Source organism: Equus asinus, chromosome 3, assembly GCF_041296235.1.
Source record: "Equus asinus isolate D_3611 breed Donkey chromosome 3, EquAss-T2T_v2, whole genome shotgun sequence".
NCBI classification, from domain to species: Eukaryota; Metazoa; Chordata; class Mammalia; order Perissodactyla; family Equidae; genus Equus; species Equus asinus.
The window spans coordinates 85,182,817-85,254,905 of record NC_091792.1 but is presented as its reverse complement, the minus strand read 5'-3'; the positions used below and the strand labels follow the sequence as shown (position 1 = coordinate 85,254,905).

Here is a 72,089-nt window from a genome sequence, read left to right as displayed (position 1 = left end):
ATTCCTTTTTTTTTTTTTTAAAGATTGGCACCTGAGCTAACAACTGTTGCCAATCTATTTTTTTTTCTGCTTCATCTCCGCAAATCCCCCCGATACATAGATGTATATCCTAGTTGCAGGTCCTTCTAGTTGTGGGATGTGGGACACCACCTCAACGTGGCCTGATGAGCGGATCCATGTCCACACCCAGGAGTCGAACCAGCGAAACCCTTGGCCGCTGAAGCTGAGCTTGGGAACTCAACTACTTGGCCATGGGGCTGGCCCCCTCTGCATTCCTTTTGAGGACCGGGATTCTCTCTATGGATGTCCAGTCCTGCAGTTTGGAACTCACACCTGTATGAAAGGTGTTAGCACAGAGCAATTGTTCGGGGAGACAAACTAAATTGGTGCCAAAGCATCACTTAGGTGCAAAAATAAGGTAGCAATAATTCAACTTATGGTGAGCCAGGTGAGTATAATATAGGTGTGTAAGGGATAAAGTGTTTGGGGTTTGAGGGAAGTGAGATACTCAAGGGGGATTGTCAAGTAACAATAGATGGTGTGTTAGAAAAAACTTCCAGTCCTCCTTCTGTGTTTCTCCTTGACTTTCACAATACTACCACACACGCAACACTTCTGACACTTCTGGTCACCAAATGTGTGGTGGGGGTTTTCCCCCACCAAGCAATTCTCTGACACAAGCTGGGTGTCCTATAATTTAACCTACCAGGAGGTAGTGTCAGATCCCACAGGTTAACGGCTCAGTCCCACGAGACTGCCCTTACCCCACTTCAGGTGCCAATCACAAATTCAGATTCTCACCTGTGCTTCTGACCTGTGGGCTATAATCTGAGGTTCCCATGACCCTCTCCTCAGGTTTGATTAATTTGCTAGAGCAGCCCACAGAACTCAGGAAAACAGTTATGTTTACCAGTTTATTCAAGGATATGATAAAAGACACAGATGAAAAGCCAGATGAAGAGATACATAGGGCAAGTTGTGGGATGGTCCGGAGCACAGCAGCTTCTGTCCTCGTAGAGTCGGGGTGCATCACCCTCCCGGTGCGGATGTGTTCCTCAAACTGGAAGCTCTCCAAACCTAACTTGGGAATTGACAATGGTTTTAGGAGCTGTGGGTCAGGAACTAGGGGAAGAGATCAACACATACATTTTCTCTTGTCTCACAGGTGGTGAACTGCCTTCTGGGGTACACGGGTGCAGTTAACTGCTGGTCTTTTGCTTTGCTTACAGGAGACATTTGAATTTGGGCCTAAATCAAATTATTAAGGGTAACAATAGAGAGGTAAGCACTGCAATAAATACCTTTTCCTCACAAAGAACCCAGGCTTTCTTCTTCGTAAATGTTTAATGAATACTTAAAGAAAACCCCTTCAAGGCTTGTCAAATTATTAGCCTTTCTCCAGTACCCATATCTCAGTCTGGTTCTGTTGTCTTCTGATAATACATTTTGTTCTGTATATGCTACCACTGATCCTACTTCTTGAAGTCTCCTTAAATTATTAATAGAAGTAGGTGGAACATCATAAATTATAAATTAATAATATTATGAATATTATTTATATTTGTTTTCTTTACAGAAAATAGAGATATCATTAAAGTAAATCCATCAAGACCCCAAAAACTTTCCATGCTGTGATTAAAATTAATATTTAAAATTACTAAAAGAGAAGTATTAACAAGTTAAAAATCTCCAGAAAATTTGATTACTCTCATACCTTTTCTGATGCTCCTGGAACTTTCCTTAAAATACATAACTATTGATAACTTTTAACAGAGATTTTAAAGGTATAGGCTCTTGTTACAGGCTGAAACATGAAATGCCCTTGGAGTCCAGAGCAGAATATGCTTGAAAGAGTATTTGTTTTCTTTTAAACAAAAGATGCCAAAAAGCTTATGAGTTTGGAATTGTAGCAAGAGTGGTTATAACATATAAATAAAATTTTAACCAACCCCTTCTGCTCTGTGTGCTGAGTATTACCAATCATTCAGACAGACGTCAGTGGGCTGTGGTTGTCTGGTCCATGGTGTTCAGATCAGGGCTGATGAGGATGGTTGTGATCATTAAGACAGAATCTAATGATAAGACTCTATTAATGGGAGTGTCAGAAAACCTGGTAAACAACTAAGATTACTTATGCTCTGCCAGTATTTCTGGTGAAGTGTCTAAACACATGATAGTGGTCACAGATTTCTTTCATCACCTAACTAGTACTAGAGTAATCCACTTCCTATTTCCATGTTTGGTGAAGCAGTTTGATATTTTATCTTTTTTTTTTTTGTCTTGTTTTTATTTTAGCCTTTGATGCTCATTCTCTTCCATGTAATTTTATTTCTTTTTCACTAAAATTGGCTTGCAAAGAGAAAACCATTAAGATACATTCTGTAGCTGTCAATCAGTAGGCCCAGAAAGTTCCTAAATGATAATAGTTGATTCAGCCTGTTAGCTTGTTGGAGTTATCTGCATGGCAGAGATGTCAGTATATTGTTTCCAGTCCTGATTTTTACACACAAGGAGTAACAGAGCATGTCCTCGCTTCTTTTATCTTCCTCTGGAGAGCAACCAAGTGGCATAATCAATTCTTCCAGCCTTTGTATTTCACCTGATGTTTACTTTGTGCATTACTTTGAGATTTGCCCTTATTTTATCTCTTTAAAATCTATTTGCCTTTTCTTTTTATCTTATAAGAAAATAAGATTATCTTAGTACAAGTTCATGGTACATTTCATTAAACGCTCATAGTATTTTTCTTTTCTCATCATCCATAAAGCAGTGAAAAGTTGCCCTAATTACCAAAAGATTGTCAGGCTGCGGATATACAAAGAATAACCTTCTCTGTATCAGGTGCTGAGGGAATTGGAACTATGCAGATTGCTTTGACGCAGTAACTTTACTGGTCACTGACATATATTAATGTACCTAGGAGGGATGAAGCAGAAGCTTGATATGTCTTGTGCTGTGAATATCAAAATCAAGAAAGCATAGATTTGATTTTTAATAGATAAAAATAAGTCCATTTTGCTTTAGAGAATTCAAAGAAAAAATTAATTCTCAGATTTCACAAATGACCAAGCCGGCTTTTTCCTTTGGGTTTGCTGTGTATGTTTCCAAGACACTTAATTAACAAAATCAGGATATGATTTCTGTGTGTTAAAGGTCACATTAGGAAACTCCAGGCTTTTCCTTTATATTGCTATTTTTTAGCAGTCAATACCAGTCACCTGGAGCAATGGCCACTACCAGGCCATGGCTTCCTTTGCAGTGACATTTGCTCAATAAATTTTTTCATGGCAATAATTGAAAAAAGTCAAAATGGTGTGAAGAAGTAAATGTCATATTCCCATAGTGCAATTTAAATGGAATTCATAAAGGCCCAGTGACTCACAAGACAGGTTAATTAAAACCTCCATGTGGCATATGGAAGTGAGCACAAAATTTGCTTGACCACATTATTTTCTTGACCGCATGGAATGAATCCTTTATTAGAATGTCTAGCAGAGACTGAGATCTTATATTAAATATAATCTATGTTATTGCTACTTACTTTCTTTTGGATAATTTTAATCCACTTCCCATTGCCAGTCAGCAATGTTTTGAAGACTGGTTTTTAATATAAAAAGTTAAGTGTTGCAAAAAGGCAACATAATCCCTGTCTCATAGAAGATGCTCTGAGTGTAGCAGGAATGGCATGTAAGTTCCACTGCATAAATGAAGAAAAAGCAGTTGGTACTGGAAAGGAAAAACATATTGTGGACTTGGAAAAACATGTCTTCTAAGTATGATGATTGTTAATTTCTCATCCCTATGTGTTCCTATAGGGCCCTAACAGAATGGATCCTGCTATTTGGAACAACTGTTCTGCTTTCCTAGGACTAAGGAACAAATTACGATAAACAATACACAGTCCCAAAGCAGAAATAGCACTTAGAAGGAGTCCGGACCATCTTGCACCACTGGGCTAGCGGAGCAGCAGCTCACCCTACTTCAGCCACTTGGGGAGCTCCTGGCTGCTTCCTGTGTTCTGCCTATGAACTCTCCCAACAGTTCAAAGGAGGTGAGGGCGGAAGGGGACAGGCGGTCCCCTGGAACCTTCTGCAATACGTAGGTGGGAGCATTACAGTTCCTTTACTCTGCCAAAATAGGCAAATAAAATGAAAGCAAGATAGAAAGAAAACTAAAAAAAGAAGTTGGGAACTTTCACTTGTTTTTTAAAAAAATTATGCTGAATGTTGCTAAAGCATAATGCAAAAGCTTATTTCATTACAACCAAAACCATGAAATGATGTCTAATTTTGAATCTTGAAAGTAGATTACTTCCAAGTTGTCCATATAGCTATATATAGCTATATAGAGATATATATTACATGGAATATATATATTGTGTATAATATATGTGACGCAGTCCCTGACACAGAAGAAAAAACTTTCTTTATATATAAACTATAAAAATATATATGTAAATTATACATAAATATACATAATATATCTCCATATTTCTTTGTGTCAGAGACCACAGATTTCCTGCCCTACTGCCCTTTCTTTATATATTTTTAGCTTGGCACATGGTCATACAAAATAAAGATGACTTGTCTACATGCACAAACAGAGCAAAAAAGGAGAAGTTGTTGCTGCTTCTGGATGAAACCAGTGGCCTTTCCAGCCCAGGACTCCTTAGAGCAGAGCACATTCCATTCAGACAGTGGTTGAATTGTCAGCCCGGGGAGTGAAGATAATGACAACGCAGAGCAGAGCCCCAACCAGTGATCACAAAACAGGATCACAGTATAAACCTTTTTTCTAAACCTCTGAGATTTAAGGGGGTATTTTTTTTTTTTTTATCTCTCCTGACTGGCATACATGCCAAGTGTGGTCAACAGTATTTAAGAATGGGACTTTTTCTGCCTCATTTTTGACCATAGTACCAATTTGAGAGACCAATTGAAAGAGGCCAAGTAACTTGTACAGCATTTCAAAGGCATTAGCCAGAGCCTGCTTCACATTTTTGAATCTCACATCCACTTGGAGGACTTAAAAGATCATTTTTAGAGGACAATTCTGTGAGGTGATTAATGAAGAGGTTTATCTGGAGACAGCAGTTGCATTTCCGTGCTTACCCACTCCACCTCACATGCTTTTGGTGGAAGAGATGGAGTTGGCTACTTCCTAGTGCTAATCCTAGCTAGACAGCTTAGGAAGGGACACTTGGAGAGCTTTGAACATATTCCTTGAACTTGAGAGACACAGAAGTTTGAAGCCTGCATCCTGCCTGTGAAAACTGGAATAGGCTGTGGATTAGGATCTGACTTTTGCCTGGGTACATAAGAGGGTAGGAAAAATGCTAATTGATTTTGAGGCTGAGGAGGGAGCTGCTTTACGGGGTCTGCTAGTCTGGAGGCCTACAGTTTATATGGGTCAGAGATGCATTTGTATTTCTGGGGCATGAGAATGAGCCACCAGGAAGAAAGAAACATTGAGAAGACACATCTGTGTCCTGCCCAATAGGGCTTCATGGAAGGGCAAGAAGACATCAGCAGAATGAAGGTGGAGGCCTGAGATGTCCTGACATTCAAGTGGCTACACAGAGAACATCTGCCAAGATTAAAGGAACTTCAGGAGAAAGGGGCTCAGCACAGGACTTAGTAAGATCCCTTGAAAGCACCTCACAAGCTGAAGAGTCAGCTTTTGACCATCAGCATAGTCAGAGGGCAGAGCTGCCTCGCTAAATAAGTACTGTTTTACTCTTTACTCTTCTCTTTCCTGCACATTTTTGATCTTAAGTTAAACAGCCGCTAGTTTGTTGAGGAGAGAGGTGACTAGGAAAGGAGTGTACAGCAAAAGGACTGTGCCTCTACCTTCCCAGGGTGGGAAGTGAGCAGGGATGAGGTATTGGTTACACGGTTGTGCAGGGTGTCCCCTTGACACGGATCGCAGTGTACTCTGAATCCACTGAGCGGGGGAGATGGGGCTGAAACTCAGCCAGTGCTCCATCTGCCAAGCCCTCTCCACTGGCAGGGGATTCTAGTGTGCTCAGAGACAAGGGCATTATTTCCTTAATTTTCACAGACACCATAGTGGCTAACAGAGAGCCTTGAGAGAAGATTAATGGTAAACTAAGTTTAAACTTTTATCCATATCATGAAATGGACACTGTGATTTCAAAATTAAGACTGTTCTTGACTTGCTATGTCTGTAGGGTAGTCTATAAGTGGGCAAAAAGGTAATTTGACATGATGGAGTTATCAGAAGGAAGGAGAAGAAACCACTACTGAATATAAAAGGACAATGGAAGACAAAAATAAAATTCAACTTCGTTAGACTCTGCATTTCATGCTTGCTCAATGTCTTGTTTACTTGTAAACACACAGAGAAAGAAAGAGATAGAGTGATGCGAGAGAGACAGAGAAAGCATAACTGAACAAGACAGAATCCTCTGTTCTGTTCACTCTTTTTTCCACATTCTCCCCCTCCATCCACTAAGAGGGCCTTTTAGAACAATAAATTATACAGCCAATGTGATGCTATAGGAGGCAGCTGCTCAATATGGATGTACAAGAAACTTTTTGTTGTTGTTTTTGGCAGTACTCTCTTTTGTTGTGTTGGGTGTTTTTGGGTTTTGGGGGTTTTTTTTTCTATATGAGTTTTGTTGTGTTTTCTCCAATCTGAAGAACATAGAAATCCACTATGTCATGTCAGGTTGGAACCGTAAATTTATCACTCTAGCCTTAATTTCAAGGGACTGCAGCAGGATGGAATTATGACACAGAGGGCAGAGCAGAGGAGAAGCCAAAGAAAGGGAATGGAGAACAAGACAGTATTGCTTCTAGGCTCCCATTCAAGTTGGATTTGGTCCAGATTCTAACAACCCATTGGAATTAGTAACTAATTACTTTGGACTATCCTCTGGATTCTGAGTTTGGCTGTGATCATTAACTGGTAAGTTCTAGTTCTGAAAATGGGCAGCAACTACACATTTTTCCAGAAGTTTCTGAAATCTACATCTATATCTGCATAGGCATATAGATATAAATAGATGGATGGATAGATATAAATAAATATGTAAATGTAGATAGAGATATACACATAGATATTTCTAATGCACTTATTAACATTTCGGTTCACCATTGAGTTTGTAAACATGTTGCCGTATGAAAAGTGAGTGCACATGTATGAACTTAGTTAGTAGCTTGGGTTTCAGTCAGCTGAGTTGGCCAATCAATTTCTCTGGACCCATACCTATTTCTAAAAGGCAAACCCTCTAAGGAAGATTCTAAGCTTTATCACATCCAATATTTATGGAGTTGAATTTTGTGATAGGAGAAAAACAGTAATAATATGTGTGCTAGGCATGTGAAGAAGTCAAAAAGTCTTCAGATTTGTGATAGAAGGAGATTCTGAGGAATCCTCTGGGGGATGAAAGGAGGAAAGATGGAGATAAATTTGGAATGGAGGATATTACTTTAAAGCTATGTTGAAGTGCTCTGGAATCTTAAATTATATAAATTTCAGTAGTTTTGGCTTCTGCCTATTGGAGTACCCATATTCATGTGTTCTGTTAGTCTACTCTTTTAGCTACTTGCTCATCTCTTATTAAAAACTCAGGTGGCTGACAAGGGCATAGCTAGTGAAGCCTTAGCCAGTAGGCTGGTACACTTTCAGCAGAGGGCATGCAGGAAGTTAACTAGGAATGCACATGGATCAGTGGTGCAGGGTCTATCTCACTTATAGTACTGGCATAAGGGGGAGGTTGCTACTAATCCAAACAGTGGCTGATAAGGCAGAGTAGACTTTAAACCATCCAGGTTTATGTCATTAACCATGGCTTTCAACCTGGGCAGGGTGGGGAGTGGGATATTGTGACAGGAATCTCCTGACAATAATATCTCATACTTAACAGTCAGACAGCAAGTTCCTTTTTTATTCCAGGAACTCTACTCCAGTTTGAAGCAGACCAAGAGGCATTGACTATGTGGAGTGAGAAGGAAAGTGGGAAGGATACAGGGACAGTTCCTCTACTTCATAGTGGAAGATAGGAAAAGACCCCCAGTTCACACGACCCCAAACCAAATTCTTCAACATTGAACTTTGAAATGCTCTGGGGGGAGAAATCCCTCAAAGTGCCCTTCTCCAATGAAGCACAGCTTCTTAGTCTCAACTCCAGTCTAGGAAAGGGGTGAGCAAGGGGAGCTGGGAGAGCAAGACTCCTGATGTTACTTAACATTCCCACTAGACAATTCCACATCCTATGTCGGGAACTTAAAAGCAAACCTTTCCCACATTACTTCACAATTAGAGCCAGCAACAGACTGACTAAAATAGACAAGTACTCTTCCATTCTTTGTCCCTCACCAAGGAGCCGAGGGACCCTTTACAGGAAAGAGCTCATGATGACTACCAAGATTTTGAAGTCAGACATGAATGTCTTAATTGCTGTTGTTAGTACTGTCCAGTTTATTTCAACTCCTAGCAGAACCATGCCCAGTCTGGTCTTTTTGTGCCATCCTCTCAACTTCTGGCACTATATGAGATGATGCTCTGCTGCTATTCATAGGGTTTTCATGGCCGATTTTTCAGAAGTGGGCAGCCAGTTCCTTCTTACAAGTCTGTCTCAATCTAGAAGCTCTGCTGAAACCTGTCCACCATGGGTGATCCTGAATACCAGGGGCATAGCTTTCAGCATCACGGCAACATGCAGCAGCCACAGGATGACAATCAAGAGACAAGTGGTGTGGTTCCCTGACCGGGAAATGAACCCGGGGCCACGGAGGTGAAAGCATGGATCTTAACCACTAGACCACCAGGGCTGGCTGAATGGCTTAGAGGATACCTGTACTCTAAATTCTGGCTTTACATGTTAAAATGCTTTAAGCTTAGGTTTTCAAAAATTTTCTTTCAGCAATACAGCTTATTTGGTTCTTTTTAAAATTTTGAGCAAAAATATAGCGACAATGACAAATCAAATAGCACCACACTCATTTCAGTCCAATACTCTGAATCTCCAACACTTGGAGAACGGAATGTGCTTTAAAACTTGGAAAGTATGTTAGCCACTATTTCACCTAAATGCCACTACAATTATAACCATCTCACACTTATTCCTATAATCCTTCTGCAAGATAGACAATGAAAATAAAGTAATGTAAACAATGAAAATAAAATGGAACCCTGCAATGACATAGTCAAATTCTTCTCATGTTAGAACAGAATGAAGAAGGGCATTATTAAATTTTGGTATTTTGGTATTAATTAAAATACCAAATGCCACAATCCATGAGGAAGCAAGTATACCATAAGTATGGAAGATGGAGTGTGATACTAAAGACCAAACCACATCTGATACTTGACATTACGTATAAACATAAATTATACCCCAAAGACATATTCCTGTTCTCTGTGGTAACCATTCTATATGCATTGTTTTTAAAATCTATCACGGGAAAACAAATTTTGCCTGAAGCTGAGTAGCTCCTTCAGATGGGCATAAGCTCCCTGGTGTCCCTGCCTGATCCATAGCCCATGGATCACAGCCAGCCTGTGTTAATCCACAGCTGTACTACACCTGGCCTGCTGTGCTCCTATAACTAGCCCCTTTGAGCATTTGAGATTGTAATGCGTTTACCCAAATCAAGAGTAGCAATAATGAGGACAAAATACGTCTAAACGGGAAACAGTCATATTCGATCCCATTAACAATACTTATTTGCAGGAATAATCTCTGCAAGTTGAAATACTAAGTAAGCAATACTGCAAGTGCTTAGTTTAAAAATGCTAATGGAGTTCCTGCTAGACTTATTAGCTGGTATTCTGTTTGAAATTATTAAGTGGTTATTATAAGTGAGTTTGATGAATCAGACTTCCAGATTATCTGCAGGGAAGTCTGACCAAACTATTGGCAATTCGTAGTTAAGGTTCATTTAATAAACAAATAGAATATATTTAGTTTCTAAAGTTATCATATTTGTACCATAAAATAAAGAATCCAGGTATGTGTGCATATAAGGAGTAATATGGCAAATCATATTCAGTATGTCGATGAAGAGAATTGTGACTAATAAGAATAGATTCTTACTGTTACTATCATAGGTGTAACTAGCCTGCCCTGTCATAAACACACACACACACACACACACACACATATATATAATTTTACAGATTTAAGAGTAAGAACAAATATATACATAAACATATATAAAGTTTTAAAGTATAATATATAAATATGTACAGGCATCCCTCATTATTGCACTTTGCAGATATTGCATGTTTTACAAATTGAAGGTTTGTAGCAGCACTGTGTCCAGCAAATCTATTGACACCATTTTTCCAACAGCATTTGCTTACTTCATATCTCTGTGCCGTGTGTTGGTAATTCTCTCGATATTTCAAAATTTTTCATTATTATTATATTTGTTATGATGATCTATGATATATGACCTTTGATTTTACTGTTGTAATTGTCTTGAGGTGCTACAAACCATATCCATCTCAGACAATGAACTTAATTGATAATTGTGTGTGTTCTGACTGCTCCACTGACCTGTTGCTTCCTAGTGTCTTTCCCTGGCCTTGAGCCTCCTTGTTCCCTGAGACACAACAGTCTTGAAGTCAAGCCAGTTAATAACTTTACAATTGCCTCTAAGTGGTCAAGTGAAAGGAAGAGTCACATGTCTCTCACTTTAAATCAAAAGCTAGAAATGGTTAAGCTTAGTGAGGAAGGCATGTCAAAAGCCAAGACTGGCTGAAAGCTAGATCTCTTGTACCAAATAGTTAGCCAAGTTGTGAATGCAAAGGAAATGTTCTTGAAGGAACTTAAAAGTGCTACTTCAGTGAACACACAAATGATAAGAAAACAAAGCAGCCTTATTGGTGATACGGAGAGAGTTTTAGTGTCTATAGAAGATCAAAGAAGCCACGATGTTCCCTTAAACCAAAGCCTAATCCAGAGCAAGCTCCTAACTCTTTCCAATTCTATGAAGGCTGAGAGAGGAAGAAGTTGAAGAAGAAGAGTTTAAGCTAGCAGAGGTTGGTTCGTGAGGTCTAAGGAAACAAGCCATCTCCATAACATAAAAGTGCAAGGTGAAACAGCAAGTGCTGATGTAGAAGCTGCAGCAAGTTATCCAGAAGATCTAGGTAGGATAATTAATGAAGTTGGCTACCCTAAACAATAGGTTTTTAATGTAGATGGCACAGCCTTATACTGGAAGAAGATGCCATCTAGGACTTTCATAGCTAGAAACAAGAAGACTATGCCTGAATTCAAAGCTTCAAAGAACAGGCTGTCTCTCTTGTTAGGGACTAATGCAGCTGGTGACTTAAAGTTGAAGCCAGTGCCCATTTACCATTCCAAAAATCCTAGGACCCTTAATAATTACACTAAATCTACTCTGCCTGTGCTCTATAAATGGAACAACAAAGCCTGGATGACAGCACATCTGTTTACAACATGGTTGGTTGAATATTTTAAGCCCAGTATTGAGAGCTACTGCTCAGGAAAAGATTCCTTTCAAAATACTACTGCTCATTGAGAATGTACCTGGTCACCCAAGAGCTCTGATGGAGATGTAGAATGAGAGGAATGTTGTTTTTATACCTGCTAACACATCATCCCTTCTGCAGCCCAGGGATTAAGGAGAAATTTTCCCTTCAAAGTCTTATTATTTAAAAAATACATTTCATAAGTCTATAGCTGACAAAGATAATGAATCCCCTGATGGATCCGGCAAAGTAAATTGAAAGCCTTCTGGAAAGAATTCACAATTCTAGTTGCCATTTAGAACACTCATGATTCATGGAAAGACATCAAAATATCAACATTAAGAGGAGTTTTAAAGAAGTTGATTCGGATCCTCATGGATGATTTTGAGGGATTCAAGACGTCTATGGAGGAAGCAACTGCAGATGTGGTGGAAATAGCAAGAAAACTAGAATGAGAAGTGGAGCCTGAATATATTACTGAATTGCTGCAATTCTCACCATAAGACTTTAACAGAGATAGATATCAGCAACATGGCAGAGTGAACTGTACCCTTTGTCTCTCTTCCTCTGAATTACAACTAAATGGACATTCATTGACCAATGCAGGACACCTACACAACACAACAAAGCTCCTGAGAGACCCACACAGCTGTACATCTAAAAGTGGATAGACTGGCTCCTCGGGAAGCAGTGGAGATAGGTGATCTCACCCCTCCCCATCCCCGGCAGCAGCAAGCCAGGGTGTGAAGCCTCATGCAGCAGCCAGTGTGACTCTAAGAGAAGATGAAGACAGTCCAGCCTGCACACAAATACTATATTGGCCTACAGTATACCATGATGGCGCTAAGAGTGGGAATGCTTCTCACCAAGTGGCTGTGGCTCAGCCCCCAAAATGGAGCCCCATCCGTCAAGCACTGTGGCAGATTCAACTGTAAGACGAAGTGGGGGCAGCTCAGTGCACATGCAAATGCCTTCAGAGAGGTAGCCTGGCATGCAGGAGTGCCCACCACACCCTGGTGGCCCTGTCAGTGGGAATGCTCCCAATTGAGTGCCTGCAGCTTGGCCACCCATGAGGGAGCCCTGCCCACCAAACACAGCAGCCAATGTGACAGTAAGGGCAGGCAGAAGCTGCCTGGTGCATGTGCAAATGCCTGTGGAGGGGTAGCCCAGGCTGCAGGAGCACCCACTGTATCCTAGTGGCCCCACCAGTGGGAAAACTCCCCATTAAGTGGCTATGGCTCATCTCCCATGAAGGTGCCCTGCCCACCAAGCACACTGGCTCAGCGAAACCACCAGTGAGCCCATTGCTGGCCCATGTCCATGCAACCTGCCCACTGAGCACAAAATCATAGAGGCCCTTCCCCCATGAGAGTAACCTGCCAGGTAGCTGGGGCCAGCCCATGCAAATGCAGAGCAGCCCTGCCTGCACAACTTTTGGCAGACAGGGCAGGATCAGAAACACAGCTCCTGCTTCCCCCCAGTGATGGTAGCTCCCGCTTCCCCCCATTGATGGTAGGTATGACAAACGTGCCAGCAAAGGTTCAGTACATCAAACACCATGAAAAGCTACAGTAACACTTCAGAGCAGAAGGAAAATAAGTCACCAGAAACCAATCCTGAACTCACAGAAATTTACAATCTACATGACAGAGAATTCAAAATAGTTGTCATAAAGAAACTCAACTAGTTATAGGAAAATGTGGAAAGAGAGTTCAGTAAGCTCAGGAATAAAGTTAATGAGTGGAAGAGATACTTCACCAAAGAGATTGAAACTCTTTAAAAAAACCAAACAGAAATTCTGGAAATGAGGAACACAAATAACAAGATAAAAAATAATCTAGAATCCTTAACAAACAGAGCTGAGATTATGGAGGAAAGAATTTGTGAGATAGAGGATAGACATACAGAAATACTTCAGGTGGCGGAGGAGACAGAACTAAGGTTTTAAAAGAATGAAGAAATCTTGCAAGAAATATCTGACTCAATTAGTGTAAAAACAACATAAGGATTATAGATATTCCAGAGGGAGAAGAGCAGGAGAAAGGAGCAGTGAGCTTGTTCAAATAAATAATAGGTGAGAACTTCAAAACCTGGGGAAGACTAGACTTACAAGTACATAAAGCCATATAACTCCTAATTACATCCATGCAAAAACACCTTCTCCAAGGCATATAACAGTAAAACTGGCAAAAATAAATGACTATGAAAAAATATTAAGGGCAGCAAAGCAGAAGAGAATAATCTATAAAGGAACCCCTATCAGGCTTTCAGCAGATTTCTCTGCAGAAACTTTAGAGGCTAGGAGAGAATGGAATGATATATGCAAAATACTGAAAGATAAAAACTTTCAGCCAAGAATACTCTATCCAGTGTACCTATCCTTCAAATATGATGGAGAAATAAAAACTTTTCCAGATAAACAAGAGCTGAGGCAGTTCATTGCCACTATACTTCCCTTAAAAGAAATGATGAAGGAAGCCCTCATACTTGAAATAAAAAGGCAAAGGTTTACAAAGCTTTGAGCAGGGAAATAGACACAGAAAAATCTCTATCAAAATTACAGCTCTCTGTCAAAATAGGTTAGCAAACACCGAATTATAACATAAAAGACAAAGGAAAGGAGAGCTTCAAAAATAACTAAAAACCCTTCAATTTAGTCACAAACTCACAACACAAAACAGAATAATTTGTGATAACAATAACTCAGAAGGGGAAGAGGAGAGGCATGGAATCTGCTTAGGCTAAAGGAGATAAAAGGCAATCAGAAAACGGACTGTCTAATCTACGAGATCTTTAATATAAACCTCATGGTAACCACCAGAGAAAAAAACAGATCAGAGTACAATTCATAAATAAAGAGAAACCTGAGAAAAATCACAAAACTGAAATGGCAGTCAGAAATACAAGAGAAAAGAAACAATGGAAATACAGAAGAACTGGAAAACAAGAAATAAAATGGCAGTATTAAGCCTTCATATATCAATAATCACTCTAAATGTAAATGGACTGAATTCTCCAATAGAAAGACACAGAGTAGCTGGATAGATTAAGAAATGAGACCCGAGAATATGCTGCCTCCTCGAAACACATCTCAGCCCTAAAGACAAACATAGGCTCAGAATGAAGAGACAGAAGACAATACTCCAAGCAAATGGCAAACAAAAGAAAGCAGGTGTTGCCATACTTATATCAGACAAAGCAGACTTCAAGATAAAAAAGACATCGAAGAGACAAAGAGGGGCAGTATATAATGACAAAAGGAACATTTCACCAAGAGGTCATAACACTTATGAGTATAGATGCACCTAACACAGAGGCACCAAAGTATATAAAGCAACTATTAACAGACCTAAAGGAAGAAATTAACAACAATGCAATAATAGTAGGGGACCTCAACACTACACTTACATCAATGGATAGATTGTCCAGACAGAAAGTCAACAAGGAAATACGGAATTTAAATGAAAAACTAGACCAGATGGACTTAGTGGTTATACAGAGAACATTCAGTCCCAAAACAGAAGAATATACATTCTTCTCAAGTGCCCATTGAAAATTCTCAAAGATAAACCATACGTTGAGAAACAAGGCAAACCTCAATAAATTTAAGAAAATTGAAATCATATCAAGCTTCTTTTTTGCCCACAATGCTATGAAACTAGAAATCAACTATAAGAAACAAGCTGGAAAATCACAAATACATGTAGACTAAACAGCATGCTAGTGAACAACTATTGGATCAATAAAGAAATCAAAGGAGAAATAAAAAAATACCTGGAGACAAATGAAAGTGAAAATACAGCAAACTAATTCTTATGGGATATAACAGTGGTTCTAAGAGGAAAATTTATAGCAATAGAGGCCCGCCTCAACAAACAATCTCAAATAAGTAAGCCTAAACTACACTGAACAGAACTAGGGAAAGAAGAGCAAACAAAGCCCAAAGTCAGCAGAAGGAGGAAAATTATAAAAGTTAGAGCAGAAATAAATGAAATAGAGACTAACAAAACAGTAGAAAGAATCAGTGAAACTAAGAGCTGGTTCTTTGAGAAGACCAAGAAAATTGACAAGCTCTTAGCCAGACTCACTAAGAAAAAAAGAGAGAAGACTCAAACAAAATTAGATATGAAGAGGAGAAATTACAATGGATGCCACAGAAATGCAAAGAATTATAAGAGAATGCTATGAAAAACTATATGCCAACAAATTAGATAACCTAGAAGGAATGGATAAATTTTTAGATTCATACAACCTCCCAAAACTGAATCAAGAAGAAATAGTGAATCTGAATAAACCAATCACAAGTAAAGAGATTGAAGCAATAACAGTCTGGTGTTTAAGATTCAGCACTCTCACTGGTGTGGCCAAGGTTTGTTTCCCAGTCATGGAACCACACACCTGTCTGTCAGTTGTCATACTGTGGCACCAGCAGCTCACATAGAGAGCTAAAACTAACAACCAGGATACATAACCATGCACTGAAGCTTTTAGAAAAAAAAACAACCTCCGAAAAAGCAAAAGTTCATTACCAGAAGGCTTCTCTGGAGAATTCTATGGAACATTCAAAGAAAATTTAATATCTATCCTTCTCAAACTATTCCAAAGATTGAAGAAGACGGAATACTTCCTAAGTCATTCTATGAGGCCAACATCACCCTGATCCCACAGCCGGACAAGGACAACAAAAAAGAAGGGAATATCACAGGCCAATATTGCTAATGAAAATAGATGCAAAAATCCTCAACAAAATATTGGCAAACCAAATATGGCAATACATTAAAAGGATCATAAACCATGATCAAGTGGGATTTATACCAGGGATGCAGAGATGGTTCAACATCTGCAAATCAATCAACGTGATACACCACATTAACAAAATGAGGAATAAAAATCACATGATCATCTCAATAGATGCAGAGGGAGCATTTGACAAGATCCAATGTCCATTTATGATAAAAACTTTCAATAAAATGGGTATAGACGGAAAATACCTCAACATAATAAAGGCCATATATGACAAAGCCACAGCCATTATCATACTCAACAGACGAAAACTGAAAGCCATCCCTCTGAGAACAGGAACAAGACAAGGGTGCTCACTCTTGCCACTTATTAAACATAGTATTTGAGGTTTTAGTCAGAGCAAAAAACCTTTCTTAGGCAAGAAAAAGAAATAAAAGGTATCCAAATTGGAAAGGAAGAAGTGAAACTCTCACTGTTTGTGGACAACATGGTCCTATACACAGAAAACCCTAAATAATCTGCCTTAAAACTATTAGAAATAATCAACAACTACAGCAAAGTTATCGGGTACAAAATCAACTGATAAAAATCAGTTGCATTTCTAAACACTAATAATGAAAAAGCAGAAATAGAAGTCAAGATTATAGTCCCATTTACAAACACAACAAAGAGAATAAAATATCTAGGAATAAATTTAACCAAGGAGGTGAAAGACTTATACACTGAAAACAATAATATCCTATTGAAGGAAATCAACGATGATATAAAGAAATGGAAAGACAGTCCATGCTCACGGATTGAAAGAATAAACATAGTTAAAATGTCCATCTTGCCTAAAGCAATCTACAGATTCAGTGCAATCCCAATGACATTTTCTGTGGAAATAGAACAAAGAATCCTAAAACTGATATGGAACAACAAAAGACCCCGAATAGCCAAAGCAATCCTGAGAAAAAAGAACAAACCTGGAGGTATAACAATCCCTGACTTCAAAATATACTACAAATCTATAGTAACCAAAATGGCATGGTATTGGAATAAAAACAGACACACAGATCAATGGAACAGAATTGAAAGCCCAGATACAAAGCCACACATCTATGGACAGCTAATCTTTGACAAAGGAGCCAAGAACAAACAACTGAGAAAGGAAAATCTTTTCAATAAATGGTTGGGAAAACTGGACAGTCACATACAGAAGAATAAAAGTAGATCATTATCTTACACCATACACAAAAATTAACTCAGAATGGATTAAAGACTTGAAGGTAAGACCTGGAAACATAAAACTCCTAGAAGAAAATATAGGCAGTATGCTCTTTGACATCAGTCTTAGCAGCCTCTTTTCAAATGCCATGTCTTCTCTGGTAAGGGAAACAAAAGAAATAGTAACCAAATGGGACTACATCAGACTAAAAAGCTTCTGCAAGGCAAAGGAAACCATTAACAAAACAAAAAAACTGCCTACCAATTGGGAGAAAATATTTGCAAATCATATATCCGACAAGGGGTTTATTTCCAAAACATATAAAGAATTTATACAACTCAACAACAAAAGAGCAAACAACCTGATCAAAAAATGGGCAGAGGATATGAACAGACATTTTTCCAGAGAAGATATACAGATGGCCAACAGGCACATGAAAAGACGTTCAACATCACTGATTATTAGGGAAATGCAAACCAAAACTGCAATGAGATATCACCTTACACCTATCAGAATGTCTATAATTACCAAGACAAATGAAATAACAAATGTTGGAGTGCATGTGGAGAAAAGGAAACTCTCATACACTGTGGGTGGGAATGCAAACTGGTGCAGCCACTAAGGAAAACAGTATGGAGACTTCTCAAAAAATTAAAAATAGAAATACCATAATATCCAGCTATCCCACTACTGGGTATTTATCCAAAGAACTTGAAATCAACAATACAGAGACTTATGCACCCCTATGTTCACTGCAACATTATTCCCAATAGCCAAGATGTGGAAGTAACACAAGAGCCCATCAACTGGTGAATGGATAAAGAAGATGTGGTATATATACACAATGGAATACTACTCAGCCATACAAAAGACAGAATTGTCCCATTTGCAACAACACAAATAGACCTTGAAGATACGATGTTAAGAGAAATTAGCCAGAGAAAGACAAACACCGTATGATTTCACTTATATGTGGAAGACAAACAAACACATGGATAAAGGGAACAGATTAGTAGTTGACTATAGGGGAAGGGGGTCGGGGGGGTGGGTGAGAGGAGTCAAGGGGCACGTAAGTATGGTGATGGACAAAAATTAGACTATTGGTAGTGAGCACAATGCAGTCTATACAGAAACTGATAAATAATAATGTACACTTGAAATTACACAATGCTATGAACTGATATGACCTCAATAAAAAAATTGAAAAAAAAGAAAAGAAATATTATTTTTATCCTAGAAATTGGAGCCAAAGCTACAAAACAAAAAACGACTATAGCAGGTGAGGAGCTGCTCCCTAAGGATGAGCAAAGAAAGTGGTTTCTTGACATGAAACATACTTCTGGTAAAGGTGCCATGAGGATTGTTGAAATAACAGCAAAAGATTCAGAATATTACATAAACTTAGTTGATAAAGTAGCAACAGGTTTTGAGGGATTGACTCCGATTTTGGAAGAAGTTCTACTCTGGGTAAAATGGTATCAGACAGTATGGCATGCTACAGGGAAATCATTTGTGAAAGGAAAGTCAATCAATGTGGCAAACTTTGTTGTCTTATTTTTAAAAATTGCAAAGCCACCCCAAGCTTCAGCCACTACTGCCCTGATCAGTCAGCAGCCATCAACATCAAGGCAAGAGGCTCCACCAGAAAAAACATTATGACCTGCTGAAGGCTCCGATGATAGTTTGCATTTTTCAGCACTAAAGCTTTTTTTAAATTAAGGTCTGTACAGTTTTTTGGACATAATGCTATTGAACACTTATACATTACAGTATAATGTAAACATAACTTTTATAGGCACTGGGAAGCCAAAAAATTCATGTGACTTGCTTTATTGCAATTTTCGCTTTATTGTGGTGCTCTGGAACTGAACCCACAATATATCCAAGGTATGCCTGTATATTTACAGGTTAAAGGGTTACAAAAAATTTCAATATATTTATGCCATATATACTCATATATACAAACATGTATTATTAATTAAAGTGTTTAAAAATATTTGCTTTAAAAAGCTACAGACTATTACGCATCATCATGCTAAACACTTAAATACATACATAATGTACTAGGTGTTTTGTAGGATAAAACAAAACTGTAAAAAGAAGATCAAGGTTGCTGGCCCCAGGATGGTAGACTTTAGTTGTAAACACAAGATTCTCCCTTAAGAAAAATTAACTCCGTCCTGCCCATCTCCTTCCTCTGTATTGATACCTTCCTTTTCAGTTTGTAAAGCAACATATTCTCCTGTCTTTTTCCTCTCCTGTGGGGTGTTTTTTGGTCTTCTCTTCAGGATTCCCCTTCTTTTTCCTGCACTTTTAACATTTCCTGCACATTAAACTTTTAACACCCCAGCTGTCTAGCCTCAGATTTCTTCTCTTTCTTGTGGTCCACACTTTCAGTAAGCAGTTTTGTCTTCCCCATGGCATCAGTGCCCAGCCTGTGAATCTCTTGTCTATATTTCCAGCTCAACTCATTGTCATGGGCTTGCTGTTAAAATTCAAGCTTATATTCCTAGTTCAGATCTTTCTCCTGTGATGTGGTGCCTACTGGACAATCTAACTGCTTCATCACACTTCAAACTTAGGGATAAACTCAAATCTTTAATTTTACTGACCCTAGAGCTTAAACGTTTTCCCTCTCTTTTTGTTTTCTCTCTCAAATAATGATACCACCACGCACTTAGTTGAATAAGCTGGAATCTAAAAGTCCAGTTTGACATCCCCCGCCCTCTCCACCTCGCTACCTCTCCATCAGTTCAGGCACTGCCTTGCCAGTTTTCCTCTTTGACAGTTCTTGAGAGTGTCCATTACTTTCCACCCCCTTACCAGGCAGCCTGAATTACAGACTTTCTCTTTTCTTACGTGGCTGATGGAATGTCTTCCCTACTGATCTTCTACCTTCTCGGCTATCCCATTGAGGACATCATAATGGCCGAATGATTTCTCCACAATGCAAAAATGATCACGTCACTTCTTTGTTTTTAATACTGTATGGCTCACCAAATCTTTTAGGATAAGTTCAAAATTCCCTGATGTGTAACAGAAGCCGCCTCATATCCAATTTGCCACTCTCACTTTATTTCCTGCCACTCAGTCCCTCAAACTCTATGACTGTGAATAAAATGTCGCAGGTCTTTGTATCCTGTCCTCCACATCTTTGTAATACATTGCTCACTCTGTCTAGCAAACGATTCTTTCCTCACACCCATTAATTTTCTCTCTCCCTTCCCCTTCTTAACACACACGCTTGACTTGTATACAATTGTTTCTTCAAAATCAGTTCAGAATTTTGGAGAAGATTCTCCAATGACAAAATCACTCAAGTCTAAATAAGTAGTCTATTAAGCTCAAACATGGTCAGGTGAACACTTCTTTTAAAGCTATTTTCATGCTGCATCTTAATAAACTGGTTTTTGTTTGTATTTTTACTCTCGCTCTTGACTGAAGAGTCCTTTCCAGAATAGCTCTTGGAATATAGAAAGTGTTCAAATTGGTAGCTCTAATTATTAAGTAATGTGGGGAGAACTTATAAAAAATTCAGTCCTATTTAAAATATAGATATCAGAGGTCAAGGCTGTGGTGTTTGTTACTCTTAATGAAGAAATAACAGACTTCAACTATTTTATTCTCCTCTAAGTTCAAAGAGCAACAAAGTAAAACTCTCAGCATATTTTCAGCACAAATCTGTAAGTACTATAATTAATTCTTTTTCAATTAGTATTAATTTACTTTTTGTATTTAAGGTGCAATATAAGCAATAATTTAAATATGCTTTTAAAATGAACCTTAAATTTGTCACTTTTCTCCTCAAAGTTTCTAGTGGCCCCAGCTCATTAAAAGTAAAATCCAGAGTTTTGCAGGCTACAATATTAGAACAATTCAACTCACTGTTCTCCGTCTCGTTACATCTCCTTCCGTATAGCAGCCTCTCAATAAATATTATTGAATGAATTAACTGTTGAATGTATCATATTTTCAGCATTCTCGGGAAGGCAATGATTGGAAGTGTATTGACGCATTCCTCAGATAAAGTGACAATTGCTATATTCTCCTTGGATCTCATTTGTTGCTGGTTTCAGGCATATATTTAGCATGATGCAGTCTTAGGTATTTCCTTTGAATACAAAAACCACCTCAAAATAAGAATTCCAGAATACATGTTTTGTAAAGTTTCTATGTACTATATAATTACTATGGATAAAGCATATGTTGAGAATTAAAATATTTGAAGTTAAGTTTAGACATTAAATTTATTGCAAAATTATGTGTTTGGTTTCCTAGAAACTGATATAATGAATACTGAAGGCTATGTCAGATATTTGTTTGAAAATAGCTTTGTACACTTCAGGCAATTCTTTATTTATCTAATCACTTAAGAGTAAAAGGACGAATTCTGAAACTCCAAGAGGAATATTACAGACAATTTAAATGAGTTTAGTTAAATGGAGGGAAAAAAATTAACCTTGAGCTTGCTATGGTATACCAGATGTACTGAAATTACAGCCCCCCCACCCCCCCCCCGAACATAATGACTTCATTCTACAGGCAGCATTAACTAGGACTTTCCTATACATATTAGATAAAAGTATGTATTGTTACTTGCGTAATCATCATCTCTCATCTTAAAATAAAATAGATTTTCCATCATTAAATGTTTAAATGAAAGAATGTGCAATGTCCAGTTTATTTCTTCACATTTTTTGGAGTAATTGCATCTTTTATAATTTCTTTTTCCCTTTTTTGTCAGCACCTTTGTTCTTCTATAAAAAGGACTTGTCTTCAGGGCGGGAGTGTGGAAATGCACAATTAAAATAAGTATTATATTACTGTTCATTAATTAACTGAGCACCTTCATCAGCGGATCTATCAAGCTTTGTTTCCAGAAGTTTTAAAGACTAAGCAATGTGAGAACGAGGCTCTTGTGCCGCGTGGGTAGTACGGAACAATTGGATTTATCTTCATCTTATGTGTAATAACATGGTGAAAATCAATGAGAAGTGAAGGCAAGGTAATTAAAAGATGCTTTGTTTTCGTTTTACACAAAATGCCTTTATTTTATTTGCAAAAGAAATCCCCCAAAACAAACAAACAAGCAAAAAGCCATTACATATACACAAGAGACGAAAGTCATGTGAATTAGAATGTGCTCAGGTTAGTGCAAACAATGAATATTAACTCAAAATGAGCTTATTGCGAATGAAAATCATGCAATGAAATGACTGACTTTAAAACAGAAATCTTAGCAGGCCGTTCCATTATTAAACCACTGCAGTGATTTCACACTAATATGCCCTGGGTCCCCTGACACAGCACCAGCTTCCTCTGCCAGCACTTCCCCACTGTCCGGACGCCAGGCTCAAAGATGTCCTTTGAGTTCTTTGGTATGCCATCATCCTTCTGGCCCCAGGGCCATCTCACGTATTTCCTCTGTTTGGGACACAATTTCTTTCCTCTCCACTAATCCAATTTTCACTCACATTTCAGAATTCAGATTGGAGTCTTCTCCTCTGAGAATTCTTCTGGATCACATGGAGCAGTAATTAGCAAATGGGGGAAATGCCACCACCTGGAAAATATTTAAGAACATGTAGAAGCATTTTTTATTGTAATAGTGACCAATGGAGTGAGTGCTTCTGTCATTTAATGTTCTGGGGTCAGGTGCTAAGTGATCCACAACGTGAGGTCAATTTTGTACATTGAAATATTGTCCCTCTCAAAAGGTAGATAGCATCCCCCTTGAGAAATACTGATTGAGAGAATAGATCAAGTCCTTTAGTAAAATTTCTACTAGCTCTTTGATGTCTACCTTTATTGCAACTTTAAATAAATAATTTTATTGGTTATTTAATATTAGACTAAAAAAAAATTATTGGGTGAGGGGAAGGAATCTTTATTCCTGACATGTTCTTCCAGGTAGAGAGAATTAAAAAACATAACCTTCCTGGCCTCTCCATCAGCATTCAGAATGCTCCCTTATTCATCCCACCTCACAGAAGGGGCAGGGCTTATTTGATTTGTGAATTTGGAAAATATAACCCAGAAGTCCTGTTCAGTTTAGCCCCTGCCTTGGGAAGGGGCTGCTCACAGCCCCGCTCTGCCTTGCGGGAAGCTTCACAGTGCTGCTCGTGCCTTGGTGGGTAGGTCTGCCTGACTGTGGAGTATAATCAGCGAGCCCATTTATTTTCTCGCTAAACTACATCTCCCAATAATAAAAATGATATTTGGCATCCGTCTGATATCCCTTTTAAAACTCTCAGTTTGTTAGTCCCTCCTTAGGAAACCCATCGCTTCACTCTTAGGCCAGGTCACTTATTAAGAAACAAGTCACAAGGAGTGAAGTTTTAGGGAGAAAAACATAAGGAAATACAAACAAAGTAACAGGGCTTCTGGGATGGCCTCACCTCTGGGTATGGACAAATGAAGTGTTTTGATTGGGGTTGTTTTAGTTGAGCAGGTAGATTTCAACTGTTGCAGCCTGGATGAGATGCTTTCAGCCAGCCACATGATCTCGCAAGGGGATGCTTGGGTGCTGGCCAATGGGCAGGCACAGGGAGCCTAGCAAGAACTCAGGTCACATGGACATAGACCTCAGCAAAAGGCACAGGTCTGAGCAAGAGTTAGAGAGTCAGCCATAGCGTGAGCCCCAGCAAGACTGTTTCTTCATGATATAAGGGAGTTCAGGCTTCAAGACCTTGCAGGCAGAGCTGTTCCTAAGAAGGCACAGGTGAGGCAAAGCTGCATCTCTGGGAGAGTCTTTCCAGTCTCTTAAACATCAGATGAAGTTTCTAATCTCAAAAGTGGCCAAACTCCTTCGGTGCGGGAGAGCCCTAGGGAGCCTCTAGGTTTAAGTTATTAGAGAGAGGCCTAGGTAAGCAGCGTTAGGTCAGCTGCTCAAAATTCCATTCTGAATTCAGAGCCAAGAAAGGAAACCTGGAGGAACAGTTCTTAATTTCAAGTAGCTTATGCATTGGCTCAAGAATGGAAGCTACTCAAATAATTACCGGGTGTGGTTCAAGGTGATTTGGTCATTATAACTGGGCCTGCAGGTTTTGCCTGTACTCTAATGGAACATTCCCAAGAACTCTATGGAAGTCAAAAGTAGATACATGGCGAAGTCTGCAGAAGCATGAACTTGAGGAATTGCTCCTCCCCAACCCTAGAGGCCCAGACTTCAAAAGCATCAACAGCAGCTTCAGTTCAGAAAGAGAGTGAGTGGCAGCAGCAACTCAGCACAGGACTGAACTGCCGACTCACAAGAAGTGGTGGAAGTTGTATTACTGGACAGACCCCACCCCAAGTGCTACACCATGCGCCAGGTACTCCAAGCTGAGAGGAAACGGACTTAAAAGATTTTGGGATATATTGACTTGGAAAGAAAAGCAAAAACGTAAGACCAAGTGACTGTGTTTATCACCGCTTTGAAACTTCCTCAAGAGCCACTTTCTGAGAGAGGATATGGCAGACACAGGAGACCCCCAACATCCCCTTCCCTGATATGTCAAATGTACACTCAAAACTAATCTCTCACTGGAGCTTTCTCCTAATTTAGCTTAAGTTCACAGGTTTTGATTCTGCAAAAGTTACCAGCATTCTGATGAGACTAAACCCAAATGCTTTACTTACCCTCGATTTCTTCGATACTCTTGACAAGCTTCTGTATTCTTTGGCCAAAATTGAGGGCAAGGTTTTTCACCTTGTCCTCACATTTGTTTCAGCTTTTATTGTAAGAGTTTCTTATTGTGTTCTTCCAGTCTCATTGCAAAATCTCTGACCTGATATACTAGAAAGGTGACCAGGCAGAATTTGGGATGAGTGAATTTTTAGCCCTGGCAACAGAATAGCCTTTTGTGTAATTTAATTTATTCTGTGACGAACTGATAGCTACCTACACCAAAATCCATTCTCTTCTTTAGTAACAGAATCTTCTATTTTATTTATGTGCCTTATGGAAAGACTGTATTTTCCAGCTTCCCTACCACCCCATAAATGTGACCTCATTACTAATTAATGGCCAATGAAGTGTAAGCAGGAAAATGTGTAATTTCAAGGAAAATGCCTTAGAAGATGTCTGGCATGTACCCTTTACCTATTTTTTTTGTCCTTTCTTGTTCTTCTTTCATATTGCTCCCTGGAAAGCAGATGTGATGGTTGGGGATCTAGCAGCCATCTTGAGATATGAAAACAAGGGCTGCATGCTAAGGATAGAGAAGCAGAGAACTGGAAGGAGACTGGGTTCCTGACAAATCTTCTACCTGAGAGAATGAACATTTTTATACACAAGGGTATTAGGATTCTCCAGAGAACCAATAGGATAGAAATAGATGTAGATGTAGATATAGATGTAGACACAGACATAGACATAGATGTAGACGTAGACGTAGACATAGATGTAGACGTAGACGTAGACATAGACATAGACATAGACATACACGTAGACGTAGACGTAGACATAGACGTAGACATAGATGTAGACATAGATGTAGACGTAGACATAGACATAGACATAGACGTAGACGTAGACGTAGACATAGACATAGACATAGACATAGACGTAGACATAGATGTAGACGTAGACATAGACATAGACGTAGACGTAGACATAGATGTAGACATAGACATAGACATAGATGTAGACGTAGACATAGACATAGACGTAGGCATAGACGTAGGCATAGACGTAGGCATAGATGTAGACGTAGACATAGACGTAGACATAGACGTAGACATAGATGTAGACATAGACATAGACATAGATGTAGACGTAGACATAGACATAGACGTAGACGTAGACGTAGACGTAGACGTAGACATAGACATAGGCATAGACGTAGGCATAGATGTAGACGTAGACATAGACATAGACATAGACGTAGACGTAGGCATAGACGTAGACATAGATGTAGACGTAGACATAGACGTAGACATAGACGTAGACATAGATGTAGACATAGACGTAGGCATAGACATAGACATAGACGTAGACATAGATGTAGACGTAGACATAGACATAGACGTAGACGTAGACATAGATGTAGACATAGACATAGACATAGATGTAGACGTAGACGTAGACATAGACGTAGGCATAGACGTAGACGTAGACATAGACATACACGTAGACGTAGACGTAGACGTAGACGTAGACATAGACATAGATGTAGACGTAGACATAGACATAGACGTAGGCATAGACGTAGGCATAGATGTAGACGTAGACATAGACATAGACATAGACGTAGACATAGATGTAGACGTAGACATAGACGTAGACATAGACGTAGACATAGATGTAGACATAGACATAGACATAGACGTAGACGTAGACGTAGACGTAGATGTAGACATAGACGTAGGCATAGACATAGACATAGACGTAGGCATAGATGTAGACGTAGACATAGACATAGACGTAGACGTAGACGTAGACGTAGTTGTAGACATAGACGTAGGCATAGACGTAGACATAGACGTAGACATAGACGTAGACGTAGACGTAGTTGTAGACATAGACGTAGGCATAGACGTAGACATAGACATAGACATAGACGTAGACGTAGACGTAGTTGTAGACATAGACGTAGGCATAGACGTAGACATAGACGTAGGCATAGATGTAGACGTAGACATAGACATAGACGTAGACGTAGACGTAGACATAGTTGTAGGCATAGACGTAGACATAGACGTAGGCATAGATGTAGACGTAGACATAGACATACACGTAGACGTAGACGTAGACGTAGACGTAGACACAGACATAGACATAGACGTAGACAGAGATGTAGACATAGATGCAGATACAGATTTAGACATAGATATAGATGTAGATGTAGCTATAGATATGAAGAGATTTATTTTAGGAATTGGCTCACACAGTTACAGAGGCTGAGAAGTCCCACAATCTGCCATCTGTGAACTGGAGAACCAGGACAGCTGATGGTATAATTCAGTCTGAATTCAAAGGCCTGAGAACCAGGGGGCTGATGGCATAAATCCTAGTCTGAGTGCAAAACCCAGAAGCTCTGATGTCAGAGAGCAGAAGAAGATGGATGTTTCAGCCCAAGAAGAGTGAGAAAGAATTTGTTCTCCCTCCACTTTTTTGTTCTATTTATTTATGCCGTCAATGGATTGGATGATGCCCACCTGCATGGTGAGGGCAATTGTCTTACTCAGTCTGCTGATTCAAGGGCTAATGTCTTCCAGAGACACCTCCACAGACACACCGCAAAATAGTGTTTGACCAGCTATGTGGGCATTGCTTAGCCAAGTCAAGTTGACGCAAAGTTAACTACCACAACAAACAACCATTAATGCGGATTTTTGGAAACATGTAGCAAACCTAGCCCTAACTGATACATTTCTAAATCATTTCAGAGCCTTTTGAGGACAAAATCTGAGAAAGACTCTAAACAGGAAGAGTGGCTGGGAAATATCCGTATAAAGTTTGGATAAGGACTGTCCTAATAGAATTTTCTTTTTCTCAAAGGAAAACGTCACTGTTGATCTGTTAATCATAGATTTGATGGTAAAGCCCAAAGAGTTAAGCATCAAAGGAAAAAAAAAGACACGAAACAAAGCAAAACAAAATAACAACAAAAGAAGACCCAGGAGAGAAAGCTCCTTTGCCACTACTGCGGCCTCCCTCTGTGTGGCGGGCGCTCAGTGAGGCCAGCCTTCCTCTCCGCCCACTTCTCACTCCATCCAGGTGAAGTGGAAGACAAATGGGGCTTGCTCAGCGGGGCTCTCTCTCTTCTCACTTCTTCCTCTTGGGAGTGCGCTGCCTGCAGGAAGCTGGCGTTCTCTCCTACTCCTCCAAGAAGAAAGTTTCCCTGGGTAGAGCCCGACTCAGTGACTGAGCTGGAAATTTGCTTAATTTAGTGTTCAGTTAGCTGACCCATTTGACTTTTCATCCTCCAAATTACACTTTTTTAGTAATAAAGGTGATATTTGTTTTATCTTTCCTTGCTCTTCCTTTTCTTTCTTTCTCAATTGTTCAGAACTGAGAGAGGGAAGAAGGCGGCTATCTTTTTTTGAGTCTCCTTCAGAAGGAAATCTTTGATGTAGACTCAAGAGTTTTGGGAATTGAGACTAGGCATAAAATTTTAGAGAGCTGGCAGGATAAAGAGAAAAAAGATTAATCATGCTCCTCTGCCCTCTGTAAGTACCCAGGCTTCAAACTAGTGCCAGTTGGGTGTGTCAGAGACCTGGCAGGATGTCCCAAACTGGGTAAAAGGAGGAGACACTAAAGAAGACACCAGGCTGGGCACAGTACCCGGAGGTCAGTAACAGAGGGGCAAAGTTACTGCCCCAGCCTGAAGGGGCGAGGGAGGGTCTGGTTACCAGAACCAGCTGCAGACAGAGCCTTGTGGAGGTGACTCCAAGATGGGAACCATGACTTTTGGTCAAGAGAAGCAGTCAGCCTTTGGCCAAGCTGCAGGAGGGAGCTGGAGACGTAAACATCCCCAAATCACTCTTCTTCCTCCCTGCATCCTCCTGCCAGTGCTCTTTATTGGCCAAACCCAATCAGAAGCAGAAGGTGCAAGAACTCATCGATGTAATGGGTACATGTCAACAGCTGGGAGAACACAGCAGGATCGAGAAAGGAGTGGTGTGGAATGGGAGGGACAAACAGAAGTTATTTGCATAGATATGCCAAAGGAGAGAAGCCTTCAATTGGATAAGAGGGTTTTTTTTTTTTCCTGAGGGAGATTGGCCCTGAGATAACAACTGTTGTCAATCTTTCTCTTTTTGTATGTGAGCTGCTGCACAGCATGGCCACTGACGAGTGGTGTAGGTCTGCACCGAGGAACCGAACCCAGACCACCACTGAAGCGGAGTGCGCTGAGCTTAACCACTAGGCCACTGGGGCTGGCCTGATAAGAGTTGTAAGATTAAAGTGGATTGCACATTTTAATTTTGAAATGAGGCTGTCTTTTAAATAAAAATGATTCAAAAATTGGCTAGACTGGGGGCCGGCCCCATGGCCGAGTGGTTGAAGTCCGCACGCTCTGCTTCAGCGGCCTGGGTTCACTGGCTTGGATCCCAGGTTCAGACCTATTCTACTCATCAGCCGTGCTGTGGAGCCATCCCACATGCAAAATAGAGGAAGACTGGCACAGATGTTAGCTCAGGGCTAATCTTCTTCAAGCAAAAAAAGAGAAGGATTTGCGACAGATGTTAGCTCAGGGGAAACTTCCTCAGAAAAAAAGAAATGGTTAGCCTCATATGACAAGTTATTCATGAGCAGAGAAGAAACTAGTCTACAGATTATGTCCAATGGGGAAAAAAATGGCTAAGGTTGATATATATTTGCACCTTACTGAATTGAGTTCATTCAACAAAATGGGTGCAAAGATGTACGTCAAGGGTTTCTTAAACTCAGCATTACTGATATTATGGGCCATATGCATGCCCGAGTTGTAATAACAAAAAATGTCTCCAGATGTTGTCAAGTGTCCTCTGGGACCAAATCACGCTAGCCTGGAAACCACTGAGTTATGTTGATAAATAGGGTTGAGGCCCTATGGTAATTGTGTGGGTCACTTTTTAATTTTCACTAGCCGTACCCTTTCTCTTCCCCTAAATATCATAGATAACTCCTTATGCTAATGTTCCACTTCACGAAGCACTCATTCTTTTAGCAACTAGTAAACCTGGAGGCAGGTGATAGGGTTTTCTGCTCAGCATGAAGGTTTTGTAGCTTTTGTAGTGTTTCTAAACTAAAAGAGAACTAAAAATTCTCTTCTCTCTTCTCCTCACCTGTCCTCTTCTCTTCTCTTCTTTTTCCCCCCCATGAACTCCTGCCCGAGCTAGCTTGAGAGAAAAAGAAATGAGCTGCTTAACCAAGCATTTGATATTCTAGCCCCATTACCCAGGTAGATGTGCAGTGGTGGAACAGCCTCCAAATGCAGTGTTTCTTTTCTGCAGCCCCTGCCCCTCAGCCAGGATGCTTAAATTATCTAAATGCCCACTGAAAAACCTCAAGGGAGCCTCTTGATGGACTGGGAATTGATCCAAAAATGCAAATTTTTTATTTCATTATACAAAAGAATGACCAAAGTTTCAGAGCCCCATTTTCACATGTGACTACCAACCTCCTAATTAAGACATTTGTGGTTACTAAAATTTAATATTCATAATCCAAAATTAGCACAAAGCATACTGAAGGCTCTGATTGAGCACGCTGATGATGTCTGAAGTGCACATGATGTCCAACAGCTGATATTCTTCCCCTTTGTTTACAAATTACTCTTGGCTTACCATCATTCTCATTTTCATTTACTGTCTGTTGTTGTTTTACTTTATTGTCAATGATATGAAGCCCTGTAAATTTGCATAATTTGGGCCTCATATCTATTGTTTAGGATTTAAGGTACGTATGTGCTGTGGTTCAACCACAAATTAACAATATTGAATGGCTAAAGCAAATGTATACATAATTTTCAATAAAAATTTGCGCTGGATGCTTCCTCTTTATTCATAACGGACTGCACGTTAACTCATGTTCTTTTAATAACAGCAAACAAATGGAGTAAACTGAGGATCAGATAAGATTTGAGCTTGTAGGGCACTGACTACAAAGCAAAGTACTTTTTAGAGGCTCATTGTCTTCTTTTAAAAAGTAAATGATTATTGTTTCACATGTGCTGCTTCCTGGTATTTATCTCCACTTTGTTTTTATTACTTTACCAGAAAGTGTGATTTTTGTGGGGTAAATAAAATGAGTCTTTTTTTCTCAACACATTTATTTCTTGAGCTGTTGAATACCTGGATTTCATTCTTTTGGCTCAATTGAGAACATTTTAACACATAAATTTTCATTTATTATTATAACAGATCATTTGCTGTCAACAGATCATATGTTATTTTTAGTGCTTTCTTGCCAAATTTTTTGTTGCCTAACTTTTTCTTTATAGGATAGAATCATGCTTCTCAGACAAGTGTATATGTTACTTTTTAAAGTAAATGTTTATGGAGTGTCTGCTGTTTACTCTGCACTGTTTTAGACTCATGAACTACACCAGTGAACAAAAGAGCTTGAGTCTTGTTTTCATGGACGAGACTTTGCATTCCAGTGGGAGAGAAAGATGATAAATAAGATAAGAAAAATAAATAATCTGTCAGGTGGTAAATGCCAAAATCATTAACAGTTTATTCTTTCATCAACAGTTATGAGAGGCCTGCTTCACACACTTTTGATGTTTTTCAGTATTTAATTTTCAGGAAGCACAGAAGTTAAAATGTTACCTTGTTTTCTTTGTCACGTCTTTACTGACGAGAGAGATTAAACTGTCTTTTCCTGTTGATTGACACATTCTTTTTATATGAACTGCCCATGTATGATTCCTTTGCTGTATTCCCTTTTGCTATTTTCCTTTTCCTTTATTTGTTCTTTATATCTTAAAGTAATTTGCTCTTTAATCGAAACAGCAGTTAAAAACCTCCCCAAAAATAAAAGTCCAGGACCAGATAGCTTCCCTGGTGAATTCTATCAAACATTCAAAGAAGACCTAATACCTATCCTTCTCAAACTCTTCCAAAAAATTGAAGAGGAGGGGAGGCTTCCTAACTCCTTCTACGAAGCAAACATTATCCTGATACAAAAACCAGACAAGGACAACACAGAAAAAACAAAATGACAGGCCAATATCACTGATGAAAATCGATGCAAAAATCCTCAACAAAATACTAGCAAATCAAATACAACAATACATCAAAAAGATCATACATCATGATCAAGTGGGTTTCATTCCAGGGATGCAGGGATGGTTCAACATCCGCAAATCTATCAACATGATACACCATATTAACAAAATGAAGAATAAAAATCACATGATCATCTCAATAGATGCAGAGAAAGCATTTGACAAGATAGAGCATCCATTTATGATAAAAACTTTAAATAAAATGAGTATAGAAGGAAAATACCTCAACATAATAAGGGCCATATATGACAAACCCACAGCAAATATCATTCTCAATGGAGAAAAACGGAAAGCTATCCCTCTAAGAACAGGAACCATACAACGATGCCCACTGTCACCACTCTTATTTAACATAGTATTGGAAGTCATAGCCAGAGCAATCAGGCAAGAAAAAAAAAATAAATAAAAGGGATCCACATTGGAAAAGAAGAAGTGAAACTGTCACTCTTTGCAGATGACATGATTTTATATCTAGAAAACCCTAAAGAGTCCACTAAAAAACTTTTAGAAATAATAAAGGATTACAGTTAAGTTGCGGGATACAAAATCAATGTACAAAAATCGGTTGCATTTCTATACCCTAACAATGAAGTAGCAGAAAGAGAAATCAAGAATACAATCCCATTTACAATTGCAACAAAAAGAATAAAATACCTAGGAATATACTTAACAAAAGAGGTGAAAGACCTGTACACCAAAAACTATAAGACATTGTTGAAAGAAACAGAAGAAGACACAAAGAAATGGAAAGATATTCCATGCTCTTGGATTGGAAGAATTAACATTGTTAAAATGTCCATACTTCCTAAAGCAATCTATAGATTCAACGCAATCCCGATCAAAGTTCCAACAACATTTTTTACAGAAATAGAACAAAGTATCCTAAAATTTGTATGGAACAACAAAAGACCACGAATAGCCAAAGGATTCCTGAGAAAAAAGAACAAAGCTGGAGGTATCACACTCCCCGGTTTCAAATTATGCTACAAAGCCATAGTAACCAAAACAGCATGGTACTGGCACAAAAACAGACACACAGATCAATGGAACAAAATTGAGAGCCCAGAAGTAAACCCACATGTTTATGGACAGCTAATATTCAACAAGGGAGCCAAGAGCATACGATGGAGAAAGGAGAGTCTGTTCAATAAATGGTGTTGGGAAAACTGGACAGCCACATGCAAAAGAATGAAAGTAGACCATTCCCTTACACCGTGCACAAAAATCAACTCAAAATGGGCTAAAGACTTGAATGTAAGACCAGAAACCATGAGACCTCTAGAAGAAAACATAGGCAGTACGCTCTATGACATTGGTCTGAGCAGCATATTTTCAAGTCCCATGTCTGACCAGGCAAGGGAAACAAAAGAAAAAAGTGAAAAAATGGGACTACATCAAACTCAAAAGCTTCTGCACGGCAAAGGAAACCATCAACAAAACAAAAAGACAACCTAACAATTGGGAGAAGATATTTGCAAACCACATATCAGATAAGGGGTTAATATGCAAACTATACAAAGAACTCATACAGCTCAACAACAAAAAAACCAACAATCCCATTAGAAAATGGGAAAAAGATCTGAACAGAGATTTCTCCAAAGAAGATATACAGATGGCCAATAGGCATATGAAAAGATGCTCAACATCATTAGCTATCAGGGAAATGCAAATCAAAACTACAATGAGGTATCACCTCACTCCGGTCAGAATGGCTATAATTAACAAGACAGGAAACAACAAATGTTGGAGAGGGTGTGGAGAGAAGGGAACCCTTGTACAGAGCTGGTGGGAGTGCAAACTGGTGCAGCCACTATGGAAAGCAGTTTGGAGTATCCTCAGAAAATTAAGGATAGATTTACCATATGATCCAGCTATTCCACTGCTGGGTATTTTTCCAAAGAACTTGAAAACACAAAGGCATAAAGATACTTGCACCTCTATGTTCATTGTGGCATTATACACAATAGCCAGGACTTGGAAGCAACCTAGGTGCCCATCAAGGGACGAATGGATAAAGAAGATGTGGTATTTATACACGATGGAGTACTACTCAGCCATAAGAAATGATGAAATCTGGCCACTTGTGACAACATGGATGGACCTTGAGGGTATTATGCTGAGTGAAATAAGTCAGAGGGAGAAAGTCAAATACCATATGATCTTACTCATAAGTAGAAGATAAAAACGACCAAAAAAAATCACATGGCATTGGAGATTGGACTGGTGGTTACCATTGGGGAAGGGGAGAGGGGGGAGGGCAAAAGGGGTGATTAGGGTCACATGTGAGGGGATGCGCTATAATTAGTGTTTGGGTGGTGAACATGATGTAATATATACAGAATTTGAAATATGATGTACATCCAAAAAAATAACAATTAAAAAAATTAAAAAAAGTAATTTGCTCTTTAAATCTCACATATTATAAATACTTTTCTTACTTTGTAATTTTTTAGTTTCTTATACTTTTTCTGCGATTAAAAAAATTGGTCAAATTTATTAGTTAGTTTTTTTCCCCCCTTTTTGGTGTTTCTAGGCTTTATACCAACCTTCTTCCCCTACTTCTTACAATTTCTTCTAGAATATATATATTATTATTTCTTTGTAACTAATATTTGGATCACTTTGAAGTTGATTTTGATATAATAAGTTAAATTTCCAATTTCATTTATTTTATAAAATTTTAGCCTAAGGGTCTAGTCTTTGGTCTCAATTTATCCCATGGTCCTGCATCTGCATTTCTTTACTGACCTGGTATTACCTATTTTTCATGTACTAAATCCCCATATGTATGAACATCTGTTTTTTGACTCTATTTTCAGTCATTAGTCTATCACTCTACAAAGCACCAAACTCTTTAATCAATTGTCATTTATTAACATTTTAAATACAGTTAGGTACAATCCCTCATTAATAATCTTTTTCGAGATGTCCGTGGAAATACTCTCTTGGTTATTTTTTAGAGAAACTTTACTCCTATTTCCTTATCTCCCTTTGCCATCCCTCAAGAAAACCATGTTAGGTCATTTTAGATAACATTGATCAATTTTTGAAGAACTGACATAGCTAAAATAACGTCTATTTACTCACAAACCAGATGTGTATTTCCATTTTTCATATTTTTTATGTTCCTTTGTTGGAGTTTTTGGTTTCTTCATAGAAGAATGTTTCTCACTAAAAATTTTCCAAGCTATTTTATTTATTTTGTTAATATTATAAAAGTTATCCTTTCTTCCTTTATTTTTTATCTGGTTATTTTTTAATAAAAAGTAATATAAAAGCTATTATGTTCCACATGTTCATTTCATCAGTAACATTTTAATTAATGTTATTATTTTTTCAAAAATTGTTTGATTGATTGTCTTATGTTTTCTAGGCATAAAACTTTAGAACAATAATATTTCCAAGTACAGATGTATTTTTCTTCTCCCAAACCTACAGTTACAGAATTCACTACCAGCCCTACCTGCCCACACTAAGAAAACTGAGTCATCCAATGAGTAAACAAAACAAAAGCTAGAAACAATGAAACAGAAGGAGCAAGATGCACAGTTTCTCAGTTGCAGAAAATAAATCAAGAGTGTGCTGGCCAGGAAGGAGCAAATGGTGTGGGTACAGGAGGGTTGGACATGTGGATAAGAGAGAAAGGAGAGGAAATTCATCAATACTTGGGGTTGGTTGGAGCACTTCCAGATTTTCCCCATCCTTTCAGTCTCCCCGCCTGAGAAGAGATGGGGTGACTTATCTAGATGGTAAATTTCAGAATTATAAATTAGACATGCTAGGCTCAGCACCTCTCTCTTCCTTTTGGGAATGAGCACTCCACAGGTGGCAGGACTTCCTCTCTGTTCTTCCCACTCCATGATCCTAAACTCTGGGTCCAGCAATACCTGTGAATGAGTAGGTGAGTCAGCCTGATCCTGGGTTAAGAGATCGAATGTACTTTCACACTGACATCTTCCCATGGAAACTTTACAAAAATAATGATGATATTTTGGTCTTCATTTGAGAATCCTTTATCTTAGATAACAACTTATTTAGAACCCAGACAGGAAAGAAGTGGAATTTGATTGGGCCTCTCAAATACCTGCACAAGAATTTAAGGTCCCTGAGGGCAGAGATTCCATCTTTTTTTGTATTCTCTCTCCAATAAGACAGCGGTTAAGAGTGAGAACTCTGAACTCAGACTAAATTGGTTTCACAATCTGGCTACACTATTTACAAACTCCCTCATGCGAGATAAGCTAAGCTTCTCCAACAGATCTCATTTTAATTGTGATAAAGCGTGCATGATAATAGTACCTACATAAAATTGTGCCTGTGGGAATAAACTAGATAACCTACGATAAAGTTTAGCACAGGGAGCTAAGTAAGCACTGCTTATTAAATGCTAAATATCGATAAAAGTTGGTGATTGTCAATGATACATGGGAGGTAAGAAATAAATATAGCCTTAAATGAATGTAATCTACTGAAAACAAGAGTGGACTAGTTATTAGGAAATTTGTGCCCTGGCATCTAGACTTGTGCAAGTACAAACATAATCTTCCAAAACAGAAAATCTTCAAACGGCCAAAAAAGATTTTTGTGAAAATCATGCTGCACAATTGTTCATGTATTCAGTAAATAAATTAACAAACAATTTGAATTTATCCCAGAAGTTCTAGGAGAGTTGATTATTAAGAAGTTTATAAATATAATATACTTGCTTAAGATATATTTTCTCTAGATTATATAGATACAACAAGATATTTTGTGTGTGTGTGTGTGCGTGTGTGTGTATCTCCTCTTTGGGATGCTCTCTGATCCTCTATCCCAATCATGAGGTTGACTAGATTCTCAGAGGAGCTCTAAGAGATCTGCCTATGCGATTGTGCCAGGGTCCCATGCCTGGGCATCAGTTCTATGTGAGTGGCCTGGCAAGGGGATCACTTCTGCTGACGGGCATGGTGGGATCAAGCAAGACTGAGCTGCCAGGATTGTGCTGATATGGTGATTTGGTATGACTCTCATTCACATGGGACAAATTGAGGGCTTTGGCTACCCATAGTGCAGCACAAATCCTTGAGTTTGAGCCTTAAGCAGGCATGGGCTGTTGCACATCTGTGTTGTGACCATGGTGCTGCCTCCAGCATACAGCACCCAGGAGTGGTGAGGGTGGCAGCAGGCATGCTTTGCCCTGTGCATCAGTCATCACTTGTACCTGAGGTGGTCACTCCCCTAATCTGCAAACTACACTTCATCTGTCAGGTAGCCCTCCTCATATGTCAGCTCCTTCCCAGGACTTTGAGACAGTTGATTCATAATGCCATCAGGCCCTTCTTACAGATTTCCTCTTTTGCCTGTAATTGATGTTGTGACATTGTGTTCTGCTTGGTTGGTCTTAAGCTGTGCCACAGGAAAAACAGCCATTCCTTGCAAGAATAGGACTGCTCTTCTCATTCCTCACACGGCCCCTCTTGCTGCTGCTGCTGCTATGTGGAAGACGGAAATGCAATCTACATGGAAAGAAATCACATTCTATAAATGCAGTGATCATAGCCTAAACTGCTCAAGAGAGAACATGATTGCAAGATGTGTTGTTTACATTTATGTTCTATATTTATATAAATAGACTTGAACATGACCAGAAATAGAATGATGCTTTAATTTTACCTGCATTCTCTGAATAAGACTTGCATTTTGTGGTCATCATCAATAAAGCAGAGTAACAATCTCTGAGAAGCTAGTGTTCACAGTGGAGGGATATACGTTGCAGCATCATGAGTAATGACAGAACCAGAATGAAATAAATGGTTTTAGGGAACTACACAGTCAAGAAGATCTATATCATTTCTCCATCATATCTGAAGGATATTTTCACTGGACAGAGTATTCTTGGCTTTGTAAGTTATTTTCTTCTGCCTTGCTGCCCTTAGTGTTTTTTCTCTGTCATTTACTTTTGCCAGCTTCACTACTCTATGCCTTATAGTAGGTCTTTTTACATTGATATAGTTAGGAAATCTATTGGCTTCTTTCACTTGCATTTCCAGCTCCTTACCCAGGTTTGGGAACTTCTCTGTTATTATTTCTTTGAATAAGCTTTCTGCTCCATTCTCCTTCTCATCTCTCTCTGGAATACCTATATTCCTTATGTTGCCTTTCCTAATTGAGTCAGATATTTCTCAGAGAATTTCTTCATTTCTTTTCAGTCTTAGTCCTCTCTCCTTGGCATCTGAAGCATTTCTATATTTCTGTCCTCAATATTGCTGATTTGTTTCTCCATAATATCAGCTCTATTGTTCAAGGAGTCCATATTCTTCTTTATCTCACCCATTGTGTTTTTCATCTTCAATATTTCTAATTGGTTCTTCTTTATAGTTTCAATCTCTTTTGTGAAGTAGCTCCTGAATTCATTGAACTGTCTATCTGCACTTTCTTTTAACTCGTTCAGTTTTTTCACGATAGCTATTTTGAATTCTCTCTCATTTAGATTATAGATTCCTTTGTCTTCAGGACTGAATTCTGGGTACTCATCATTTTCCTTCTGATGTGGTGATTTAATATATTTTTTCATACCGCTAGATGGTGTGGATTTCTGCTTCAGCCTGGTGGTAGTATTTGATTGCCACTTTCCCTGCTGCCACTTGTTGGGGGTCAAGAACTGTGTATTTTGAGCCTGTTCAGCATTCAGCTCATCTTCTATTCAGCTCTCCACTGCTGAACTGGGGCACCAGTCAGGGCTGAGGTGCACTTTCTTTCTCCTGTGTGATCTCAGGGGCTTCTTGCTCTGCCCTCATTATCTGCTCTCCTGGGCTGTTAACTTAATGAAGACACTCCCACCATAGCTAGCCACTTCTGTGTGGAGCTTTAACCTGGCCTATGAGGGACATTGGAGAGCAATGGTATTCCTGCAGAGGGCCACTCCCTTCCCCCTTTCCTCTCGGATCTGCCTATGGTCCCTGGGTTATCACCCTTGGGAGGAAAAGAAGCTTTCTCTTACCTTGTTCCACTTCCTCTGTGGGGGGAGGTGCTACAGCACCTCCACCTTCTGATGTACAACTGCGTGGGTCTCTCAATGTCTTTTGTGTTGTGTGGATGTCCTCTGTTGGAATATGAATGTCCTTTCATTGTATCTTAGCGGGGACAGTTTACAGGGAAAGCTCACTCCACCATGATGCTGATGTCACCCCTCCTGCTCCTTATTCTAAATCATTGATAAATCACTACCCTCATGTACCCATGAACTTTGTAATGCATTTTGGAGCTGCACAAAAGCATATTTTCCTGGGGTACCACACACCATAGGGGTGGACTTGAGTGCCAATATATTAATAAGTCAAATAAACAGATGTGATATGACTATCTCAATAAATATCAAAAAATATTTTTAAAAATTTGACATATTTGTTAAAATTGTAGTAAACAATTAAATTTGGAATATTTCCTTAACAAAATATGTGTTTTAGTCTCAGAGCTAACTTAATAATTAATGATGAAACATAAGAAGGTTTAGAGTTAAACAAATCTGTATTTGATCCAGTTTCTAGCACTTGCTGGTTTTTGGTTCCTGGAAATATTTACTATTAAAGCGTTAGTTTTCTTATCAGTAAAAATAAGTAAGGCAATCTTATCTATGTCATAGGATTGTTGTGACAGTTAAGTGAAATATCACTTGCAATACACTTAGGAAAGTGCCTGGAACATAGAAAGAAGTCAATAAAGAATTGTCTATTAAAACCACCATCATGCAAGCTGAGAAACAAGCTTATAAACAAAGGATAGGATATTCATAAGAAGAACCACACTATGTCAGTGAGTAAAGTTCTGAATAAGTTGAGAGACGCATAATCTAGGATGGCAAAACTAAATAAAATATTGTAAAGGCAGAGTTCTCTCCAATTTATTTTATATGTTTAAAGGAATTCTAATCCAAATTCCAAAGCATTTTTTAATTTAATAAAATTAATCTTCATATGAAATAGTATATAGGCTACAAAATCTTAAAGGATTTTGAAAAAGAAATGTAATAAGAAAGGCTAGGTCTGTCAAATAAGTAATTATATAATGCTCTAATAATTAAAACTGGGAAGTGTTCACATAAGAATTAACTGATAGGTAATAAAACTAAAGAGCTTAGAAACAAAATTTTTAGCTTGTGGAGATGTATAATCTACACGTAGATATATAGATATAGACATGAAGTCACCTCCCCAAACAGTGAAGATGTCGACTACTCAGTACACGAAATAACTGAATGCACAAAATAAAGTTGTAATTTCACTGCTCTGTATTATCCGGTAACTTCTGGATGTCTCAAAGACTAAATATAAAAGAATAAAACCATTGAAAAGAAAAGAAGAAGTAATTATCTAGGCACACATGCACATATGTGTGCAAACAAAGAGTGGAAGCATAAGGGAGAGACTGACACAGTGAAGACAGGAAACTGTTTGTGTTAAAAGATTGTAAACTAAAGTTTAAAAATCAAGAATCTCACTAACATGTAGTGCCTGGAACGTGGTGTGAGCTCAGTAAGAGCACAAGTCTTCATTTCAGTTAGTCGTGGCACATCCATATCACGGAGAATTTTTTTGGCAGCCATTGAAGTGATCTTTTAAATGGCTTTTGATTATTTTGAAAATAATTGTAATATGATAGTAACAATAAAAATCTCAAGAGATATAAAATTCATAATACGAGCCTAAATATATCAGACATTTAAAAAATAAAGGGAAATAAATAAAAATTTAACATCAGTTATCTTTGGGTGATTTAAATATTTTACTTTTGTGCTTTTCTGCATTTACAGAATAGGGTTTTTTAAAAGATGCTACAGTCAAGGTATATGTTAAGTTTATAAACTGATGATAGGTCTCTAATGATGACAAGAAAATTGGGAAGAGAAGATAGTTTTATTCAAATGGTAGAAGGTAGGAAATCTTTTTTCTTTTTTTTTAAAGAATTTTTCAGTTTTAAATACCTAGAGGGCTTTTAAATACACTTTTTTTCCTGATATATTGGAGACAGTGAGGGGAAGTTAATGTTGCAAATATAGTTGGCAGCTCCATACTAGTGAGAATTAAACCAATAAATCACATGGGACTCTGTGGGTAATCATTTCAGCTGGCAAGGATAGAGCACATAGTATTAAACTTTAGACCCACATTTACTTTTTGGGTCAAGGTTGACATATCAGGAAATGAAGTTTGGGCTATAAGCAGCATAAGAACATGATATTTTTTTTGAAGCTAGGGTAAGGGATATCCATGGAGAAACGCTTAGGCTATGTGGTAGAGAGTTCCAGAGAGTGATAATACCGAAGTTGTCATTAAATTTACCCAAGTCCTTGATGTGAGAAATTTCAGTTCATTGCTGATGACACAGATTGCAGAAGCATATGGAAGCAATTAGAGGAAAGTAAACGGAGACCGTGTGTACAGGCCGCACGTTTGTGGAGCTTGACTAGATAAAAGGAGTAATATAGGATGAGATCTAAAAGAGGCAATGAGGACTCTGCTATCTTCTTTCAGAGTTGAAGAAATATGAGCATGAAAGGAAAACAAAATTGATGCTTCTCTGGTGGAGAGGCAGGGGCAGGGGGAGTGAGTGAGAGCAGTGTCTCACTATGAGTGCATAGCAGGTTCTGTGGCAAGAGCTGAGGGGTTAGATTTCCAGATAAGAGGAGAACTCCTCTTCCGCTGAGATTAGGGGGAAGGAGGCTCTGATAGATGTAAAAATTCACCAGGAGACAGGCAGCTGAGATTGGGGGAGGAGTGTAGTATGTGCAGGCAAGGAGCGCTGGATCAGAAGATGAGACTAGCTCTCCATGAATTAGGTGTATGACCTGAGGACAAGCCCAATGTTTACCGGGCCTATTAACCTCACTGCGTCTGTTTCTCCTTGGATCAGTGGGGGTACAATGCATTCCATGTAATTTTCCATATAATAGGGAAAAATTCCATAAAATATGGAAAATCCCTTTAAAACTTGTAATGCATTCTTATAAACAGATGATGATTTTTATCATAAAATGAGGTGGGAAGAGGGCTAGATAAAGGCAGATAAAAGTTAAGAGTTTTGGGAGAAATTCATCATAAATTTCACTGCGGTGCTCCTGGCCTGAGAGAATGGAAGGAGCATAGGCAGCGGGTGGCCCTGACAGGAGCTTGTTAAATTCCTCTGACAATCCCCCAGGAATCTTGCTTTCTGAACATAATGCTTCTGATGAGCGTCTAACACGTTTGAGCTTAAAAATTCTTCTTGCACACTGTCTTCATTTACCAATGTAGATGATGTTTATCAGCCCCTTATTTAAAAACCTCTCTGAGGCTTCTCCCATGGTGGGCTTTTAGATTTACAGTGTTGGGTACTATGGAAATATCTTAGAATCTGGATGCACTGTGGGTCCGTGGGAACAGAAAGGTTCTCACGCGTTAAAATCTCCATAAAACATCTACAGCATTGTCTTAGGTTGCTTGGAGTAAGCGAATTCATATTCATAATGTATTGCATAATTATGAGATCCTGATTTTCATATTTCCCAGTGTGCCTTTTCAGCTCTGCTGTACTAGCAAATTAAAGGAGACGACACAACTTTACAAAATTAGACTGTTCTGTTTTGTATGTTGCAGTTTGACAGTACTCTATTTTTAATTTGTTCATCATTGATCCTAATAAAGACAAACTGTCATTGTAACCATTGCCTGGAATGTAATACATTAGTTTTATTGCCTCTATAACAGCTGCTCATGTGTCGCTTCCTCTGTCATTTAATGATGATGTGTCCTTTTCTACACGCAGTGCCAGAAAATCTGGGAGAGCTCACAGAACAGCTCTTCCATATGAACTGGATTAAGTAGAGAGAAATCTAATTGTATGTCATCATTGTTTTCTACTACTTAGAACATAAAGGGGACATGACATATAGAAAGAAGGCAAGGCACTTCATTATATGTGCTGAATAAGTGAAGAATAAATAGTACACTTTTTTATTAGCTTTACAATTTTTGCCTTTCACTTAAACTCTCTTGGCCTCAGTTTCCACACTTAGAGATTCAGAATGATAGAAACAGCCTTACCTGCCGCTGTGAGGCTCAAATGAGCAAATTTTCTGAACTTTGTTTCTCTAGCAAAGAGATGCAAGACTATTTTACATACCTGGGCAATATTTACGACAGTGCCTTAAATTTCAAATTAATGCATACAACAGCTGAAAATTTCATCTTTATCATTTAAAAATATTAGACTACCAAGAAAATTTTGCTTGTACGTCTGTACATATTTACAGGAATCTCCTGAGAGAACCATGTGATCTATTAGGATCTAAGTGTAGGATGTGATAGGCAACACGATGCCCAAGCTTAGATACAAAATAGGACAAAGAAAACTGGAGGTCTGGCCAGCAGTAGGTCGTTAAAGTGGGGTGCAAGGTTTCCTTCTTCCTGAGAGTCTCTTTTTTCCCAAGATTTCTCTGTAATGATCAAATGTACTGCTCAAACTTCCTTCTAGGGGGCAGCAGTGCTCTGGAATTTTGCCAATAGTCCTCTGTCTCTCTTTAAACTTAGTTGAGTCACTCAAGTCTTCTCCAAAGAAGCAAAGCTAAAGCAAGTAAATGTGCGCATATTATTGTCAGATACTGACACTAGAAAAAGGTAACAGTCTACCTGTTAGAAGGAAGAGTTGACGCAGGGCGTTTATAAAGAAAACATCATAAAATGGTACAGTTAAGAGAAACTAATATATTACAAAAGACTGTACAGAGGAGAGAAGGCTTCATTTCACTATTGAATATGTAGAGTTTATTTTTACTATCATACTTAATACATGCTTCATTGAATTAAAATCAAGGTTATTAGGGATAAATGTGTGCTTATTTAAACAATAAAAATTTGAAATATGGGTTCTTAAGTATGCAAGAATTAAAATCTGCTGAACAAAACACTTTCCCAAGAAAGGTGATAATAATTTTTGGAGGAAATGCAAATAGACCTAACTCTGACTTGGGCTTTCTTGAATTTGCTTCGATTCATTAGAAACATGTATTGCATTGATGATTTTCATTGTGAATGGATTTGGATTTTACAAAACAACTCAAAAGACTGAGCAGAAATTAGTTCACCACTCTTGGCTCCTCTGCTGGTCCTCTACTGGTTGAGACACTAACCATAGTAAATCTTGACAGCAGATTATACATAAATTTTTATTTCTTATCTGGCCACATTCAATTACATCTCTCATTATAGGGAGCTTATTAAAATGTTTGGAAAGTTTTACTGTTTTGTATTATGATCTTTTTTATCATTATCTTTTAGACCTTGGTCCCAAACTCTGGGACTAGGGCCTTGGGTATTGGAGGCATGTTGACTCAGATGACGGCATCCAGCAGGAGGAATATGGTGGCTCTATCATCACTATGAAAAATTAACCCATAACATCTTTCCTTTCCTTACATCATTATTATCCGGGTGGAAGAGGAACATGTTCACTTTACCTCTAATTTGCAAGCAAGTCTTCTCTTCATGCTAATTTGTCCTGAATTTTTATTTAATGATACTTCATGATTATGATGGGGGTTAGGAGAAGAAAAAAAATATTATTTGCCAAGGGCTTTGAACTGTTCTGAAATAACTTCCCTTGTTATAACATTAGAGAGGAACCTTGCTTAATTGTCATTATTTTGCAGAATATATAGTACTGACATTTTCCCTTTCTCCAAGGGAGATAAGTAATAGACCAAGTGGGAAAAATTCTTCTCTGGGTTATATATAACTCTTAATTTTTTTCACCAAGTTCTTACTCATCACTCTTAATTGGCAAATCTTAGAGCTATGAAAAAAATACATTGCAACTAATCATTTAATGAGATTTAATATCATTTATCTAGGACATATTCACTTTTTAACAGCTTTGTTTTCTTAACATTTGGTGAAAAAGTGCAATTATTACTGGAGGAATTTAAATAGCCTTCAAACATGCTGTTCTTTTTTTTACATTTCTTTGTCACTTATTTAAGAATATTTTATGTGCAATTGATACAACGTGGGTGACACTTTTAAGATAAATTCAGAAATGACCCTGTGGGATCAACCACTAGAAATGAAATGTGCATTTCTGACACAGTGACATGAATGACTGCCGCTGTCATCACAGCCTCCTCTTTTATTAGGTTTTTTTATTAATTAAATGTAAAGTGTACCATTGGCCTTATAAAAGTGCTCATCTATTTCCTTTAATTTCAAATAGATTGAAAGTGAGATTTGATGTAAATTAAATACTTAGAATTTATGGGGATTTTAATTGCAAACAACATTTCAGTGGTGAGCATGTATATGGCTCTTAGTTCTGTTTGGTAATAAACATGTTATTGAAAAATGACAAGACAAAAAATAAATCACTTGAAGAGAAGGACAGCAGCATGGGCTCTATTGTCTGTGCATAGCTTGAATCCCGGCCAGCTAGGGGTGGAGCAGAGGAGAGCTCAACAGTGCAGGAGCTCTGTGGTGAGTTTTAAACTTTCACAGTGATATCTGGAAATTTCGCTTTTATTTTGAAAATGTGAATGGGATTAGGAACGTAACAATAAAAATGTTATTGCAAAAAACTGTAGTTTAAGAAATCACCATCAGGACTAGTCAGTTTAATGGAAATACTTTGGTATCATATTCTGCAAAGATGATTTTGTCTGTCTATCTTCAAACTGAATTTAGGATAGTTGAGTAACTGACATCCAAGAGGTCCCCAGAAGGTTCACATTTGATTATTTATTATCTTAACTACAGCTTGTTGCAAAAAAGGGCCATCTTCTGTGGCGACCTGTAGCATGGGTATTTTCCAATTAGCATCTTTGCATGTTCTCCTCTGGCACGAGTGGGGTTCAGCCTTGTCACACTGGGCTTTTAAGGGGAACTCTATCTTTGCAGCCCAGGCTCCATGTGACAAGATTAAATTGGCACACTTTACTGTATAGCTCTTGTGTTGCTGGCAGTGCTAGCCTGGCTGATACCTCTGAGGGAAGGCTCAGCTGTCACTCAGTGACCCATTAACACTACTGTTCCATCCTGCAGTGTCATTTTTCTCATTCTCATGGAGATATCACTCCCTGGAGACCTCCAGTACCTGCAGGAATGAAAGAGAACAGCAGAGACAGGCTAACTATCAAAGAGGGTGCAAACACCACAGCCAGACCACGGGCTCCAACAGCGAAATTTTAAACTCAGTGAAAAGATGAGGCCTATTATGATGGCTGGGTTGGGAGGCGGGAGGAGGATCGAGTTTTAAGCGATATCATAATTTTTTAACAAGCTATTTTCTTCTTCCTGCCTATCAAAAGAAGAGTCCAAAATAACACTAGCAACTAGATATAAGAAGGCAGCTGCTTTGAACACGTCATAGGGAAATGTGGGTAAAACTTTATTTATAAACAGGGATTTTGTAGTATTTTATTTGTACGTTTATTTACAAACAGGCAATGGGTATACAACAGAGCGTGCGTTAAGATGAATTGCTAGTGGTCTAAACAGAACAGGATTGCTGATCAGGGTTGGCTTATTGGGGTAGAAAATCACCTTCCCAGGAAAAGCACAAAATAGGAAAATGATAAGCGATCTTTGTAACCCTAGCCCTCGGTCTTTTCTTGTCCCAGGGTTGAACTGTTACCAGCAGTTTAAGCAAACTCTATTGCTCTCTTTCAGTCCAAATTGTATATTGTTTAATGGGTCACTTTATAAGAAGACACACTTCCTAACGTTTACTATATAAAGAGGTATTATCAGAACATGCTTCTCGATTTCTCCGACTACGACTGGTTCCATTTAGATTGATATAAAAGCAAAAACCAAAGCCACCCGAATCTTGATGTCTTCTTTGGAAACCCTATGGAAATCCTATGAAGATATTATAGGAAAAGATTTTTAAAAAAGCAAATTAATCAGAAAATAGGGATAAAACTGCACAGGATTCAGGATTATAAGAAGGCGTAAGGAAAGGTGCCATAGCAAAAACTTAGCTGTTACTGCAGTCTGTGTCTCGGCCCAGCCTCCAATTCCCCACCCCAGGGAAAGCTTACTATTGGCTTTAGACTGTTATTCTCAGCCTGGCGTTTGTATACCATCACCTGCCCTGCCACCCGCCTCAGGTGACACAGACGCTAGAAGCCAGAAGACAAATGTGGCATATTTTTCTGGAGCACCAACTTTACTTTAAAAAGCATTTTGTTTCGTTTAAGTTAAATATTTAAATTACAAATAATTTTTTACACTAAAATAAATGTATACTATGGAGTATGATAAAGCATTTATTCATATTAAAAAAAAAAAAGACTTTAAAGAGATATTGGTAAGATTTTCTTGGGCCTAACCCATCAGAACTGCTGTGTGCCTTTGGGACTCTGTCTGTTCCTCAGTCCCACTGATCCAGCTTCAGAAGCGCCGCTCTAGCGTTTGGCCGGGAAAAGGGACTTGAGATGGTGATGGCGCTAATTTAGATCAGGGTATATAGTTCAGCCAAGTCTTCCAGCAAAAGAAACAACCTGTATTTTAATTTTACAGTTGGAAGGCACTGTAAGAATCAATTAATGCAGGCTGGCGGCCCGTGATGCAGCGGCATGACGTGGCCTCTGTCACCAACGCCCCCATTGTGGCGCCGCGTGCGTTCAGCCTGAGGGACACGCAGAAGGTCGGCGGGGTCGCCCTGGCAGTTTGCCTTGTTGGCGGTTGCGGCTGCCCTGGACTTCACTCCATGAAGAAGATGCTCGCTGCCGCCGTCTCCCGCGTGTTGGGAGGAGGGGCCCAGAAGCCCGCTAGCAGAGTGCTGGTGGCGTCCTGTAACTATTCAAATGATGCCACATTTGAAATTAAGAAATGTGATCTTCATCGGTTGGAAGAGGGTCCGCCTGTCACAGCAGTGCTCACCCGGGAGGATGGGCTCCAGTACTACAGGATGATGCAGACTGTTCGCCGAATGGAATTGAAGGCAGATCAGCTGTATAAACAGAAATTTATTCGTGGTTTCTGCCACTTGTGTGATGGTCAGGAAGCTTGTTATGTGGGCCTTAAGGCCGGGGCAAATCCCTCCGATCACGCGATCACAGCCTATCGGGCTCACGGCTTATGCTACGCTTACGGACTTTCTGTGCAATCAATTCTTGCAGAGCTGACTGGACGAAGAGGAGGTTGTGCTAAAGGAAAAGGAGGATCGATGCATATGTACGGCAGGAACTTCTATGGGGGCAACGGCATTGTTGGTGCTCAGGTACCCCTGGGAGCTGGTGTTGCTCTGGCCTGTAAATATAAGGGAAGCAATGAGGTCTGTTTGACTCTGTATGGGGATGGTGCTGCTAATCAGGGTCAGATATTTGAAGCTTATAATATGGCAGCTTTGTGGAAATTACCTTGTATTTTCATCTGTGAGAATAATCGCTATGGAATGGGAACAGCTATTGAGAGAGCATCAGCCAGCACTGACTACTACAAGAGAGTCAATTTTATCCCTGGACTAAGGGTAGATGGAATGGATGTCCTATGTGTTCGAGAGGCAACTAAGTTTGCAGCTGACTACTGTAGATCTGGAAAGGGACCCATAGTGATGGAGCTGCAGACATACCGTTATCATGGGCATAGTATGAGTGATCCTGGAATCAGTTATCGTACCAGAGAGGAAATTCAGAACATAAGAAGTAAGAGTGATCCCATTATGCTTCTCAAAGATAAAATGTTGAACAACAAGCTTTCCAGTATTGAAGAATTGAAAGAAATTGATGTTGGAGTGAGGAAAGAAATTGATGATGCAGCCCAGTTTGCTACAACTGATCCAGAGCCACCACTGGAAGAATTAGGCCATCATGTCTACAACAATAATCTACCTTTTGAAGTTCGTGGTACAAATCAGTGGATCAAGTTTAAGTCCATCAGTTAAAGGAAGACTGTATGTAAATTATTTTTCGTCCTTCAAAGCACCATTCATGGTCAACTTGAGGACACTGTGTGACCGATTTCGTTAAGGGAGAATAAAACTCATAAAACAAAAGGCTTGTAAACTTTTATTGAAAGAAATTGAGATGATTAAAAGATTGCTAAAAGAGATTATTGAGAGATGTACACTCAATTGAAAGAGATGTTACATTCAGTTGTATGTTGTTGCATCAAAAGATACTAGACAGTTCATCATTTAGTGTTGTTAAAAGATAAACTGAGTCACATTAAAATTTTCAAGAGTTTATTTGATCACACAATTAGGCAGTGCCAAACCAAAGGTGGTTAGGAGTACTCCACTGACAGGAGCTAGGGTAGAGGGTTTTATTAAAAAGCAAAGCAAGGAAATTATTTGACAGGCTATAGCTTAAGCAGTTGCCTTTTGGGAAAGCCTAGTTGGCTGTTTGTGATTGGTTGTTCTCTACATTTTTTTGCTGAGGAGGATTCACCCTGAGCTAATATCTGTTGCCAATCTTCCTCTTTTTTGCTTGAGAAAGATTATCCCTGAGCTAACATCTGTGCCGATCTTCCTCTTATTTTGTGTGTGAGTCACTGCCACAGCATGGCTGCTGATGAGTGGTGTAGGTCCGTGCCTGGGAACTGAACCCGGGTTGCCAAATTGCAGCACACTGAACTCAACCACTAGGCCACAGGGCTGGCCCCATGTGATTGGTTGTTCTTAAGTTTCATTTTCTTGGCTTGAGTACGTTGACTCTGGCTTAAGTTTCTGGTTTGCTTATGCAGGCTACCAAGGCATTGGAGCCACCATAGTCTGATGTTTTTCTTGTTTAATTACTTAAACAGTGTGAATATCTTACAGATTAAGTTTATATGAGTCTAAAACAGGAAAAACAGGGAATTATTTAACTTCCCAAGTTATTTGCTATAATAATTGTATTTGATTTTCCTTTATATTACTTTAGTAAATACTCTTATTTAAAGGAAAAATAGTTCTTTGATTCCTGCTCCACCCTGCAGGGGTTTGTGTGTAAAGTGACTATCCTCAGGTAGAGAGGAAATTTCAAGTGACACCAAGGTATTAGGGTGCCCACCACTGTGTAGCTTACAACAGTTTACTTGACTTAACCAACAACACAGTCTGTTATCATGCATATGCAAAACCGATGTTGAAGCCAGTTGACTTTGACCATTTTTCCAATGAAACATGGTATATAACACAGCAGAGGGAGATGGGACAAGGGCATTTTTTCATGTTGTATTTTTTGGTAATATTTTTAGTGTACCAATTGGAAAGAAAAATCCAACCAATGTTAAAATCTAGGGAAAATCTGCATTTTGCTTTAAGCTTCAAGTTAACACTACTCTTATTTGAGAATCCATTTGTACCAAATGGGGTCTATATTTTAAAAAACTAGGTAAATTTCAGACTCAAAAATGAATGAACAGATACGGTGACATCAAAGGAGTTAACAGAGAAGGTGATGTTAATAAAAAGTTGAACCTAAAATCCACCTTGGCTAGAACTGATTATTCACAGATAGCTTTTTCAAAGGAAAAGCTAACTTGCATCATCCAGGTTTGGTTTTCTCTACAGTCAAATACCATGTTAATTAGCCAGTAATGGCTTGGTGAAAACATTTCTACTTGGTTATATCTGACTAATGACCAAAATCCTGAGTGTGCTGTTTGGCCTATCTTACTCTTCTGACATAGACTTACTGAAATCAGAAATCAGAATTTACCTGTGATTTAAGACACAGTTCACAGAAAACACCAACAGAATCAATAGAGAAATGTTAAGACCCATTACAAGAAAAAAATTGTAATTCTGCCTGGTGATAGATATTAACTAGGCTTACTGCAGTGATCATTTCATAATATATACCTACATAGAATCATTATCTTGTATACCTGAAACTAATACCATGTTATATGTCAATTATATCTCAATTTAAAAAAAAAGTTAAAGCATTTTCTATACAGTATCTACTTCTACAAATAAAAGCTAGATACTTTCTAAGAACTCAACAGAAAACCAAAAGCTTAGAGGCCTGTGAAGACAGGAACTTATGTACAAGTATATGAAGGCTCCATATCTTCCTCTAAACAATTTAAACAAGTAAGATAACCTCAGAATTCTCAATTCAGAAAGCAGAGAGAAGGATCGGTTTGTCTATAAATCAGTGATATTGCTAGCTAATATGTTGTGGTTATGCAGCTTCAGTTCAAAGGTAGCTTGATTGAATCCCTTCCATTAAAAAGAAAAAGATATTTCATAAGTGAATCAAAATAATCACATTGTTTGAACAAAGAATTTTTCTACCTTTTTATTTTTGAAATACTTGTATTTCCATAAACTTTCAAGTGCAAGATAAGCTGCTCAATTAAAGCTATGTTCTGTATACAATATACAGAAATCATTTAAAAAGTTTGTTTATATTATGGATTCTTTTAATACCAGTAAAAATTAATATACAAATAATTGACTAGAAACGAAACCATCACTAATCCAAGCTACACAGGTACTTCATTTCAGGAAAAAATCCAATTTCACTCTGTTAGAGGAATACAGTGGATTTGTCACAATATACGTTATCAAATTTCATTAAGGCAGGGAGTTTTCAATATTAAAAAATGTCCAGGCTTGTGTGCACATTCAGGAACTAGAGTCCTATCACTGGTTGCACATAATTCTGTAACAATGCAAAAAAAACCTAACAAAAACAAAAACCCCTGTGGTTTTCAATTAGGTCAAGCAATAAATTAATAAAAAAGCTACTTATCAAACTATAAATCAGAGCGGTGTAGAAGTCCAGCAGTTGGGTTCTACTTCTGTCTGACGTACTATGCCAATCAGTCCATTTTACCCACGTTAGAAGACCGTATAAAGCACAAAGCATTTGTTAGTGATATTTAACCTGATAATTCATTTGTGAGGAAGACCTAGTTTTAAAAAGTTGAAATATAAATCACATGCCACAAAATTCATCCTTTTAAAGTGCACAACTCAGTGGTTTCTAGTACATTTACAAAGTTGTGCAGCCATTGCCACTATCTAATTCCAGAACATTTTCATCACACCAAAGAGAAAACCCACACCCTAAATCATTCACTCCCCATTTTCCAGTCTCTTCATCCTCTGGAAAGTACTAATCTACTCTCCGTCTCTGGGTTTGTCTATCCTGGATATTTCATATAAATCACACAGTATGTGCTCTTTTGTGTCTGCTTTCACTTAGCATAATGTTTTCAAGATTTGCTGTAGCATATATCAGTCCTATATTCCTTTTTATGGCTGAGTAATATTCCATTTTATTTATCTGTTCATCAGTTGATGGTCATTTGGATTTTTTCCGTGTTTTTGGCTATTGTGAATGATAAAAGCTAGTGTTGATGAGAAAAATTCAGTCTTTTCCTTACAGACACAAAAACGGTAGAAATTTTAAAGGTACTAGACCAAAACAGTGCAACAGCATCTCTTATGATATAATCTCAATTAGATAAAATAACTTGAAAACACGTGTTAAAATATTTTTAACTTTAATATTTATCAGCTTATATAACATGTTGTTCCTATTAGCTTTTGATTCTTTAATAGACTTTAATTTTTAGAACAATTTTAGATTTACAGAAAATTTGAGAACAATGTACCGAGTTCCTGTATGCCCTGCACTCAGTTTCCTCTCTTATTAACACCTTGTCGTAGTACGTGTTGAGGAAAAGGTAATCTCAGCAGGCCCCGGCCGCTCAGACCCTGCACATCCTGAAGACAGGCCTGTCTTCACCCTCCCAGGAGGTCACTTCTGAACCCTTGGAATGTTCTGCCTGATAAGAATGTTTCTGTACACCAAAGGCTTTGGCCCATGCTGTACTAGACTGTCCAGAAAAATTCATCTTAGTAATGTGTCCTCACGTTACTCCATTGAGAGGAGACATCTACAAGCTTGTGCCTGGTTTCTCTTGGACTTTTCTCTGTGTGTCTTTTCCTGTTGCTGACTTTGATCTGTATCCTTTCACTGTAATAAACCATAACCATAAGTATAACAAAAAAATAAAGTTTATTAATTACATGGAATAAAAATCTATATAGACAAGGCGTCCCGGAAATATTGAATGGCTAGTTCAGGTTTACACAGTAAACGATAGTGATAGTTATTAATCACAGCTACTATTCTTTTTTGCTAGGCTGCTTTTGAGTGCAAGACAATATGCTTAGTATTTTTTATACATTATTTCACTTAATGTTTTGCAATATCCACATAATGTAGGCATTTTGATCTTTTAGAAAAGAGGAAGTTGAGGCTCAAGTTCAGTAAGTTGATCAAGATTTCACAATTTATAAATAGTGGTGGCAGGATGCAAGCCAGGCAAAAAGTCTATATTTTCAAAATTACTTTTTGTACTGCCTTCAAGAAGATCATTGCTTACAGTAATACTCAATCATGTAATAGCTGACAAAAAAGATGCATTAATAAATGAGTGAATGGAATTAAACTAGAACCAAGGGATTTTGTCAATTACTATAAACTGAATTCAGATTTTCAGGCTTAGAGTAGAAACAAAAAGACTAAAATTCAGAGGGGAACACACATAGGGACTAGGAAGTAAGGCAGATTAAAGACAGCCAAAAGTTCTGTGATCCTCCTCCCATGAGAAGTGGGGTTTATATTCCTTCCCCTAGAATCTGGTGGCCTATGACTGCTGACCAACAGAAAGCAGAAGAAATGATGCTGTGCAGTTTCAGCTTCCAAGATGGAAGAAAAGGCAGGTTTTGCTTCTTGTCTCTTGGAACCTTCTCTCTGAGAGTTGCAATCCTCCATTTAAGAAGTTCAAATACACTGAGCAGCCCCTGATAGAGAGCGTATGGCCAGGCACTCTGATCACCAGTCCCAGCTGGGATCAGCCTTTCAGCCAAACCTGCAAAGCCAACAGATATGTGAGTGAAGGCCATCTTGAACCCTCCCGATAGGCCATTTGCTAGCTGAAAGCCAACAAGTCACCACGATGTCTTGAGGAACAGTGGAATCACTAGCCAAACAAGAAAAACAAAGTGGTTGCTTTTAAGGGTCAAATTGTTGAAGTACTTTGTTACATGGCAATAGACAACCAGAATAGAAAGTGAGGTTAGACCCAGCAGAAATGAAAATTACATTGGTTAGTCCAAGCCAGGGATGTCAGGAGAACAGAGGAAGGTTAGTAAACCAACTCAGAATCAGAAGCCCATAGGATCTATCAGTGCAGAAGTTCACGATGTAGAGGCAGCAAGGGGGAAGAGGCAAGTCTCTAGCAGAAACGAGAAAGTCTAGGAACAAAATTACAACTGTTCAACATGTATTTTTCCATCATCTGAGGCTGGTTTTCAGATGAACTGAAGTATCTACAACATTAGGTTTTGAGGATTTTAAAATAAAACGTTGTCAACCATAGGCCAAGAAACACACTGTGGGTTATATTTGCAATGTCACTGACTCACACTTGTCGAGTCTAGATGGAAATTTCATGTTGATTGGTGAGTATCAGGCCTTGATGAGTCAAAGCCAGCAGTTAAAATGCCAGGGCAGCATGTGCACAAGTTGTTGGGAGTTCACAGCTATTCGTGATGAGTAGTCAAGAGGAATCCAAGTAGCCGAGGGCTTGGGATTAACAGACCCTGAGAGGCAAAACTGAATGAAGTCAGGAACGGCACCAGATCAGTAGATATAGACAAGGAGAGAGACAGAAGACTAAACCAGAGACCAGGAGAGTGAGATTGGACTATCTGACAAATAAGGGCTAGGGAACTAGAAGTAGTAGGTTGGCACATTGGTGACCTTTGTGTTATCATGGAAGTCAATACCTATTAGATGAATGGGATCAGTAGCATCTCATGTATTGACAAGCCATTTAGAATCTAATGCTTCCTGTCCAGTATCACTTGGTCTTAAAGTGACCCTGCCTTTATGTGACATGGAAATAAATTAGAGTCTGAGCTTTGGTGTTATTTAAATCTGGGTTCAAATCATGGGCTAGCCATCTATGAGAAATGGTACCTTGACAAAGTGGCTTGACTCTGTCACTACTTCATCTGTAATAAAGTTGACCCATATGGCTGTTGTAAAAGTTAAATGAGGAAATAAAGTAATATCTCGCAGAGTTCCGGGTATACCCAAGGTGATCAATAAATGGAAATTTCTGGTTTATGTACCAGAAGAGAAGCTATTATGTATCAGAAGGAGCTATTCATTGAGAAAAAAGGCAAAATTTTGAAGAGACTACTCTACCTCATCTGAAATAATAAAGGCACCTTCAGTTTTATGTAGACAGCTAGGTGTAAGGATTGCAATGGTCAGAAGAAAATGAGAGCTGCATGTGGAAAATATTTTCACAAATTCAGCCACCCTTTGTTTTCTCATCCCCTCTCACTCTTGACTTAAGTAATTTTACTTCAGCCAGCATCAGACACAGAAAATAGTAATGAAGGGCCAGCAACGTAAGACAGTAAGACAATATAGGAGTAGTGGAACTTACCAGTTTGGACCCAAATTTTGTTCAGAGTTGAGTCTATTGATCTAATGACTACAGTAGAGCATGTAGATACTGTGCAAATCCCACTTTAGTAGAATCAGAGGTGTGGAATACAGATTTTGCCATTCTGTTGTCATATAAGTGACTCTAGACAATCTAATACTAGGAGTTCCTTCAAAACTAGCCCCACTTTTCCTGCTATAGATTCCTTTTAAGAAATGCCCCCAAATATTAATAAAAACAATGATCTGATCAGACTTGAAACAGAAATCCAACCAAAACTCTCTATTAAATCAGTATTATAATTTTTCTCATTGGCTTAATTCATGTCTATTTGATCCATGAAGTGGATGTATCTATACAGTAAAGAGCAAAGATGAGAGGTCTCTGTACTGGAATTTGAGAAAGAGATATGGAAATTTTCTGCTGAGGTTATGCACAGAAAAGAACACAATCAAATTAGGAAACACTGAAGAGCAGCAAAGACAGTTCATACCATACTTTTCTTTCGATGGGCCAATAAATAGTCAAGCTGAATAATTTACCAAAAGAAAAAGAGCCCGGTCAAAACTCATGATCTTTTGAACAATAGGCAGGAGTTCAATTATCCACAAATGTTCTATTAGAAGGCAGCTTTCCAGGAGCAGTGTTATTTCAGCAGTCATACATTAGAATTATTAAAGAGGGAGAACACTGCCTTTGTAGTTTCTGTGTCCTGCTGTAGTTTGCGTTAGCTTCTTTTTAAAAATCTACTTCCACGTAAAGTAGCTCTTTGCCAAAAAAAGAAGAAAAAATTAAGAGGGAGTAATTATTTTAATAATGTTTCTGGTGAGTTTGAGCTGTTATATCTCACTGGAACACTTTATCTGTACATTATTAGAGTGATACTGTCACTTTAGAAAGTATATAGTTTGCTTCCATTAGGGACTCAGAGTACGTTGCCAACGGTGCTCACAGAGTTTCTCCATCACCATCCGTACAGACTGCCGTGTTGCAGAGTGAATAGCTCATCACTTCCTTGGGGTATATCTAGATTCCAGGAAGTGGAGAGTTTCTTCTTCACTGATACCCTGTAAAATCCTTTAGCTTCCCTTAGACAAAGCGTAGAAGTCATGTGGAATATCGCGTATTTTGGAGCCAAAGAACCGGAGTTTGCTACCAGTATGAAAGCGCGTTGTGAACTCAGTCAGGTTTTGTGGAGGTGACATATTTCTTGTGATTTAAATTTACCTTCAAAAATTCTTTGTCAGTTCTCTCACCGTCTTTTGATATTCTTCTTAACCCTTTATGTGATTTCCTATATCTTTCTGAAATGTTGAGATTAGAAACAAGAGCTCTACAAAAATAAAATTCTGAGAGGTCTAAAGATATTAGAAACACGGTTTCACTATTTTGGCCTTGGATGATTCCTTATTTATTCATTCAATTGTGCTGAGGAAAAAGAGCTGAATTCTTCTTAGAGCATAGGCAGCTAAACTCTCAACTATGCCGAGGTCAGACTCAACTGAAGTGGATAGTTGTCCTTTCTGGCTGTGTGATTTTGGGGGTAATAACCACCATCCTGAATCACCCTTTACTATTCTGTTAACAAGGGGGCTATTACGCTTACCTTGAAGTGCTATCGTGAGGACTGGAAATATTACACAGAAGTCCTCAGTGCTTGGCACATATCAGGTCCTCCAAACAGTAGTCATGGCCTCCCTTCTCCTCCCCTTCTTGTCCTTCATCTCATGTCTTATGCTAATGGCTTGATTTTTCTCACATATCTCTACAGAAAACATTCCGTTTGTGTCTTACCGTTCAGAAATGTCATTTAGATTTGAATCTGTTGTTCCAAAAGCTTAGTCATGATTTTTGTTCAGTGATTACAGAAGCTCACTAAGCATTACTCTTATTGCAAGTCATCAGTGGAAAATTCAAACGTCACCTGGTTTAAATTGAGTCTATAAATTGAGTTTGCTGCATTGTAGTGCAGGCGTGAGTTGCTAGGAGGGTTGCTTGCCTATCCTTCTTGTTCAGACTACTTATCCACTTTGAACTGCCCCATTTCCCAATAACCCTATTGCATTCTATTTTGTCAAATTTTAGTATGAAACGTAGCACTTGTCATAAAGATTTTATTAGTATGAAACCTTTCAAATCTCTAAAATGCTCTGAGTCTTACACATATTAGCTAATTTAGAAAAAAATTTGTCATAGGCACAATAACCTTACATGTGTATAGACGTTTCCTTTGAGAATAAATTTGCTCTTTTTATTCCTTTCTAGGACTTTATTTGTGTTAATCAAAACTATTAAGGAGCAGGTGGCAACATTCAGTCAAGTTAAAGGAGCAGCGGTGCAAACACTCTACTTATTAACATTATTCATAAAGTTTCTATCGTAAACAGCATTAAACTACTTACTATTCACCATAAGGGTATAAAAAGCGCATTGGAGCTTCAAAATCAATGACACGTTGCCCTCTACTCAGTGCTGCTCTCTGGCAAAGAGAGAAGCAGCCGCTCCTCAAACTCAGCATGCCATTTTTTAATTCACACTTAAATTTCCACTTGAGGAGGCAAGCCAAAACAAACTAGTCCTCCCTGAGATGCACCCTGGGAATAAGTGCCCTCCCAACTTTAATAACCGTCTGAGAAGAGGCTTTCTCCCACTCCCCTCTTCTCTCTGAATAGGAGTTGCTTATTAGGGCCTAGTTGTTTTCTACTCTACTATTTGCATAATTCACAGATGTCAACCTGCCGCTCCATTCTGTCCTGTAGAATTATAGTCTTTGTTTGCTGAGTAAATTGTTCTCTCTTTGCAGCTATAATTAGGGATACACTATGGAAAAGTGCTAAGATGAAACAACTAGCAGCATTTAGATAGATAAATAGAGAGATAGATAATTACCTTTCTTAGTCAATCATATTCTGATTCAAGACTGCCTCTTTTTTTATAAATTAACCTATGTGCATGCCTGCAAAATAGTATATTTATTTAGGAAATCTTTATTTAAACATAGGATAGTTTGAGGATATGAAAACAGCTGTTATTGTTACTTGATTCATTACATACCATCTTTAAAAACACGCTACTACAAATGGAAGTATATCGTTATTTATTTATCAGAGCTTGATAATAAAAACTAGAAACTGTGATTTTATATCCACCCACAATAGCATCTCAATGATTACAAGGATATTTAGGTGAAGTTTTTTCTTCTTCATTGATATTCTAAGCAATTCAGCTCAGTTATTCAAATATCAAGTGTTTTTAGTATCATTAACTGTTCAGGCATTTTCTTTACCTTAAAAAGCTTTTTTTTTTTTTTTTTCAGAAGAAAGTGATACTCAAAGCCGTAGCACTACAAGTAAAAGAGATAGCTACACACTTGAATCATACAGGGTTTCAAAGACTATCAAGTATAATTGTGTTATATAGATGTAGTCGAATTGGGGGAAAACATTCTGGTCAGAATATTTGTGTACAATAGTATTTTAGGAAGCAAAACATTTGGGCTTCAATACATGCAGTGAAATTTGGTTCACAGATATTTTGTTCAAGTGGAATCTTGTAGAGTTTTATTTAAATTTTTCTTCGCTCTTTCAATTTGTGCTATATTCACTGTAGATTGGTTCAGCCAGGGGTTGATGATTAGTGTTTGAACAGAGACATGCAGGCAAAACTCACTGCATTTGTTCGTCTTCACAGCAATTTTGGATGAGGACTCTTGGAAGTGTAAGTCAACGTTAACAAGCATGTGTCACAGCATGGTTTTGTAAAAATAGTTGAATAACAGTGAATATAAATTCTTAAGGTAAGACCAGTTTCTTTGGCCAGGATTAAGAAGCTGTTTAATTCGTTGTTTAAAAGAAATTGTTTTTTAACATATAAAAAATTTGACTTGAATTATTATCTAAAAAAATGAGGTCTCTGATGGTAAACACATGCAATCACTTTTATGATTTCCCTTTTTCTTGAAGGTGGCAAATATATACTAGATGCAAGCTAATCATAATGTTGCATTATCTTTCCATTTTACACAAATATTGATCTTTTATACGTGAGAATAATACAGAAGTCAATAGAATCAACATGACTTTATTATGATTAAGGAGTGTTGGAATATCTGTACCTCACCAAGAAAATTCTTTTGATTTTTGTCCTGCGACTGGTCAGTTACGGTTTCCATGACCTTCTAGGGTCTTGAACTGAACATTTCTAAGGCCTCCTGGAAGATACATAGTATTTGAACCAGGTTATCTGACATAATTGTAAAAAGAAATGAGGAAAGTGAAGTACTTCCTAGTGGCCACATGATTAGAAAAGTGCAAAGGGTTTGCCTGTATCTAATCTCTGCTTTCCTCCATTTAACTGAGAATGGACCAAAGTTAATTATAATAAATGTGATGTGAGAACCAAACATAGCAAACTTGCTCGTTATCCTCAGCACAGAACACATGATAAGTGCTCCCAAAATAAAGAGTAAATAAAGCAAATATATAGTTTTACTAAAAGAGGGAGAAAAACTGAATATGTAGGTTAGAAAATGAGAAAACGAAAAGTTACTCAGGTAAAACCGACTTTCTCCATCTGGTTTTTCCTAAAGAGTTCCAAAGAGGAACTGAGAATAGATTTTTTGTTTCTTCCTTTACTGGTAAAGATGAATATTGTTCAAAGATGAAGGAGAGAATCAAAGAAAAGTGTGACTAAGACTATTTTATTTTAACCATCATTAGTATGTAATAGTACCGGAGGCAATTTGGCAAGCCATATGGTAGAAAATCATATATAGAAAGTCACATTGCCTTTTTAGACACAAGGATTTCTCAACAATCCGTCCATTTCAATAGCTATCATTGGTACTAGATGTTATTGATTTAAATTAGACTTTCTGCCATACTGATGTGAGTGAATGATTAAATAAACAAACAAAAAAACATTCAAATAAAAAGAATAGACAAATCTTCCATCCAGAAAAATTCCAAATAAATTCTATAGATATTCTACCTTCAAAAAGGTTAAGCATAACTCCTTAAACACAGGCTGTGCACAGTGACTTCCTTCCAAAGAGTATGGATGAAAAGAGAGAATATAGTAACATGGCTGTGGAGAAACCTGATAAACACGACCTAAGTCAAATGATCAAAGTCAACAGCAACAATGATAAATTGTGTTGATACTATGTACCCTTGATATGATGTGATGGAAATGGCACTTTAATTCCGTAGTCTTGTTGCAAAAACGTGTAACCCTAGTCTAATCATGTCAATCCCCCTATTGAGGGATGTTATACAAAATGCCTGATTAGTTCTCCCCAAACCTATCAAGGTCATCCAAAACAAGGAATGTCTGAGAAACTGCAAAGAGGAGATTACAGAGACAGGACGACTAGTAATTTAGTATCCTGGATGGGCTCCTGGAACAGAAAATGACATTAGGTAAAAACTAAGGAAATCTGAATAAAGTAAGTACATGAATTAATAATAATGTTTCAGTATTGACTGTGATCATACTCATGTAAGATGTTAACAATACGTACTAATACATCAGAATTGATTCATTAATTGTGTACCATATTAATGGAAGATATTAACAATAGAGGAAATTGGATGTGAGGTATATGGGAACTCTCTATACTATCTCCACAATTTTCCTATAAATATCAGACTATTTTAAACTATGAAGTTTATTAAATATTACTGAAAGAATTCCAGAATAATTTAAAAATAAATTGATTTATACATTTAAATAAAGACTTTCTCACAGAACTTCCAATCTAAAAATGTACTATAGGTATTCATTAATCTGATATTCAATTAATTTGTTCCCAAATGTTTATTTATGACATTATATATTACATTGCTTTTGGTGTTGACAGAGGAAACATCATCAGATTCATAAGGCCTATTATAAGGGTGAAGAGGAAAATGCCAGCTAACTAGAATTTTAGGATATTGAATGGTTTAAAGATATTAAAAGTTAATTAAAGCTTTATATAAATTAATGCTTAATATTGCCTAAATCACTTTCTTATAGTCCATCTACTTTGGGAAGGAATTAAGTTAATTTCGATGTAATGGTAAGTAAATATGACCTTTGATATAGGCAGTTCATTCAAACTAGTACGACTTATTGCCTAATTTGATTTTACTTTTGCATCTGATTGTGTACAATGGTATGAATTTTGAATAAACAAAAATATTAAACACTCAAAATGTTTAAACTTACATTTATTATACAAGATAAAATGTTACTGTTTCAGTCTAAATATAAATAGTGTGTGAAGAGCTTTCCCTTATTAAATGCAAGTTTAATTTTCTTCAATACTCTGGCCCAGTTAGTTCTGTCATACAGTGTCTATACTGACACAATGATATATATCACAAGGTGCATATTCATCACCTCTGTGTGTTCAGATGATGAATTTGCTAAATTGAGTATTTTATTTTTATAAGAATTTTATATTTATTACGTGTACTATAAAATTTTAAAGTAAATTATCAGGGGAAATTTCGAAAACAATCTTGAAAAATTGAAAGTTGAAAAATTTTGAAAGTTCAATGAAAACTGAAATGAAACTAACATGTTAAAAAGATCTGAATAAATTAGAGTCTAAAAAGTGAGTAGCATTAATATTGACAGGCAATTTATCAATGATCAGATCATGAACACAAAAGAACATTAAATGTGGGAACATTAGAAAAATCTGAGACAATTACAGGTAGTTAATCAAATATTCTGCAAAAAGATTTATCATTTCTATCTGATTGGTAAAATTCTAGTTCCAGATCCTACATCAAAATGGATATCTCTGGATTATTTATCTTTGTATACATCTCTTGATAAAGAAAAGAACCTGAGTTGCAGCATCTTATTTCCAGTCATGATCTGGGATGTGAGCAGAGTGGCCTGACATTTACAATACTTCAGTGGCAATTACAGCACAGTTAATATATCAATTTAATTAAATTCCTATAGTGATTCATGACATAAAATATCAAAATAAGTTAACTTGCACAGAAATAGACAAAAGATCAATGCAGTGGGCAGAGATACAATGAATTAAATTAAAGTGTAATTGCCATCTACTGAAAAGATTGTGTGCATAAGTAGATTTTTTTGTGAAGCAATCTCTTAGAAAGACATCATTTAGGGAAATTAGATAAGATAGATCCAAAAGTTTCTAAAGATTCCTAAAGTCGGCCTTGAAGCAATATCTAAATTATTTTTTATCTTACTTTTGGAAAGGAATCAAAGAAATATGTTTGTATTAAACTAAAATAAATGGAATTCTTACATTTTACTAAGTACAATATGAGTTTTGCATTTTCAATTATGATTTGCCACCGACTTTTACAGTGTTTTTAGATAAACTAATATAGCTAAAATCCATATGACATAATATAAAACCTATGTCAAAGAAAGAATCTATGTGTCAAAGAGAGAAGACAACAGTGAAACTAGTTGGTGAGTTGATCAGGTTCTCCAATCTTCTCACTATCACTCTGAAGTAAGTATGGTCATGGGGTTGTAGAGAAATTTGAAAGGAAGGCTGATGGCCTTCCTGCTAATAAAGGCAATTGGGTCTTCAGTAATTAAATAAAGAAAAAAAGGAAATACTATTCATTTAGCATCCCAAGCTGATAAAGTGGGTCTTATTTTTACTGTAAATGTGCTAAAGAATTAATAATTGGTGCTTTTATGTGTCGCTGCTCTATAAATAATCATGGGATCTTGTTGCATTTTCCTTGTGGCTCTAAGCATCTTCATCCATAAAGAAGAATGAGTTGAATTAGGTGTTTACCAAGATATCTCCTAACTCAAACATTTTATAGTTCTATGGTGGATAGATAATATCTAGCTCAAGCTCATCTCCTGTGCTAATAATCCCAGTTTAGTTACTGCTGGAGTAAAGTAATTGTTAACTTATAAATAAAAAATATTTTGCTTCATTGAATCAAGTAAAATAAGGTGTCGCACTTGTGTGTGTGTGTTTGCTTTTGTGTATGTGTGTGTGTGTGTGAATTAGAATGTGAAGTAGTTCTGAAATCTTCCAGCCTGTTAAAAAGATATCAGTAGTTTTGTATGGACACGTGCTTTAGAAATAGGATTACCAAATGGTCCAAGAAAATCTGAGTTGCCACCCTCACCTTCAACAGTAATCTACTTTCTTGAAAAACCCCATTGATAATGCTAAGGGAAAATCACTGATACTAGGAAGAGAGAACAAATACGTAGATAAAATAGATTCCTCTTTCTCTAACAGTACCGCTGAGTCACTTCTCTATTAAAACCAGATTCAATTATGAGTAACAAAAAATCACAAATTATGGTAGCTTATTAAGGTAAAAATTTGTTTCACGTTCACAAAAATATTGGCAGACTCTGACTTAGGTGGTGGCTCTGTTATCTAGAGGGACCCAAGCTCCGTTTGTGCTCTATCATCTTTAGCATGTAGCTTCCACCTTCTTGTGCAAGATACCTGTTCCAGTTCTAGATACCACATCCACATTCCAGTCTTCACAGAAGTTGTGTTACCATCTTGCTTACATTTCACTAGTCATATCTAGCTTCAAAAAAAAAGCTCGCAAATAATATATTTTGGGCGATCCATTTGCCCAGCTTAAATTCACGGGGTCTATTACTGAGAAGAAGGTGAGAACAGTTATTGGGAGACAAATGGCAGCCTCTGCCTCTACTCCACCCTTTGGCAAAATATCCCTGCTTGTGTAACGTACTCACCTCTCGTCCTAAGGCATCTTCTGATTGTAGTTGACTATAAATCAAAAGACAAGACCTCTTCTCCCAGCACCAATGTGGAACTTTGGAGTAGGATTACATAACGTCAATACAAAACTTCCATTGAGAAAAGGAAAGAATGTGAAATATCTAGCAGCTACTAGCTCATGAGTAATTTTGTGTAGTTATGTAAGGTGATTTTCTATTAGTGCATTTTCAAAGTTAGTGGTCCTCAAACTTTTTGGTCTCAGGACTCCTTCACATTTTTATAAGTCATTGAGGAGAGCTTAGAGCTTTTAAAATGTAGGGTATGTCTATCAATATTTTCTGCTTTAAAAATTAAACTGAGAAATTTCCAAAATATTTATTGGTTAGTTTATTTAAAATAATAACAAATCTGATACATGTTAACATATTTTTAAGAAAAATAACTATATTTTATAAAACAAAAATATAATGAGAACAGTGGCATCATTTGCATATCTTTTTAATGTCTGACAATGAAAGACACTGAATTCAGACACCTGCTTCAGCATTCAATGTACTGTAATGTTGGTGAAGCAGATGAAGAAAATTAGGCTTCAGACACATAGGAATTTGGAAAAGAGAAGAATATTTCAGTAGCCTTTACAGAAAATTCTGGATATTCCTTTTTGATGCTACATCAAAACCGGACGAATGAAGGTTTCTTAAAGTTTAGCTGCAACGCGGAATTTGAAACCAAATTAATTTTTTATACTGTTACATTAAAATCTATTTGTGAGTTTGCATTTTGAATGGCTATTTTATCCATTCATGGATCATTTTGAAAACATTGGTTTCAAGAGTTATTAAGAGTTTCCAAATGTTGACACATTTGTTTTATAATATGAAAAATTACACTTATTAATATCACCATAGAAAAATCTTTAAGTATCGGGGAGCTGTCAAGTTCTTGGTGATAGATATAATTTTCCAAAATTCTAATTTTTGCTTAAAATCTCAGATTTTATTATTGACAAGTAGTGTTAGTCGTTTTCCTTGAAGTGACAGATTCACTTTGTTCATTTTAGAAAAACTATCCCCAATATCCAGCTCTGAATAACCATAGTTTGTCTGTCAGTCATTCTTTCTAGTAAAAATGATGTGCCATGAAATAAGGGGCTAGTTCAGCTAATACAAGGGCTTTCCTCTCAAGACAACCATCAGTAGGTAACAGAGGTGCTTAATGTGTACCTCACATTTCACCATGTAAAATGTTATGACAAATATATACTCAAGAGTAAAGTCTTAATAAAATTAATAATTTTTAGTGCTTCATCAGGATGTTATGAATGAAACTGTGTGTGTATGTGTGTGTGTCTAACATGTATGCATGGTGAAAAAACAAAACGACCATTAGCATAATTTGCTGCCATTGCCTTTATTCTGACTAAAGCAATAGCAATTTTACCCATCATTGCTTTTAAACTCTCAGTGTGAATGTTGACACAGTGAAAAAGGACAACTCATGTTCTAATATTGTGATGAAAAGCATGTTGTTCTCACAAATCTCCTGAAGGGATTTTGGGGACCCCTCAGTCACACATTGAGATTAAAGAGTGTGCATTTTAGACTATTTCTAGATGCTACCTGATTGTACAATTTTTATTTGCACTAAAATTTTTGGTGTAACTGGTTTTGACATTCTGACCAATACTGATAGTATTAAAAGCATAAATTTTTACCTGTCTGATAGATAAGAAAAAGAACATTGTTACATTAATTTGTTTTCCTTTTACTGTAAGTGAGGTTCTGGATCTTTCTGTACATTTATGGATCAATATGATGCTGGTGCAGGAATAGATAAACAGCTCCATGGAACAGGAGGAAGAGTTTATAAAATGACCTAAATTCATTTGGAAATGTAATTTATGATCAAGGTTGGATTTCCCTAATAAGTAATCGGTCGTGAGAGACGTAGAAACTCTAATAAGTGATGTTAAGTGATATTGGGAGAACTGGCTAACTATTTGAAAAAAAAGGTTGATCTTTAATTAGTTTACATTTTGCATCAAAAATTCTGAATGGATAAAAGATCCAAACTCAGAAAGTAGAAGACTGAATAACTTATTTTTATATTTTATGTTTGAAATATCTGTCAAAATATAACAGAGGAAAACCAGAAGAGTTAAAGAAAATAAATGATATGTGTGACTGTACAAAATTATTTAAATTTCTAAATGGTAAAAAAGCACAATATAAATCATAAGAAAAATAATAAAATGGGAAATAAATGTTTAACACATACCGCAAATAACTAATTCTACTTTTTAACATATTAAATGCTATTATTATAAATGTGTGATAAAAAGAAATAAAGAGCCTCTTGGAAAAATAGAAGATACGATGTAGGATACTGAAGTAGATTGTAAAAACAGTTTTATAGCTATTGCGTTATAAGGAGTATTTGAAGTCAAATCTTCCAGCTCTCATTATAGATGGGGAAACGGAAGTCTAAGCAAGGGGAAACGGAAGTCTAAGCAAGCATAGATAAAAGTTAACTTTCTTTGTTCTCCATTAAGTGCTTTAACAACTGTAGGTTATGTATTCATTTGTTTCTACTAAGTAACTAAGTTACTTGAATCTGATTTGTTTTCAATAGCATATCAATTTAAGTATATATCACTCTGCAACCCATCCATGAAAATGCAAACGGAATAGAATGACCTTTAGCTTTGCAACTGATATATTTTCAAAAATAGACTAATATTATTCTATTGAAATCAACACCATCTGCTCTTATTATACAGGATTAGATATAGTGGTTAAGAACCAAGCTCTGAGCAGACTCTCTGCCCCAGTTGGAATCCTGGCTTTGTAACCCGCTGAGTAACCTGAACAATTTATCGAAACCCTATATGCCTCAATTCCTGATTTATGTATCATTCCAGTTTCTAAGGTTATTATAGGATTAACTCATACTTATAAAGAGCTTATGATAAGGCATGACATACAGTAAATGCCCAATAAATGTTAGCTATAACCATTTCATCATTTATAGGTGGGGGCACTTTTGGTGACCATGCACAGATTTCCCTTTGTGTATCATTGCACTGTGGATTAGAAGCATGTCTTATCTTGCTCTGTTACCACCACAAAAACGATCTGCATATAGAATTGATTTCTATACAAAGTCTGTAACCTAGTTATTTTCATAGTGTATTAAGTAACATGATGAATGAATCTCAGGTGTATATTGACAGTAAGAGGTTGGAAAAAAGATTTAGGGTCATTTAGCATAATGGAAATTGGATGATTCTATTATTTTAGCCTTTTGTATGAGGAAGGACTTATAGAACCTAGTTCCAAAGTTGACACAAGAGTGAGAGAGAGTAAATGACATCAACAGGGGTTACAAGTCAGCTCATTTCAAATCCAGACTACAACTACACTCCCTCCGCTTGTCCCACATATTTCTTATTGTGAGGTTACTTCCAGCTTGAACTTACTGTTCTTTGGTCTTTGAAAACTCTTCTAGAAACACTGTGGCAGCTGAAGGGATTTATCATAAGGCTAGATATGCAGTATTCTAATGTAGCTTGCAAACTAAATTGAACTGGGAATCCTTTATGCACAGTAAGGCCACTGCCTGCCCATTCTGAATGGATCGCTGGTGGCTTATCACAATTTCTTGGAGACCTAATACTGAACTTAGATAGAAAATGACTCTCAGGAGCTAAAAAGGCTTTAATTTTTCAGATTTTCTTCCCTTTGTCCTTTATAGTCCCGAACCCAATCAAATTGTCAGAGGACTACCTCCCATCACAAGGATGATGGAAATGGGAATTTGTGTCTATTTATTTCTGAAAAGAAATAGCCACGGGTATCAACACCTCACCCCTCAGCGTTTTAGCAACATGCAATACACAAAAGCAATGAGTTTTCTTACATGAAATTCTTTTGTAAAAATACAAAATACCAAACACCAAACGGGCTTTCTTCTTAAGTCAAATTGTTACTGTCATTGTCTGTTTCTTACTGCTATACTTTCTAAATTTCTCTTATGTTCTCCTGGTAAATATAAAAATAATGCATCTTACTATCACTCTAAAATATACACAAAAAGCAAGAAACATCAGCACCAAGTCATGCCATGTTAATTATCTTGGATTAAAGAATATTTAAATTTTAAGGTTACATAAAGCCCAATGACTTGATGGGCCGATGTATGGTTTTGCAAGTTTAAGTAGAGAGAAGTGGTTCAAACAAATAAAAAGAACCTCTCAGGGTCTATAGTAACATGAGCATGCCGAACTTGTGCTATAGCATCTGTTCTATAGGCATGTTGTTTTGGAAAATAACATCTATCACCTTGAATTAGGTTGTTAGTGTAAATGTTACAGGTTTACACTGTGCTGATGGGTATTTTCTAAATTGGTTTTGGTTTTAGAGTTGTTTAAAAGCTACAGGTACAGGTGTAGCAAGTTTATATCTAGATTTTTGTGAACAATTTAAATAATATAACAGCAAAATAATTACGTTAACATCTTAATTCACTTTTAAAAAGATTTTGAACAAATGTAAGTTTGGAAAACTCTGGGTTTAAACATTCAGGTGTTATTTAATATGTCCCTGAAAGTCTATGATTTATGACAGAAAGGGAAAAAGAAAAACTGTAAGCTTAAAATTTAGATTGGTTTAATTTCATAAAGTCTTGACATAGGGTTTTGCATCCCCACCAAAAGGATATGGGAGTCTTTTAAGTTACTGATCTCTTCCAAGTTTCATTTCTTATAAGAGGTTGGGTCAGAAAGAGGATCTCCAAGTAACAAGTGGCTTCCTGGCTGAACAGAGAAGCCTAAGTCTGTTGCTCCAGTCCTTCTGTCTTGTGGATGCCCTTATCCAGTTCAATAGTCTTCACTTCGGAACTGTTGTGAATTTTTAATTCTCAAAGTTAGAACCATGGAATTTTGTACTAATTTTGTACTATGAATATTATATAACTTGTGAGTAGTTTATTACCAATTTCAGACTCTAAGTCAAACAGTGCTTTTGGTTGAGCAAATCAAGTACTAATATTTTGTTTCTCACAATTGTATCTTCTTTTTCTATCTCATAATTGTATCTTGATATACATTTTCAGTAATAGGTTATATAATGTGGACAAATACATTTTATGGCTTAGGCCTTTTACAAACCAATAAGTATGTCTGTTCTCAGATCCTAGATGATGCCGACCTTTTGACTTCACCTCTTGCCCTGGTTTCAGCCAATTAATTCTCATTAGCTGGGAAGGCTGAGAGATTTTCCTGAGCTTACCTGAAATTAAACAGATGGCTTTCCTGCTTGGTTCTCCAAATATTTCTTTCCTCTAGGTTTCCATTGACATACTTTATTGTTATTATTGTTATTATTATTATTATTGAAGTATAGTTGACATACAATATTGTATTAGTTTCAGGTGTACAACATAGTGATTTGACACATACACATTACAAAATGATCAGCCTGATAAGACCGATAACCGTCTGTCACCATAAAAAGTTATTACAATAATGTTGACTATATTCTCTATGCTGTACATTGCGTCCCCAAGACATTTATTTTATGACTGCAAGTGTGTACCTCTTAATCTCCTTTGCCTATTTTTCCCATTCCCTACCCCCCTCCTCTCTGGCAACCACCAATTTGTTCTCCGTATCTTTGAGTTTGTTTCTGTTTTGTTATTCTTTTTAGATTTCACATAAAAGTGAAATCATATCTTATTCTCCTTTCTCTGTCTAACTTATTTCACTTAGCATAATATTCTCTGGATCCATCCATGTTATTGAAAATGGAAGGATTTCATTCGTTTTTTATAGCTGAGAAATATTCTATTATTTCTATCTTCTTATCTATTTATCTACTGATGGACGTTTAGGTAGCTTCCATATCTTAGCTATTGTAAATAATGCTACAATGAACACAAGAGTGTGTATATCCTTTTGAATAGGTGGTTTTGTATTCTTTGGATAAATATTCGGAAGTGGATATGATAGCTCTATTTTTAACTTTTTGAGGAACCTCCATACTGCTTTTCATAGTGGTTGCACCAATTTATATTCCCATCAACAGTGCACGAGGGTCCCTTTTCTCCACATCCTCATCAACATTTGCTATTTCTTGTTTTTTTGGTAATAGCCATTCTAACAGGTGTGAGGTGATACCTCATTGTGGTTTTGATTTTCATTTCCCTATTGATTAGTGATGTTGGATATCTTTTCAAGTATCTGTTGGCCATCTCTACGTCTTCTTTGGAAAAATGTCTGTTCAGGTCCTCTGTCTATTTTTTAATCAGGCTGTTTGTGAGGAAGATTGGTCCTAAGCTAACATTTGTTGCCAACCTTCCTCCTTTTGCTTGAGGAAGATTGTCGCTGAACTAACATGTGTGCCAATCTTCCCCTGTTTTACGTGGGATATTGCCAGAGTGTGGCCTGATGAGCAGTGCTAGGTCCATGCCTGGGATCTGAACCTGTGAACTCAAGACCTCTGAAACACAGCACACGAACTCAAACATTATGCCACCAGGCTTGCTCCAGACTGTTTGTATCTTTTGATATTGAGTTGTATGAGTTCTTTACAAATTTTGGATATCAACCCCTTTTAGAATATATCATTTACAAATATGTTCTCCCATTCAGTAGGCTACATTTTTGTTTTCTTGATGGTTTCTTTTGCTGTGCAAAAGATTTTTAGTTTGGTGTAGTCTCATTTGTTTATTTTTGCTTATGCTGCCCTTGCCTGAGAAGACATATCCAAAAAATACTGCTGAGACTGATGTCCAAGTGTTTATTACCTGTATTTTCTTCTAGAGGTTTTATGGTTTCAGGTCTTACATTTAGGTCTTGAATCTATTTTGCCTTTATTTTTTTAATCTAGTGTAAGAAAGTGATCCAGTTTCATTCTTTTGTAAGTATGTGTCCAGTTTCTCCAACACCGTTCGTTGGAGAGATGGTCTGCCTCCTTTGCCACAGATGAATTGACCATATAGTCATGGGCTTATTTCTGGGTTCTCTATTATGTTCTGTCAGTCCATCTGTCTATTTTTGTGCCAGTACTATACAGTTTTGATTACTGTAGCTTTGTAGTATAGTTTGAAGTCAGGGGGTATGATACCTCCACTTTTGTTCTTCTTTCTCAAGATTTCTTTGTCTATTCAGAGTCTTTTGTAGTTACAAACAAATTTTAGGATTATTTGTCCTAGTTCTGTGAAAAATGCCGTAGGTATTTTAGTAGGAATTGCATTGAAGCAGTAGATTGCTTTGAGCAATATGGACATTTTAAGACTAATAATTCTCTCAATCTGTAAGCATGGTATATTTTTCCATTTATTTGTGTCTTCTTCAATTTCTTTCATCAAGGTGTTATAGTTTTCAGTGTACAGTTCTTTCCCCTACCTGGTCAGATTCATTCCTAGATATTAATGAGAGAAAATGGGATGTAATTGTAATGGGATTTTTTGATGTAATTGTAAATGGGATTATTTTTTAAATTTCTCTTTCTAATAGTTTGTTGTTAGTATATATAAACAAAACTGATTTCCGTATATTTATTTTGTGTCCTGAAAAATTACTGAATTCAGGGGCTGGCCCCGTGGCTGAGTGGTTAGGTTCACACGCTGCGCTGCAGGCGGCCCGGTGTTACGTTGGTTCGAATCCTGGGTGCAGACATGGCACTGCTCATCAGACCACACTGAGGCAGCATCCCACATGCCACGACTAGAAGGACCCATGATGAAGAGTATGCAACTATGTACCAAGGGGGTTTGGGGATAAAAAGGAAAAAATAAAATCTTAAAAAAAATTACTGAATTCATTTATCAGTTCCAACATTTTT

General features: G+C 37.5%; 1 protein-coding gene across 1 annotated transcript; it reads left to right on the top strand.

Annotated features, from left to right (window-relative positions):
• The first annotated feature begins 47,832 nt into the window (after positions 1-47,832).
• On the top strand, positions 47,833-49,008 carry PDHA2 (pyruvate dehydrogenase E1 subunit alpha 2). The gene is made up of 2 exons (XM_070506575.1): positions 47,833-48,345; positions 48,439-49,008. Exons 1-2 carry the CDS (start codon positions 47,833-47,835, stop codon positions 49,006-49,008), a joined length of 1,083 nt encoding a protein of 360 aa, XP_070362676.1.
• The last annotated feature ends 23,081 nt before the right edge of the window (positions 49,009-72,089 follow it).

Excerpts from the sequence above, each read along its gene's own strand:
- PDHA2 (XM_070506575.1), top strand. The coding sequence starts at position 47,833 with ATGAAGAAGATGCTCGCTGCCGCCGTCTCCCGCGTGTTGGGAGGAGGG. Across the intron at positions 48,346-48,438 it reads ACGGCATTGTTGGTGCTCAG|GGTCAGATATTTGAAGCTTA; the intron begins GTACCCCTGGGA and ends GCTGCTAATCAG.